The 60948-nt window shown below is 36.1% G+C and overlaps 3 pseudogenes across 2 annotated transcripts; 2 read left to right on the top strand and 1 right to left on the bottom strand.

Annotated features, from left to right (window-relative positions):
* Window positions 1-548: 548 nt before the first annotated feature.
* LOC120068951 (pescadillo homolog) lies at window positions 549-5934 on the bottom strand (annotated as a pseudogene). Its single transcript, XR_016530926.1, has 14 exons — window positions 5727-5934; window positions 5476-5543; window positions 5311-5396; window positions 4916-5170; window positions 4673-4798; window positions 4451-4535; window positions 4261-4365; window positions 3597-3690; window positions 3271-3491; window positions 2413-2520; window positions 2209-2327; window positions 1478-1700; window positions 1196-1405; window positions 549-902 (listed from the first exon to the last, which is right to left on the bottom strand). The product of XR_016530926.1 is annotated as a pescadillo homolog (transcript).
* Window positions 5935-19745: 13811 nt separating this feature from the next.
* On the top strand, window positions 19746-21372 carry LOC120068918 (pescadillo homolog; annotated as a pseudogene).
* Window positions 21373-26028: 4656 nt separating this feature from the next.
* LOC120068980 (pescadillo homolog) lies at window positions 26029-31398 on the top strand (annotated as a pseudogene). Its single transcript, XR_016530925.1, has 14 exons — window positions 26029-26219; window positions 26403-26470; window positions 26550-26635; window positions 26776-27030; window positions 27148-27273; window positions 27411-27495; window positions 27581-27685; window positions 28256-28349; window positions 28455-28675; window positions 29426-29533; window positions 29619-29737; window positions 30246-30469; window positions 30542-30751; window positions 31045-31398. The product of XR_016530925.1 is annotated as a pescadillo homolog (transcript).
* Window positions 31399-60948: the final 29550 nt, after the last annotated feature.

Raw genomic sequence — 60948 nt, 5'->3', positions numbered from 1 at the left:
AGTCGAACAACACTTGTTTTTCTACTAAAAAAATGAGAGGAATTACTAAATTTGGGATTTTATTTTAGTTACTTTTCCTTTAAATTTTAATTATAAGGAGTTTTTCTTCCCCATCTTTTCTTTGATATTTTAATATTTTAATGTTATTTTAATTTTTTAAAATATACCATGTTATTTTGATCTTAAAATTACAAATTATTTTAATCATCTTCAACTAAAAATAATGAATTTTAGTTTTCTCATGTAAGTAATAATTTATATCAGACTAAATATAAATAGTTTAAATACATTAAAATTCAACAAATTTAGTTTGAAGATTAAATTATAAATTAAAAATTAAAAAACAAAAGTGGATTTGGAAAAGAGAAATTCTTATAAATAGAAAAATTCCAAAAATATTTACACTTTATAGTAAAAAGTTTCAAAAATGTTTTGTACCTTTAAAACTTTTTAAGTGTAAATATTTTTTAAATATTTTTTATATTTAAAAGGACCTCTTTGAAAAAATATATATATGTGAACATTTGTCTCATACAATGATAAAAAACTTGAGTGAATTTTGACCCCTACATATATTAAATTAAATGAAATAATATAATAATAATAATTTGCTATTCATTTTACAGAATAATAATAATGATGAATAATTAACTAATAATTGAAAACTAGAAATAGCTACCAAACATATATGGTTTTTATTTTAAAAAAACCAAAAACCAAAGAAAACGACTCATATGCTTGGAGCAAAATAAGCTTATTGGCCATCCGAAAATAAGATTGCAAATAATTAAGAACAAAATTGGTGATGTGCTCTTTGCTTACTACGATTTGTGAGATTCTTCAAGCTTACTCTTCCTATCCTCTAGAAGTTTATTACGATCCTTGTTCCTTCTTTGACAAATCTGGTAAGAAGAGAAATTTCTAACTCATAACAATAGAATACAAAATGAACTAAAAAAAACAAAACAAAAGAAGAATTCAAAAACATATTACCAAAAATAAGAATGCAAGTTTTTAAACCATTACTGGCAGCAAGTATGAGATTCTTAGTTAGTTTCATCTCAAGGCAAGGTTTAATAAGAGTAAATGCCAAAAGAAGTTTAAATATAGAAACTTGAATTTGTAAGGACAAAAAACGAAAGAATTGTGGTTCAAGCAGTATCAGAAACAGAACACAACAAAACAAGTAAACTACCTTCATAGCTTTATAAAGGCCTCTCTTCTTTCTTGGCATCAGAACCATTGACAAGTTAGCATTATCTTCAGCAATTTGTTGATAATCAGGGAGGTCGAAATAATCCTCGTCGGACAACTGCTTATCAACTTTTGAAATAGCTAAAGGATATTGTGCTCCTTGAAGCTCCAATTTTAATTCGTCATGATACTGTTTGTCAAGAGCCATCATCTGCATTAGGAATAATACACTACGGTTGGACTCGCCTCCATTTTCAGTCTGTAATATTAATCAAAAGTATACCTTTTGTTTCTTCTTAGTAGCTATGGTAGCCACAGTTCGATCATGACACCCTCAACCAATAAATAAATTCTGAGGATCATCCAATTCTTCTATCCCTAGTCCTGGCAATGGCAAGTCTTCAATTTTGGCAGAAACCTTCATATGGTTAAGGGTCTTGGCGTAATCGGGAATGTATCCTTCTGCCTCATTGTCAACAAAAGGTGATAAGTGCGGAGGAGGATTCCTAGCAAATTGATACGTTAATTTGGAGGTATAAATAATAAGAGTTAAAACCAAATATATATTATTTCTATTATTATGAAGTATGAGCTAACGTAGAGAAAAGTAGTGGATATATGGATTTAAGAAACCACTCGGTTTAGGACGCAAATCAAAAGTAAGGAAAATGCACTAATTTTTAAGAATAGGTTTTTAAATAATCTTTTAAATTCGAAAATATTAAGATGGTACAACTTGAAAAAAATTGAGTTCTGTATTTATAGAAAATTTTAATAATGTACACACACATATACATATACATATACATATACATATATTATACTTAGAGAAACAACAAATGACAACCTAAATACAGCAAAATAGGAGGTTCTTTTTCCTTCTGAGGATTGTTTTTTTTAACTTATGATACATAAAACTACTTTATATTGAAAGAGCATCGGAAATCTGAATACATTCCTGAAAAGAAAATTTGGATAATGTAGAATACTCCAGATTTTAAAATATGGAAGTACCTTCCCACCAAATAAACATCGGTTGGCAAGATGATTCATGTATTAACACAATCAAAAACCCATTGTGGCTGAACATAGTCTCTAGAGAGGAACTTGTAAGTAGTTGACTTGTCAACAATCTGCATTTAAAAAGGATCAGGAAGAGATGTAAAGACGTTGTAGGAGGCCATGTACTATAAAAAAAACATAAGTCACGTTGAAAACCTGATGAGTAATGGTTTCATCGGATTCCTTAAATGGTGTCTCATCTCCTTCCCAAGAAACAGTGCCACCAAAAGCAGGAATGATGAAAAGCAGTGATTCTCTAAAAACCTATTCCAACACAAAAAGACAGATCAAAGTATGATTTCAAAAGAAAGAATGGAGGATCATTAAGACAAGTAATATCTAGTATCCATGCCCATGGTAGTAGAGACATAAAACAACTAATCAAAAAGATGACAAGTTCTCCTATGTGAAAAAACTCATACAAAAATCAATTTCCAATATTGTTCCTACAAATTGTTGGGTTTTTTTTTTTTTTTGAACAAGCTGTAAGACCCCTAGTTATGGAAATAGTAGGATTATTAGTAAATATTATGATGGTTATTAGAATGGACATATTAGTAATTAGATAGTAAATTTGTTAGGACTTTTAGTATAAATGGAGGTAGTGGGTTGAGAGAAGGAATGTGAAGAATATTGTGGGATTTTCTTTGGGAATTTAGAGAGAGTCTAGCCCTCTTGAAAGGCTAGTGGTTACCTTGTGTACTTGTTCTTATGTTCTTATGATATATTGTAGTTTCTCCATTGATATTGTAGTATATATTTCTATCTTTAGTGTTTTTTGTGTTCTTGAGTACTCTTGTTAGGTGGTGTCCTAACACAATCACACATGCTTACATATATGATTTCTTTTCAAAAAAGTTTCTCATTTTAACATTTTGGAATTTATCTTATATTGAATTCTAAATTTACTGCTACAGTCTTCCTATAGAATTCCATCTCAAAATAGTATCTCTATTTTTAGTAACAATGCACAGAACATAAACACCAGATTTATAAGATGAAACATAAGCTTACCTCACGGCTTAAAAAGAACTTCATATTCTTAAAAAGTTTCTTGCACTCTTTAGTATCATCATCCTCATCCTCCCCATCATATTTACAAGTTGCATCTCCAACAAGATGCATCAATGCAACTGGCTCTTCTATTTCACTCGAACTTAAAGAATCAGAAGCTTTAGGATCTAACTGGGAAGATCTAGTGTTGACATCGAAGTATTTATACAAAGCATAAAGATCTGCAGATTTGAAATAATAGAAAATGAGGAAACAATGAAGACAGAAAAATCTAAGCTGATTAGAATTAGAGCAATAATAGTCTTTCAACTAAACGTTAAAATCACCTGCGGCCAAAGCCTCCAAATGAGGGTCCAAAATCGGTGGATACTTCAAATTAATCGATTTATATAAGTGATTGTTCACGGAGTCTAGAAGTTTCTGCACCCATAATAATTACAAGTATAACTAGTCAAATTCAAAACAAAGGGCTGAGCATATCAAATAGATAAACATTAACATGGTACATGAGAAGTGCAGTTTTTTCCCCTTCCCCATATTAGAATCGAACAATTAAGAGTCCTAAACAAATAAAACACTCAAGATTTTATCTATCATGTAGACAATCGGCTAGAGTGGAACAGGAGTCTCCAAGGTTAGGACTATTGACGGTTGTATCCATGCTATGCATTCAAGAATATTGCTTTTCTAAAAAATTCAACTACTTGTATCACACTTTTTTGTTATCTCAGGCCCTTTTCACGTGCTCTAAGAGAAACCGTGGGAGCTCTAATTACAGATATATAGTAGAACATTAGAATGGTTATAAGAAGGGACATATTAGTAATAGGTAGTAAGTTTGTTAGAGCTAAAGAGGGAGGGGTTGAGAAGAGGTGTCAATGAATTGTCCAAAAGTTTCTCTCCATTCATTCCACTAGAAAAACAACCAATGAAAAAAAATTTGAAACTTACTACAGAATAGCTGAAAAGAAAACAGACTCAAAATATTACCTCATAAGAGTCCACGAAGTTAAGAATAACAGTTAAGTCATCATCAATCACCTGACGAAATGAATGAGGAGCAAGCCATGTAATCTTTTGGCCTTCTACCTCAGCCTTTACAAACAACAAAATTAAGAAAATATCTTAGGAACATAAAATGCTTTACATGGTACTAGATACCATATAAATCACAATATACCTGATAATAAATTCCTTTCACGGATATAAAAACTTTTCGTAATTTATGAGTTCGAGAAATAAATGCTTGCCATTCGCAACTCAACCTAGCAAAAGATACAAAAAGAATATATATGATGAGTTATTGAAGTTGTCATTTTTATTACCATGCCAATAATACGAGACAAGTTGACAACATGGTGTTATAGTTCATAAAAATTTATTGTGACAAGTAAAGACCAACCTCCGACAATTACGAATACGCGTTGCCTCAACCATTACCCTCTCTTGAGGGGGTAATACCGCAAAAAGGTGCACCATTGAGAGGCAATCATCCAAATCTCTAAGTGCATCCATGAATTTTGGGTACCTAGAAAGCCGAACATAACATTCAACAATTGAAAAGAATTCATTATGGGAAAAAAAAAAAAACAGAACATATAGTTCTTGCATTAGGACCACAAAACAAAACAAGAGTTGCACGAACCTCTCCTTTAATATTCGCATTCTTTCTAATTCATCTGTAGGCCTATGATGTTTTAGAAAGTTTGCACGCTCCTTAGTCTTCTTTGCATCAGCTTTGTGTATCTTCCTATCATATGCTCTAATCTGTCTAAATTTCTCCAAGAGTGGTTCATGATGAAGAAAAGCAACATCCTTGACATGGTAATAAGTGTGATGATTTCCTTTAACTTTCTTCTTTGGCTCTCGAGGAAAAATTCCCTTAAAAATGCATAGCTTCCTGTGATAATAACAAAAAGTGCTCATTTTCAATATAACGTTGAGACACATATTTATATAAAAGAAAACCATGTTCACCAAAATCACCCTAAAATACAAATAGCAATCTATGATATGATATTAGGGTTTAAAAGCAAATACCTAAAAAGTGGCAAACTAAGTTGGAGGTGCTTTAGGGCCTGTGACCTGGTAACATATTTGGCTGCATTACCCTCCTTCTTCTTCCCCTAATAAACCGATAGAAAGAGAATAAAGAACAGTTCAACAATCCTTAATTAATAACAGTGATTATGCAATCCAACTTACCGGAGGCCTGTAATGCTTCTTCTTCGTAACTTTATTCACCATCGTTGCAGAAAAGATTGAAATTCTATCTATGAACACAAATATGAAATATATTTACATTCACGAGGAGGGAAGCCCAAGTGGCTGAACCCACAATATCTTAATTATCTAAAACAAAATGTGATTAACTTAGCCAACCAAATCAATTTTTCAAACAAATATATATAGTTAACAAATACGTAGAAAAGGACAACTAAAGAAAAATCGTAGACCGCTCGTGGTTTTGACGTGATCGTGCGGCAGGTTTATCTCGCCGGCCGTCCGGTCCTTCGTGATTTTCGTGCCCTCTCGTTGTGGTTTCCGGCGTCGGCTCTCTGTGTGCTGCAGGTTCAGGGGTTATTGCCGTCGTGATCCGTCAGTTTGTTGGGTTCTGGCGCCTGCTTTTTTCCGGCTGGGTTCGCTCGGCCGGTACCTAAGTACCAAGTTTATTTAATAAAGTAAAAACTTGTGAAATTTTCACGTGATAATTTATTTTTTTAATTATTTTATTTTATTTTATTTTGTGAGTAGAAAAAAGGAAATATAAACTAAATTGCAACACCTCCATTTGGATAAATATCTAAACAAAATGAAAATTTGAAATTTTGCTAAACTGATTTGTTTCTTAATTATAATTTCGTCTAATTTTTCTTTTTGTGCCCCTCGCCTCCTATATTTACCGATGGTATATTCATTTGGCTAAATAAATATATATATATATATTAAAAAAATGATATTTTCATCATCTAAATTCTTAATTATCTGGATTTTATTTTTAAAAAATTTACACATTAATATGAAACATTTCTAGATTATTTCCTATTTCCTAGATTGTTGAATAATTTATATTTAAATCATTTTTCAACTCTCAACGTCGGGTACACCTCAGCAAAATGGTGTAACGGAGAGGAGAAATAGAACCTTGTTGGACATGGTTCATTCGATGATGAGTTACGCTTCCTTACCGGACTCATTTTGGGGTTTCGAAGTGGAAACTACGGTATATATACTCAACTGTCTTCCCTCCAAGAGTGTTGCAAGAACAACTCTGGAGTTGTGGAACGGGTGTAAAGCTAATTTACGTCACTTCTGCATTTGAGGTTTCCCTACACATGTGCTTGAGGCTAATCCTAAGAAGTTGGAATCACGGTCGAGGTTATGCCTCTTTGTAGGCTACCTCAAAAGTACACAAAGGGGTTATTTTTATGATCCAATGAAAAATAGGGTGTTTGTTTCAACGAACACTACTTTCGTGGAGGAGGATCATATAAGGGAGCACAGTCCACAAAGTAAAGTCATGTTGTGTGAGCTTTCCAATGAAACTACTGAAACTTCAACAAGAGTTGTTGAAGAGCCTGCTACATCAGCAAGAGTTGTTGATGGGAGTTCATCTAGTAGGTTAGTTCCACCTCAAGAGTTGAGGGAACCTCGACGTAATGGGAGGGTTGCGAACTCGCCCATTCGCTATCTGGGTTTCACGAAAATCCTTGCTATAGTAGTAGATGGCGACGTTGAGGACCCATTGTCTTATCCGAAGGCAATGAAGGATGTAGACCGAGATGAATGGGTCAAAGCCATGGATCTCAGATGGAGTCGATGTACTTCAACTCAGTATGAGATCTTGTAGATCAGTCTGATGGGGTAAGACCTATAGGTTGTAAATGGATCTACAAGCGCAAACGGGGTGCTGATGGGAAGGTACAAACCTTCAAGGCTCGACTTATGGCAAAAAGTTATACCCAAGTAGAGGGAGTCGACTATGAGGAGACTTTCTCGACTATTGCCATGTTAAAGTTGATCTGCATCCTCTTATCCATTGCAGCTTATTATAATTATGAGATTTAGCAATGGACGTCAAGACAACCTTTCTAAATGGCAATCTTGAGGAGACCACTTATATGGTGCAACCTGAGAGATTCATAGCCCAAGATCAAGATCAAAAGGTTTGCAAGCTGAATCGGTCCATTTACGGGCTGACATAAACGTCTAGATCTTGGACATACGGTTTGATACTGAGATCAAGTCGTATGGCTTTGACCAAAATGTTGATGAGAAGATCATCAATGCTTCAGTAGTCTTCATAGTGTTATACATAGACGATATACTACTCATTGGGAATGATGTAGGTCTACTGACTGCAGTTAAGAACTGGCTAGCAACTCAATTCCAAATTAAAGATTTGGGAGAGGCTCAGTTTGTTCTAGGTATACAGATCTTTCGAGATCGTAAGAACAAAGTGCTAGTATTGTCTCAGGCATCGTACATTGACAAGATGTTACTCAAGTACTCGATGCAGGACTCCAAGAGGGGCCTACTGTTGTTCATGTATGGAGTCACTTTGTCTAAAGACATGTGTCCTAAGACGCCTCAAGAGGTTGAGGAGATGAAATGAGTCCCATATGCGTCTGCCATTGGTAGTTTGATGTACGCGATGCTCTGTACTCGTCCAGACATCTGCTACATTGTGGGCATAGTCGGTAGGTAAGTCTAACCCAGGCTAGGGTCACTGGACCATGGTGAAAAACATCCTAAAGTATCTTCGGAGAACGAGGGACTACATGCTCGTGTATGGATCTAGGGATTTGATCCTTATTAGATACATAGATTCTGACTTTCAGACTGATAAGGACTCTCGCAAGTCTACATCAGGGTCAGTCTTTACTCTTAATGGGGGAGCTGTAGTGTGGCGAAGCACTAAGCAGGGGTGCATCGCCGACTCCACTATGAGGGCGAAGTACGTAGCGGCTTGCAAAGCTGCTAAGGAGGCCATCTGGCTCAAGAAGTTCTTGATAGAACTGGAAGCTGTTCCAGATATGTCGAGGCCCATTACCCTTTATTATGATAATAGTGGGGTAGTGGCAAACTCCAAGGAGCCTAGGAGTCATAGGCGCGACAAACACATAGAGCGGAAGTATCATCTGATCCCCGAGATAGTGCATCGAGGGGACTTAATTGTCACGAAAATCGCTTCGGAGCACAATGTTGCTAACCCATTTACGAAGGCTCTCACGGCTACAGTGTTTGAGGGTAAAATTAAAGCATGGGTCTACAAGATCACCCGCGGCTAGACTAGGGCAAGTGGGTGATTTTCTTGTATTGGGCTTTTATGCCCTAGTTTATTATTATTTTTTTTTTGTACTAGTTTTATGTACACCCCACTTCGCTTTAGGACAAGTGGGAGATTGTTGGGGTTGATGCCTTAAAGTCTCGTGTTTTGTAGTTTGTAAACAGTTTGTATGAACGCTTGTGTTGTATAATATATGATATTTACTTCACATCTTGATTTTGCTCAGTTGTACGTTTTATTTGCTTTACCACAAACCAATAAATATAAAATCCCTGGTTATCTGCATGTAACTTAAGCATGTATGTGGTGACATACAAGTGAATATAACCAAAATGGTCTGTAGTATATGGATATAGGAGGGAAACCTTATCGTGGTAATGCTACGGATGCGGCCCCTTTGTAGAATGGTCATAAGTGTTGTAACTTATCAAGATGGTCTGATCCTGATCATTCGTATAGGGGACATGCGAGCGGGGGCATCCTATACAAAGAGTTTGTATAAGACCTAACCATGAAGTGTAAACATCTCGTTAGATAACACCGTTCATGACATAGACTTCACTTCACTAGGATGACCATAGGTAACATGACCTCAATCCTGAGTGAGTTGGGAACTCCTGCCATTGAGGGCGATACTTTGATTTGTATGGGTGCGAGTGGCCAGGTCGCTAATTCAAACCTACCATTTTGGGGATTCGTCTGATTTGGGAGCTGGGAACTCAGCTACACAAGATGGAATTCACTCCTTCCCCGAGGATGGGGCAAGTAGATAGATAGCTTTCTTAAAGGCTGATTCCAGGACTTGAACGAATTCTCTTGGCCCGAGAGGTGTTCACACATAGTTGGACTATGTTATATTGTTTATTAGAGGATTTAGTGGTACTTAAGAAGTGAGATGTAACTACAAAGTCAAAACGGTAAATTGGCCTAGCTGTACTTACGAGCATCTATGAAGGGCGTACTCATGATTGATTATATCCAATGGACACATAAATATATTTGTGGTAAGAAGAGTTCAACTGTTGGCCTTTAGTGGAATGCCTGGCAATTAATGGATGGTGGATTTCGTGGCTAAAGAGTTTAGTTAGCTATTCACATATCGTTGGAGCTTCAAGCCACAGGTCCATTAGGTCCCCTATGTAGCTTGGATAAAGTCAAGAACTAGTGTTTGGGTCAGTTTGAAATATTCAAATTGACAAGAGGGAGTTCGATTATATATGATATAATTGAACTGGTTAATTATGATATAATTGGCTAAATGTATGAGATAAATTATTTTGGAGGAAATTAGATATAAATATTGATTTATATCAAGTGGAGGAGAAATTACTATAGTAGATATGTGATATCAAACTATAGGGTAAGAATATAATATGATTATATTCATTTATTATTAAATTGGTTAATTATGAGATAATTGGCCGAATTATTCTCCTCAATCGTGCGTTAGTGGGAGCAACCGCATTCAGTTATGGTAACCAATGAATAAAATGAAAATTGGTTTAAATACATACTTTAAAATTCAACAAATTGGTTTAATGTGCAGTGATGACTATATAGTTAACATTTTGTAGTGAAGTCCATGTGTCAGTAGTAAGACAAACTCTTTGAGAGTTTTTAAGAAATTATTTCAACTTTTTTTTTCTCCTCAAGATAAAGTTGATGTACATCTCTAGCGATTATGACTCTCGATGGAACATCAAACTTAGGACACGAAACACTACAAAAACGTCTAAAACCCTCTGTCTCAACAAATTTGAACGACAACTCATTCACAATTATCATCTTAGCATATGCTAGTCTACATACTTGTTGGCTAAACAATGTCGTCACAAAATTACTAGCATTGACTCCTTTTCCATCATTTGAAGGTACGAGAGTTAGGGTGGATTGTCTTTTTTCTTCTTCTTTATATGAGTACTTTTTACATTGATTTCTTAAGTGCTTCCATAAAGTACTAGTTCCACAAGTATTACTACACATGCGTAATCTTCACCACAATAGTTACACTTGTACCTAACTCCATCATTAGCACTCGCTTCCATTTTTGTGAAATGATCCCACAGAGACGAAGTTGTTTTATTAGGTCTCTTTCGATTGGACTTGGGAGGTAGGGGAGGTATATTTTTAGGAGTTTCACTAACATTAGGAGGGGGAGGAGGATGAAGCATTTCATTATTACCGGTTCTACTTGCATTACCGCTACTGCTGTCCATCTATAAAATAAATGAAACTAGTAAACAACTAATTACAAAAAAAAAAAAAAAAAAAAAAAAAAAACAAACACTAACTAGCTTCTCAATTAACTCAAAACAACTCATGTATAAAGATCGATCATCAATCACACATAAACGGTATATATACACAATAAAAATTAAATTATTTTAAAGTTTGAAAATGGTGATTCGGCCGTGTCTGATTCTGTGTCCTCTGTGATGACTTTGAAGAATTTAAATGGTGATTCGGCCGTGTCAGACTCTATAGGATAGCTCTTTCTCTCCTACTTGCTTATCGTCTACGCGATCTGTCCTTTCTCCTAACTTTACCAAATTCACCAAAGACCACACTTTGGATTCTCACTCAGAGAATACCAAGAGCTCCAACTGGTGGTGTCTTCCTCGCTGTTTACTTGTTCGTGCTTGTTCGAGTTGCTACCATTCGTGTAGACGATTGTGCTGCTGCGGCCGACTGATTTGCTAGGGGATAGAGTTCGCATAGAGGTTCTTCCGCTGCTTTGAGTTCGACGTTTGAAGAGAGTCTTCAACTAGTATGAAAACTTTTTCCCTTATGTTTTATTGTTCGAAGCATGTCGTTAATTAGTGTTTATTTCCATAACTATCTGTTCGAATGTATTTGTTGTATATTGGTCACAATGAAATCGGAAAGATCCGAATGCACTCGTGGATGCTCTTCGTTAAGAGTTCCTTCACCATAATCGTTTAACTAATGGCCAGCTGAGTGAACTATCGTGTAGTGTCACTCTACGATCGTTTAGTCTCTTCAGCTATCATTTAGTGAATCCTATTCACTTGAAATTTAGGAAAACATTTTTCCTTTTATCTTACAGTTACCATGAAACTACCAATAACCTCCCATTCAATTGGTTATTAGAGAAAAAGAAATAAGTATCCAATAATTAATATTATTATAAATATATATGATAACCAACTTACCATATTATATTTATAACCTATGCAAATAAAAAACAAGTCTTCATAGGCAAGAGTTCATAACTCATCAATTAACGGATTACAAAGAAATTTTTGGTAATTAACTGAATTCTCATTAAGGGATTTTCAAAAACAGAAAAACAAGGAAAATTATTTCCACAAAATACAAAATTTTAATCTTCTTTGATAAAGGCTAATAGAGGCCAGATAGAAACTTATAGAAGGCTATCACTAATAAACGCTAATAGAAACAATCAGTGTTTTTTCCCCTATTATTGTAAATAATTTGACATTTTTTTATCAGGGAAATTTTTCCTTTTTTTTTTTTTTGTTTTGTGTTTTGGTTTTTTTTTTTTTAATATTAGGTAATCTATTCATATTAAAAAAAAAAAAGACTTAAGACACCATTTGGTAACCATTTTTTGTTTTTGTTTTTGAAAATTTTTCTTATAAACACTATTTTCACCTTCAAATTTCTTCCTTTATTATCTACTTTTTACCAATGATTTAAAAACCAAACCAAAGTTTAAAAACTAAAAAATGTAGGTTTTAAACACTTATTTTTGTTTTTAGAATTTCGCTAAGAATTCAATTGTACTTCAGAAAGATACAAATCATTATAAGAAATAGAGAAGAATTGTGCTTAATTTTCAAAACCAAAACCAAAAAAATAAAAAATTTATCAAACAATTCCTTAAAAGAACTTTTTTTAATTTAAAAACCACATAAATAATAGAGTTTTTTTTTTTCTTTTTCTTTTGATTGCTAACACATCTACTGTGAGTCGAACTACGCTTGGTTTTCTACTAAAAAAAAAGAGAGGAATCACTAAATTTGGGATTTTATTTTAGTTAGTTTTCCTTTAAATTTTAATTATGAGGGGGTTTTCTTCAGGAAAATTAAAAGGATATTGTCCTTTTAGAAACTATTTAGGAAAATATTGTTGTTTTCAAATTATTTGTAAAAATATTGTTGTTTTTTTTTTAAATAGGTCGAATTTTGAACGCTTGACCTTCCCCTTTCGTATTTTTTGTACGTCGAACTTTGAACCCTCGATCTTGCTCTAACATTATTATTGAGTCTGTTTAATTATCATTCTGGAGACCATCATCATAATTATTTGATTTGGAGAGAACGAAAGACCTTCCTCATTCCGGAGATATTCCTCATTCCGGAGACCTTCCTCATAACACTCATAATTATTTGATGTGTTAAAAATAATTTTGTATTGGGAGAGAACGAAAGAGGGAAGAGTAAGAAAGAGAGCGAGATATTGAGAGAAAGCAAGATCGGAGAGAGCGAAATCTGAGAGAGCGAGATATTGAGAGAGAGCGAGAGCGGAGAGAGCGAGATATTGAGAGAGAGCGAAATCTGAGAGAGCGAGATATTGAGAGGGAGCGAGAGCGGAGAGAGCGAGATATTGAGAGAGAGCGAGAGCAAAGAGAGTGAGATATTGAGAGAGAGCGAGATTGGAGAGAGCGAGAGTTTCCAGTTTTTTTCTTTTTAACTTGGGAGTTTCCAGCTTGATATGTTATTCTTTCTAACCCATTTGGAAACACACTCATTTGAATAAATCTTTTAGAATTCAACTGCTATTGCTCGTAGATGGGGCCATTTCATCTTTTTGGTTCATCATATTCTTATGCCTTTTTATTGTTGCTTGACATCATAAAGATTTTATTATTATTTATAATTTAAAAAAAAACACCATCAAAATCTTGACCTCACTACTGTGATATTTCTGTTCTTTATATCAATAATACAGTCTTATTTATAGACTTGTATGTGAAGGTTTTGAGTGTTGATTTGATTTATTATTTCCCCAAATTATATCTAAAATATGTAAATTTGAATATTGAATTTTTTTTTTACCTAACTTTTTAGATTTAGACTATCTGATGTTACTATTTATGTCAGTGATATTTAAAAGCTTCTATATCAAAATAATTACTATTCATAATATATAAAAAGAATAAATTAAAAAAATAATATCTCATAAAAATAAAAAAATTAAAATTAAATATCTCATTTATATAAAAATAATTACAAAAATCAATGTCCCATAAGGTGGACGTCGTCGATTTTGAGCTGGTTGTCGTCGTCGACTTCGAACTTGAGGTTGCTCGGGTTCTTCTTGATGTTGCTCTGGTACCTCAACAGGCGCTTCATAATATAAATATTCATTATGCTCTTCACGACCCCGACCATATCCATGCACGTATGAAGATGAAGGACCAGCCTCTGAGTCATAATGTCCTGAACCAAATGCTGGCATCATCGAACTAGCATAATCAGTTTGACTCTGCGTCTGCATCATAGGGGATAACTCTTCCACATTATGTGCAACCTCATCAAACTCATTCTCTTCCCGTAAAGGTCTTCTACGTCTAGGAGCTGGTGGAGGAACAATAGATATATCGTACATATAATGAATTTCCTCCATATAACTTTGGTTGTCACTACATATAACAAGAACCTGGTTCGGATCATTCGTAACCTCACGGAGTCTATGGTTGTTCGATCTCTGTGAATTATAAAAAAATTAGACAATATTTAAAATAAATTTAAATAAAAAATAATTAGATAATATTCATTTACCAGATGACCCACAGTTGCTCCCGGACGAGTGACGTAGCGCCTTGTGATATTATTATACCAAGGAATATATTATGGAGTGATATATGAGTCAAACTCTTCAAGAGAAACCCCTACTGTAATAAACCTTGCACGATAGTGCCATCGCACTACCAAATGTGCAACTTTTTCGAACCAATCTCCAGTCCTTAGGTCAATATCATGCAATATGGGTTCAGTATTACAAGGCGATGGGACATCCTGCTGAAAACCGAATTGTCTCATCACCCTATCAGGAAGATGCCACTCACCAATATGAAAACATATGAGAGGACTCATTGTCCACCATATGTTTTGACCATTTGTACAAAAATTAGGCAAAGTATGCATATGTTTTGACCATTCATACAAAAATTCGATAAAGTTGTTATTGAAATTGTAATCTTGAATCCAATAAACTAAGGTCCTGAGGCTATTTAATGTAGTTTGAACTTTATGTAGTGACATAAATGTAGATCAAGTTCAAATATATAGCCAAAATGGTCTATAGTATATGAATGAGGTTGGGCGCCTTATTCTAGGGACACTATGGATACGACCCACTTTGTAGTTAGTACAAACGATGTGATCATGAATCGTTCATATAGAGATATGTGAGTGGGGGCATCCTATGCAATGAGTTTGCATAAGACTGAACCATGAAATAGTCACTTTTTACGTTATAATGCCGTTTTAGGTATAAAACTGACTATTTCATTAATTGATGACCTAGGTAACTTAATCTTAATGTATAAAACCTAGGTCTTGAACAAGGGTCCCCACCTTCTCCTTGGCCCGAGAGGGATTCAATTTATAGGTTGGACCTTAAACCAATTGTTCCCCTACTAGTTAATAGAATAATTCAAATTATTCGAATTAGGTGAAGAGAGAGAAACCGACAAGTATATGTGATATAGTGGTCGGGTTTTCAATTTAGAGATACAACTTTAATATTTAAATGTGATTTAAATATCAATAATATGAATACGTTCATATTCGGAAGCTCGAAAATAATGGAAATGGTCAAAGATGTAAAAAGTCAAAGAATTGACTTTTTGACTTTGAAAAGTCAAACTTTGACCAATCTTATATTCAAATATGATTTGAATTTCAAGAAAATGAATAAAAATTCATGCTTGGGAGGTCAAAATGAGTCAACACGGAAAAAATCATAAAAAGTCAAAAGGTTGACTTTTTGGTCAAAGTTTGACCTTGACTAAATGACTATTTTGTCCTTTGACTATAGTTAGTGAGAAAATCTAAATTTTTGTTGGATAATTCCACTAACAAAATAGTGGACTAGGTGTTGGCTTATAGTGGAGACATTAAGCCCACTAAAATAGTGGATTATAGGTGTTGGGTTTTACATTAAGCCCACTAAGATAATTCCATTAAGACATTAAGCCCACTAAGTTTTCGGGAGCTTCAAAGGTAATTTAATTACTGTTTTTTTTACTTCAAATTGCATGTTTTTTCCTTTAAATTAAAAGCAATTAGAGTGTAATTAGGTCTTTTTACCGCTACGTATGTCTCGAGTTCCATCACAAACATGTATCTATACTGGCTGACTACATGTGTGGTTGTCCTAGTCACACAAAATTTGTCTCTTTACCTAAATTTTTAAATTGATAATTTATAATTTAAATATCAATTATCTGAAAACAGACTTCCACCCATCATTTGTAGAAAATCTCAATTTTGCTAAAAAATGAATGTGCACTTTCTATCAATTTTTGTAGAAGTATTCATGGGTTGAATCAATTTTGCTCCAAAATGAATGTGCCTTTGTAGAAATATGTTTTTCTAGAATCTAGAATGTTGTAGCAATTTGGCTTGAGTTAATTTTTTTTTTTTCATAAATACACAAAAATTAAGGAGTTTCATGTCATCTTTCAACTATTTTTTACCACTAAGATTATAAATGTCATCTATCAATTATTTTCTATTTTAAGTTCGATTTTATTATGTAAAAAACCAAATATATGAAATTTTAACTTAGGTTTAGGAGTTCAATAATTCTAAACGATGGGAATTATCGTCCAATATTGTATATGCATGACTGAAATAGCACCGAATGTATGATATTAGGGGTGTACATGGGCCGGATTGGAAGAATTTTGTAGATCACCCAAAATTCGGGTTGGTTAATAATGAATCCTATTGACCCACCCAAAATTCCCAGGTTGAGTCGGGTAGGGTCACCGATTTTTTTTTTTTTTAATAACTATTTTTACTTTTGATTCGTTGCTTCATTTTTAATTGAACAATTTGATTTTTGCGAGTTAATAAACCTTCATATTTACAAAAGTGAACTAATTTTAAATAAATTGCATCAATTAATAAAAAATTATAATAAAAAAGCATGTAATCTATGCGAAATTTTAGCATTTACATTAAAATACAACCACCATAAATTCAATATAAATTTCAAAAGAAACTTACTCAAATAATTCAATTCAAATGTTCAAGTTCAAAGTCTTTACTCAAAATATTCAAAGTCTACATTTAAAATCATTCAAAGTCTACATTTAAAATCATTCAAAATAGAAATAAAAAGTCCAAGTTTAATAATAACTATAGGCCTATTACATAAAACTCCAAGTTCAATAATAATCATTCAAAAGCACCATGAGACATGACGAATGACTTGAGGGAGTTTTCTTCTTCATCTTTGATCTTTTCACTTCTCAATGTCTGAAAAAATTACAAATACATTAAACCAAAAGAATCATTTATAAGTAATAACTATCCAAGTTCAATAATAATCATTTATAAGTAATAATTATCCAAGTTCAATAATGGTCCTCTTGGTTTAATGTATTTTTAATTTTTCCAGGCATTGATAAGTGAAAAGATCAAAGATGAAGAAGAAAACTCACTCAAGTCATTTGTCATGCCTCATGGTGCTTTTGAATGATTATTATTAAACTTGGAATTTTATGTAATATAGCAATAATTATTATTAAACTTGGGCTTTTTGTTTCTATTTTGAATGATTTTAAATGTAAACTTTGAATATTTTGAATAAAGACTTTGAACTTAAACATTTGAATTGAATTATTTGAGTATGTTTCTTTTGAAGTTTATATTAAATTTATGGTGGTTGTATTTTAATGTAAATGCTAAAATTTCGCGTAGATTACATGTTTTTTTATTATTAAATTTTTATTAATTGTTATTATTTATTTAGAATTAGTTCACTTTTGTAAATATGAAGGTTTATTAACCTGCAAAAATCAAATTGTTCAATAGAAAAGGAAGCAACCAAAAAACAGGTCAAAATAATTTTAAAAAAAAAACCGAAAAATTTTGGATTGGGTTGGGTTGACCGTTCAAAAATGAACTGATAGGATTCATTATTAAAACCCGAATTTTTGGGTGGTCCACAAAATTCTTTCAACCCGGCCTAACCTGACCCATGTACACTCCTAATATCATACATTCTGTGCTATATAAGTCATGCATATAGAATATTGGGCGATAATTCCCATCTTTTAGAATTATTGAACTCCTAAACCTAAGTTTTTTTGGCATAAAATTTCATATATTTGGTCTTTTACTTAATAAAATCAATAATTGATGGATGACATTTATAATCTTGTCAAAAATAGTTGAAAGATGATCAGAAACTCAAGTTTTGTGTATTTATGAAAAAAAATTAACTCAAGCCAAATTGCTACAACATTCTAGATTCTAGAACATATTTATGCAACAATGCAACTGGCAGCAATATGAAAGTGCACATTCATTTTTTTTTTTTAGCAAAATTGATTTTCTCTGGCAAATTAGGACAACCCATGAGCCTCCTATCTTCACTAACAACCATAACCTTTGAAGTTTGGAAATTGTCATCCAAAGCTCTCTAAAATGAGAATTCATCCACCATTTAACACAAAAAATTTTGTACTTGTATTTTTTTCTTTATCAATTTTAATTTATAAATAAAAAAACATAATTATTAAATTGAAACAAGCATTTTTTTAGATAAAAAAATATTATTAGATAAAATCGTCATTTTAATTAGAAAATTACATTATTGTCTATCAAGTAACACAAAGTGATCAAAATTATTTTAAATATCAATTTATACACATAATTAAGGTTAAATTGTAAATTAAGTATCCAGAGTTGGAGAAGGTTAAAATTTTAGTCCATATGATATAATAAAACTAGCATTCATAAACATAATAATCTACATTTTACACAAAATTATTATTTCTAATTTATGAAAACTAGTTATAAGTCAATATATTATTTCTAACACAAAAGAATTCTAAGTCAATATATTTCTAGAAAATAATAAGAAAACTAATAGGAGAGGACACTCATCTTTCTTTCTTTTTTATAGAAATTCCAATATAAATTAAATCAATATGAACATAGATTTTAGGACTAGTGGGAGAAATATCATTTTAAAATATTAATGGGTTATTAAAATAGAAAAACTTTTAAAATATTAATGGGTTATTAAAATAGAAAAACTAATTTATATTTAATTAATTACTGATTATTAAATTACAAAATGCTCCAAATAGTATACAATTAGTTTATTCCAAAATAACCTATTTTTAAAAACCATAACAACCTATATTTTATTAGAAGAGAGCAATATATTACCTAAACTTCAATTTTTTTTAGAAACTATTGGCAAAATTAGAGTAGTGGAATCGTGTAGTGGGTACACGATTTTCATGTGGCATACTCGTGTACCTGTACACGAGTACCGTTTAATCCAATCAGCACAAACTCGTGGACTCGGTCCATGATTTGCTTATATTTTTTTAAAAAAATTTGTTGACTATTTTTTTTAATTGTTAAACTTAATTATTAAACTAAATTCTTTAATTATTAAACTTAATTATATATTTAATCTACAATGAAAACATCTTACACTTATATTAAAAAAATAAATAATGGTCCATTGATTATATTTAAAATAATCATTGATTATATTTTAAATAATGTTGTTATTATAGATATTGTTGGGTGCAAATTTATTTTTAAAACGGTCTATTGATTATTTTTAAAATGGTCCATTGATTAATTTTTAAAACGATTTGATTAATTTTTAAAATGGCATTGATTATATTTAAAACGGTCAATTTCGATGCTGAAGGCCTAACAAACTTACTACCTATTACTAATATGTCCCTTCTTATTAATGTTCTACTATATATGATAGTTTCTAACAGAGCACATGAAAATGGCCTGAGCTAACAAAAAAGTGTGTTACAAGTAGTTGAATTTTTTAAAAAAGCAATATTCTTGAATGCATATCATGGATACAATAGTCAATACTCCTAACCTTGGAGACTCCTGTTCAACATTAGCCAATTGTCTACATGATAGATAAAATCTTGAGTGTTTTATTTATTTAGGACTCTTAATCGTTCGATTCTAATATGGTGAAGGGGAAAAACTGCACTCCTCATGTACCATGTTAATGTTTATCTATTTGATATTTAGCCCTTTGTTTTGAATTTGACTAGCTAATATTTGTAATCATTATGGGTGTAGAAACTTTTAGACTCTTTGAACAATCACTTATATAAATCGATTAATTTGAAATATCCACAGATTTTGGACTCTCATTTGGAGGTTTTGGCTGCAGATGATTTTAACTTTAGTTGAAAAGACTATCATTGCTCTAATTCTAATCAGCTTAGAGATTTTTTTGTCTTCATTGTTTCCTCGTTTTCTATTATTGCAAATCTGCAGATCTTTATGCTTTGTATAGATACTTCGATGACAACACTAGATCTTCCCAGTTAGATCTCAGGCTTCTGATTCTTTAAGATCTAGTGAAATAGAAGAGCCAGCTGCATTGATGCATTTTGTTGGAGATGCAACTTGTAAATATGATGAGGAGGATGATGATGATGATACTAAAAACTACAAGAAACTTTTTAAGAACATGAAGTTCTTTTTAAGCCGTGAGGTAAGCTTATGTTCCATCTTATAAATATGGTTTATGTTCTATGCATTGTTACTAAAAATATAGATGATATTTTGAGATGGAATTATGCAAGAAGACTGTAGCAGTAAATTCCGAATTCAGCATAAGATAAATTCCAAAATGTCAAAATGAGAAAATTTTTTAGAAAGAAATCATATATGTAAGCATATATGATTGTATCTATTAGGACACCACCTAACAAGAGTACTTAAGAACACAAAGAACACTAAAGATAGAAATATATACTACAATATCAATAGAGAAACTACAATATATCATAAGAACATAAGAACAAGTACACAAGGTAACCACTAGCCTTTCGAGAGGGCTAGACTCTCTCTAAATTCCCAAAGAAAATCCCACAATATTCTTCACATTCCTTCTCTCAACCCACTACCTCCATTTATACTAAAAGTCCTAACAAATTTACTATCTAATTACTAATATGTCCATTCTAATAACCATCATAATATTTACTAATAATCCTACTATTTCCATAACTAGGGGTCTTACAGCTTGTTCAAAAAAAAAAAAAAAAACCCAACAATTTGTAGGAACAATATTGGAAATTGATTTTTGTATGAGTTTTTTCACATAGGAGAACTTGTCATCTTTTTGATTAGTTGTTTTATGTCTCTACTACCATGGGCATGGATACTAGATATTACTTGTCTTAATGATCCTCCATTCTTTCTTTTGAAATCATACTTTGATCTGTCTTTTTGTGTTGGAATAGGTTTTTAGAGAATCACTGCTTTTCATCATTCCTGCTTTTGGTGGCACTGTTTCTTGGGAAGGAGATGAGACACCATTTAAGGAATCCGATGAAACCATTACTCATCAGGTTTTCAACGTGACTTATGTTTTTTTTATAGTACATGGCCTCCTACAACGTCTTTACATCTCTTCCTGATCCTTTTTAAATGCAGATTGTTGACAAGTCAACTACTTACAAGTTCCTCTCTAGAGACTATGTTCAGCCACAATGGGTTTTTGATTGTGTTAATACATGAATCATCTTGCCAACCGATGTTTATTTGCAGATTGATTGTGTTAACTATGCACTATGTTAGTGCATCAGGTTTTCAACCGATGTTCATCTTGCCAACCGATGTTTATGTTTTTTGTACTTTATGGAAGCACTTAAGAAATCAATGTAAAAAGTACTCATATAAAGAAGAAGAAAAAAGACAATCCACCCTAACTCTCGTACCTTCAAATGATGGAAAAGGAGTCAATGCTAGTAATTTTGTGACGACATTGTTTAGCCAACAAGTATGTAGACTAGCATATGCTAAGATGATAATTGTGAATGAGTTGTCGTTCAAATTTGTTGAGACAGAGGGTTTTAGACGTTTTTGTAGTGTTTCGTGTCCTAAGTTTGATGTTCCATCGAGAGTCATAATCGCTAGAGATGTACATCAACTTTATCTTGAGGAGAAAAAAAAAGTTGAAATAATTTCTTAAAAACTCTCAAAGAGTTTGTCTTACTACTGACACATGGACTTCACTACAAAATGTTAACTATATAGTCATCACTGCACATTAAACCAATTTGTTGAATTTTAAAGTATGTATTTAAACCAATTTTCATTTTATTCATTGGTTACCATAACTGAATGCGGTTGCTCCCACTAACGCACGATTGAGGAGAATAATTCGGCCAATTATCTCATAATTAACCAATTTAATAATAAATGAATATAATCATATTATATTCTTACCCTATAGTTTGATATCACATATCTACTATAGTAATTTCTCCTCCACTTGATATAAATCAATATTTATATCTAATTTCCTCCAAAATAATTTATCTCATACATTTAGCCAATTATATCATAATTAACCAGTTCAATTATATCATATATAATCGAACTCCCTCTTGTCAATTTGAATATTTCAAACTGACCCAAACACTAGTTCTTGACTTTATCCAAGCTACATAGGGGACCTAATGGACCTGTGGCTTGAAGCTCCAACGATATGTGAATAGCTGACTAAACTCTTTAGCCACGAAATCCACCATCCATTAATTGCCAGGCATTCCACTAAAGGCCAACAGTTGAACTCTTCTTACCACAAATATATTTATGTGTCCATTGGATATAATCAATCATGAGTACGCCCTTCATAGATGCTCGTAAGTACAGCTAGGCCAATTTACCGTTTTGACTTTGTAGTTACATCTCACTTCTTAAGTACCACTAAATCCTCTAATAAACAATATAACATAGTCCAACTATGTGTGAACACCTCTCGGGCCAAGAGAATTCGTTCAAGTCCTGGAATCAGCCTTTAAGAAAGCTATCTATCTACTTGCCCCATCCTCGGGGAAGGAGTGAATTCCATCTTGTGTAGCTGAGTTCCCAGCTCCCAAATCAGACGAATCCCCAAAATGGTAGGTTTGAATTAGCGACCTGGCCACTCGCACCCATACAAATCAAAGTATCGCCCTCAATGGCAGGAGTTCCCAACTCACTCAGGATTGAGGTCATGTTACCTATGGTCATCCTAGTGAAGTGAAGTCTATGTCATGAACGGTGTTATCTAACGAGATGTTTACACTTCATGGTTAGGTCTTATACAAACTCTTTGTATAGGATGCCCCCGCTCGCATGTCCCCTATACGAATGATCAGGATCAGACCATCTTGATAAGTTACAACACTTATGACCATTCTACAAAGGGGCCGCATCCGTAGCATTACCACGATAAGGTTTCCCTCCTATATCCATATACTACAGACCATTTTGGTTATATCCACTTGTATGTCACCACATACATGCTTAAGTTACATGCAGATAACCAGGGATTTTATATTTATTGGTTTGTGGTAAAGCAAATAAAACGTACAACTGAGCAAAATCAAGATGTGAAGTAAATATCATATATTATACAACACAAGCGTTCATACAAACTGTTTACAAACTACAAAACACGAGACTTTAAGGCATCAACCCCAACAATCTCCCACTTGTCCTAAAGCGAAGTGGGGTGTACATAAAACTAGTACAAAAAAAAAAAAAAATAATAAACTAGGGCATAAAAGCCCAATACAAGAAAATCACCCACTTGCCCTAGTCTAGCCGCGGGTGATCTTGTAGACCCATGCTTTAATTTTACCCTCAAACACTGTAGCCGTGAGAGCCTTCGTAAATGGGTTAGCAACATTGTGCTCCGAAGCGATTTTCGTGACAATTAAGTCCCCTCGATGCACTATCTCGGGGATCAGATGATACTTCCGCTCTATGTGTTTGTCGCGCCTATGACTCCTAGGCTCCTTGGAGTTTGCCACTACCCCACTATTATCATAATAAAGGGTAATGGGCCTCGACATATCTGGAACAGCTTCCAGTTCTATCAAGAACTTCTTGAGCCAGATGGCCTCCTTAGCAGCTTTGCAAGCCGCTACGTACTCCGCCCTCATAGTGGAGTCGGCGATGCACCCCTGCTTAGTGCTTCGCCACACTACAGCTCCCCCATTAAGAGTAAAGACTGACCCTGATGTAGACTTGCGAGAGTCCTTATCAGTCTGAAAGTCAGAATCTATGTATCTAATAAGGATCAAATCCCTAGATCCATACACGAGCATGTAGTCCCTCGTTCTCCGAAGATACTTTAGGATGTTTTTCACCATGGTCCAGTGACCCTAGCCTGGGTTAGACTTACCTACCGACTATGCCCACAATGTAGCAGATGTCTGGACGAGTACAGAGCATCGCGTACATCAAACTACCAATGGCAGACGCATATGGGACTCATTTCATCTCCTCAACCTCTTGAGGCGTCTTAGGACACATGTCTTTAGACAAAGTGACTCCATACATGAACAACAGTAGGCCCCTCTTGGAGTCCTGCATCGAGTACTTGAGTAACATCTTGTCAATGTACGATGCCTGAGACAATACTAGCACTTTGTTCTTACGATCTCGAAAGATCTGTATACCTAGAACAAACTGAGCCTCTCCCAAATCTTTAATTTGGAATTGAGTTGCTAGCCAGTTCTTAACTGCAGTCAGTAGACCTACATCATTCCCAATGAGTAGTATATCGTCTATGTATAACACTATGAAGACTACTGAAGCATTGATGATCTTCTCATCAACATTTTGGTCAAAGCCATACGACTTGATCTCAGTATCAAACCGTATGTCCAAGATCTAGACGTTTATGTCAGCCCGTAAATGGACCGATTCAGCTTGCAAACCTTTTGATCTTGATCTTGGGCTATGAATCTCTCAGGTTGCACCATATAAGTGGTCTCCTCAAGATTGCCATTTAGAAAGGTTGTCTTGACGTCCATTGCTAAATCTCATAATTATAATAAGCTGCAATGGATAAGAGGATGCAGATCAACTTTAACATGGCAATAGTCGAGAAAGTCTCCTCATAGTCGACTCCCTCTACTTGGGTATAACTTTTTGCCATAAGTCGAGCCTTGAAGGTTTGTACCTTCCCATCAGCACCCCGTTTGCGCTTGTAGATCCATTTACAACCTATAGGTCTTACCCCATCAGACTGATCTACAAGATCTCATACTGAGTTGAAGTACATCGACTCCATCTGAGATCCATGGCTTTGACCCATTCATCTCGGTCTACATCCTTCATTGCCTTCGGATAAGACAATGGGTCCTCAACGTCGCCATCTACTACTATAGCAAGGATTTTCGTGAAACCCAGATAGCGAATGGGCGAGTTCGCAACCCTCCCATTACGTCGAGGTTCCCTCAACTCTTGAGGTGGAACTAACCTACTAGATGAACTCCCATCAACAACTCTTGCTGATGTAGCAGGCTCTTCAACAACTCTTGTTGAAGTTTCAGTAGTTTCATTGGAAAGCTCACACAACATGACTTTACTTTGTGGACTGTGCTCCCTTATATGATCCTCCTCCACGAAAGTAGTGTTCGTTGAAACAAACACCCTATTTTTCATTGGATCATAAAAATAACCCCTTTGTGTACTTTTGAGGTAGCCTACAAAGAGGCATAACCTCGACCGTGATTCCAACTTCTTAGGATTAGCCTCAAGCACATGTGTAGGGAAACCTCAAATGCAGAAGTGACGTAAATTAGCTTTACACCCGTTCCACAACTCCAGAGTTGTTCTTGCAACACTCTTGGAGGGAAGACAGTTGAGTATATATACCGTAGTTTCCACTTCGAAACCCCAAAATGAGTCCGGTAAGGAAGCGTAACTCATCATCGAATGAACCATGTCCAACAAGGTTCTATTTCTCCTCTCCGTTACACCATTTTGCTGAGGTGTACCCGACGTTGAGAGTTGAAAAATGATTTAAATATAAATTATTCAACAATCTAGGAAATAGGAAATAATCTAGAAATGTTTCATATTAATGTGTAAATTTTTTAAAAATAAAATCCAGATAATTAAGAATTTAGATGATGAAAATATCATTTTTTTAATATATATATATATATTTATTTAGCCAAATGAATATACCATCGGTAAATATAGGAGGCGAGGGGCACAAAAAGAAAAATTAGACGAAATTATAATTAAGAAACAAATCAGTTTAGCAAAATTTCAAATTTTCATTTTGTTTAGATATTTATCCAAATGGAGGTGTTGCAATTTAGTTTATATTTCCTTTTTTCTACTCACAAAATAAAATAAAATAAAATAATTAAAAAAATAAATTATCACGTGAAAATTTCACAAGTTTTTACTTTATTAAATAAACTTGGTACTTAGGTACCGGCCGAGCGAACCCAGCCGGAAAAAAGCAGGCGCCAGAACCCAACAAACTGACGGATCACGACGGCAATAACCCCTGAACCTGCAGCACACAGAGAGCCGACGCCGGAAACCACAACGAGAGGGCACGAAAATCACGAAGGACCGGACGGCCGGCGAGATAAACCTGCCGCACGATCACGTCAAAACCACGAGCGGTCTACGATTTTTCTTTAGTTGTCCTTTTCTACGTATTTGTTAACTATATATATTTGTTTGAAAAATTGATTTGGTTGGCTAAGTTAATCACATTTTGTTTTAGATAATTAAGATATTGTGGGTTCAGCCACTTGGGCTTCCCTCCTCGTGAATGTAAATATATTTCATATTTGTGTTCATAGATAGAATTTCAATCTTTTCTGCAACGATGGTGAATAAAGTTACGAAGAAGAAGCATTACAGGCCTCCGGTAAGTTGGATTGCATAATCACTGTTATTAATTAAGGATTGTTGAACTGTTCTTTATTCTCTTTCTATCGGTTTATTAGGGGAAGAAGAAGGAGGGTAATGCAGCCAAATATGTTACCAGGTCACAGGCCCTAAAGCACCTCCAACTTAGTTTGCCACTTTTTAGGTATTTGCTTTTAAACCCTAATATCATATCATAGATTGCTATTTGTATTTTAGGGTGATTTTGGTGAACATGGTTTTCTTTTATATAAATATGTGTCTCAACGTTATATTGAAAATGAGCACTTTTTGTTATTATCACAGGAAGCTATGCATTTTTAAGGGAATTTTTCCTCGAGAGCCAAAGAAGAAAGTTAAAGGAAATCATCACACTTATTACCATGTCAAGGATGTTGCTTTTCTTCATCATGAACCACTCTTGGAGAAATTTAGACAGATTAGAGCATATGATAGGAAGATACACAAAGCTGATGCAAAGAAGACTAAGGAGCGTGCAAACTTTCTAAAACATCATAGGCCTACAGATGAATTAGAAAGAATGCGAATATTAAAGGAGAGGTTCGTGCAACTCTTGTTTTGTTTTGTGGTCCTAATGCAAGAACTATATGTTCTGTTTTTTTTTTTTTCCCATAATGAATTCTTTTCAATTGTTGAATGTTATGTTCGGCTTTCTAGGTACCCAAAATTCATGGATGCACTTAGAGATTTGGATGATTGCCTCTCAATGGTGCACCTTTTTGCGGTATTACCCCCTCAAGAGAGGGTAATGGTTGAGGCAACGCGTATTCGTAATTGTCGGAGGTTGGTCTTTACTTGTCACAATAAATTTTTATGAACTATAACACCATGTTGTCAACTTGTCTCGTATTATTGGCATGGTAATAAAAATGACAACTTCAATAACTCATCATATATATTCTTTTTGTATCTTTTGCTAGGTTGAGTTGCGAATGGCAAGCATTTATTTCTCGAACTCATAAATTACGAAAAGTTTTTATATCCGTGAAAGGAATTTATTATCAGGTATATTGTGATTTATATGGTATCTAGTACCATGTAAAGCATTTTATGTTCCTAAGATATTTTCTTAATTTTGTTGTTTGTAAAGGCTGAGGTAGAAGGCCAAAAGATTACATGGCTTGCTCCTCATTCATTTCGTCAGGTGATTGATGATGACTTAACTGTTATTCTTAACTTCGTGGACTCTTATGAGGTAATATTTTGAGTCTGTTTTCTTTTCAGCTATTCTGTAGTAAGTTTCAAATTTTTTTTCATTGGTTGTTTTTCTAGTGGAATGAATGGAGAGAAACTTTTGGACAATTCATTGACACCTCTTCTCAACCCCTCCCTCTTTAGCTCTAACAAACTTACTACCTATTACTAATATGTCCCTTCTTATAACCATTCTAATGTTCTACTATATATCTGTAATTAGAGCTCCCACGGTTTCTCTTAGAGCACGTGAAAAGGGCCTGAGATAACAAAAAAGTGTGATACAAGTAGTTGAATTTTTTAGAAAAGCAATATTCTTGAATGCATAGCATGGATACAACCGTCAATAGTCCTAACCTTGGAGACTCCTGTTCCACTCTAGCCGATTGTCTACATGATAGATAAAATCTTGAGTGTTTTATTTGTTTAGGACTCTTAATTGTTCGATTCTAATATGGGGAAGGGGAAAAAACTGCACTTCTCATGTACCATGTTAATGTTTATCTATTTGATATGCTCAGCCCTTTGTTTTGAATTTGACTAGTTATACTTGTAATTATTATGGGTGCAGAAACTTCTAGACTCCGTGAACAATCACTTATATAAATCGATTAATTTGAAGTATCCACCGATTTTGGACCCTCATTTGGAGGCTTTGGCCGCAGGTGATTTTAACGTTTAGTTGAAAGACTATTATTGCTCTAATTCTAATCAGCTTAGATTTTTCTGTCTTCATTGTTTCCTCATTTTCTATTATTTCAAATCTGCAGATCTTTATGCTTTGTATAAATACTTCGATGTCAACACTAGATCTTCCCAGTTAGATCCTAAAGCTTCTGATTCTTTAAGTTCGAGTGAAATAGAAGAGCCAGTTGCATTGATGCATCTTGTTGGAGATGCAACTTGTAAATATGATGGGGAGGATGAGGATGATGATACTAAAGAGTGCAAGAAACTTTTTAAGAATATGAAGTTCTTTTTAAGCCGTGAGGTAAGCTTATGTTTCATCTTATAAATCTGGTGTTTATGTTCTGTGCATTGTTACTAAAAATAGAGATACTATTTTGAGATGGAATTCTATAGGAAGACTGTAGCAGTAAATTTAGAAATCAATATAAGATAAATTCCAAAATGTTAAAATGAGAAACTTTTTTGAAAAGAAATCATATATGTAAGCATGTGTGATTGTGTTAGGACACCACCTAACAAGAGTACTCAAGAACACAAAAAACACTAAAGATAGAAATATATACTACAATATCAATGGAGAAACTACAATATATCATAAGAACATAAGAACAAGTACACAAGGTAACCACTAGCCTTTCAAGAGGGCTAGACTCTCTCTAAATTCCCAAAGAAAATCCCACAATATTCTTCACATTCCTTCTCTCAACCCACTACCTCCATTTATACTAAAAGTCCTAACAAATTTACTATCTAATTACTAATATGTCCATTCTAATAACCATCATAATATTTACTAATAATCCTACTATTTCCATAACTAGGGGTCTTACAGCTTGTTCAAAAAAAAAAAAAAACCCAACAATTTGTAGGAACAATATTGGAAATTGATTTTTGTATGAGTTTTTTCACATAGGAGAACTTGTCATCTTTTTGATTAGTTGTTTTATGTCTCTACTACCATGGGCATGGATACTAGATATTACTTGTCTTAATGATCCTCCATTCTTTCTTTTGAAATCATACTTTGATCTGTCTTTTTGTGTTGGAATAGGTTTTTAGAGAATCACTGCTTTTCATCATTCCTGCTTTTGGTGGCACTGTTTCTTGGGAAGGAGATGAGACACCATTTAAGGAATCCGATGAAACCATTACTCATCAGGTTTTCAACGTGACTTATGTTTTTTTTATAGTACATGGCCTCCTACAACGTCTTTACATCTCTTCCTGATCCTTTTTAAATGCAGATTGTTGACAAGTCAACTACTTACAAGTTCCTCTCTAGAGACTATGTTCAGCCACAATGGGTTTTTGATTGTGTTAATACATGAATCATCTTGCCAACCGATGTTTATTTGGTGGGAAGGTACTTCCATATTTTAAAATCTGGAGTATTCTACATTATCCAAATTTTCTTTTCAGGAATGTATTCAGATTTCCGATGCTCTTTCAATATAAAGTAGTTTTATGTATCATAAGTTAAAAAAAACAATCCTCAGAAGGAAAAAGAACCTCCTATTTTGCTGTATTTAGGTTGTCATTTGTTGTTTCTCTAAGTATAATATATGTATATGTATATGTATATGTATATGTGTGTGTACATTATTAAAATTTTCTATAAATACAGAACTCAATTTTTTTCAAGTTGTACCATCTTAATATTTTCGAATTTAAAAGATTATTTAAAAACCTATTCTTAAAAATTAGTGCATTTTCCTTACTTTTGATTTGCGTCCTAAACCGAGTGGTTTCTTAAATCCATATATCCACTACTTTTCTCTGCGTTAGCTCATACTTCATAATAATAGAAATAATATATATTTGGTTTTAACTCTTATTATTTATACCTCCAAATTAACGTATCAATTTGCTAGGAATCCTCCTCCGCACTTATCACCTTTTGTTGACAATGAGGCAGAAGGATACATTCCCGATTACGCCAAGACCCTTAACCATATGAAGGTTTCTGCCAAAATTGAAGACTTGCCATTGCCAGGACTAGGGATAGAAGAATTGGATGATCCTCAGAATTTATTTATTGGTTGAGGGTGTCATCGATCGAACTGTGGCTACCATAGCTACTAAGAAGAAACAAAAGGTATACTTTTGATTAATATTACAGACTGAAAATGGAGGCGAGTCCAACCGTAGTGTATTATTCCTAATGCAGATGATGGCTCTTGACAAACAGTATCATGACGAATTAAAATTGGAGCTTCAAGGAGCACAATATCCTTTAGCTATTTCAAAAGTTGATAAGCAGTTGTCCGACGAGGATTATTTCGACCTCCCTGATTATCAACAAATTGCTGAAGATAATGCTAACTTGTCAATGGTTCTGATGCCAAGAAAGAAGAGAGGCCTTTATAAAGCTATGAAGGTAGTTTACTTGTTTTGTTGTGTTCTGTTTCTGATACTGCTTGAACCACAATTCTTTCGTTTTTTGTCCTTACAAATTCAAGTTTCTATATTTAAACTTCTTTTGGCATTTACTCTTATTAAACCTTGCCTTGAGATGAAACTAACTAAGAATCTCATACTTGCTGCCAGTAATGGTTTAAAAACTTGCATTCTTATTTTTGGTAATATGTTTTTGAATTCTTCTTTTGTTTTGTTTTTTTTAGTTCATTTTGTATTCTATTGTTATGAGTTAGAAATTTCTCTTCTTACCAGATTTGTCAAAGAAGGAACAAGGATCGTAATAAACTTCTAGAGGATAGGAAGAGTAAGCTTGAAGAATCTCACAAATCGTAGTAAGCAAAGAGCACATCACCAATTTTGTTCTTAATTATTTGCAATCTTATTTTCGGATGGCCAATAAGCTTATTTTGCTCCAAGCGTATGAGTCGTTTTCTTTGGTTTTTGGTTTTTTTAAAATAAAAACCATATATGTTTGGTAGCTATTTCTAGTTTTCAATTATTAGTTAATTATTCATCATTATTATTATTCTGTAAAATGAATAGCAAATTATTATTATTATATTATTTCATTTAATTTAATATATGTAGGGGTCAAAATTCACTCAAGTTTTTTATCATTGTATGAGACAAATGTTCGCATATATATTTTTCCAAATCCACATTTTTTTAATTTTTTATTTATAATTTAATCTTCAAACTTTACTTGTAATAAATTTGTTGAATTTTAAAGTATGTATTTAAATTACTTATATTTAGTTTGATATATATTATTACTTACATGAGAAAATTAAAATTCATTATTTTTAGTTGAAAATAATTAGAATAATTTGTAATTTTAAGCTCAAAATAACATGGTATATTTTAAAAAAATTAAAATAACATTAAAATATTAAAATATCTAAAAGAAAAGATAGGGAAGAAAAACAGACCTTTAATATTAATATTGTTGTTTTCAAAACTTATTAAAGAAATATTGTTGTTTTGAAATTTATTAGAGAAATATTGTTGTTTTGGGAGTTCGAGGCTAGAGGTCGAACGTTGAGAACTCGACAAATAAAGAAAAACTTGAAAACAATACGTAAATTAGGGTTGTCGAAGGTTGAAGTTTCGACACACATAAGTTGAAACTTCAACCCTCGACAAGGAATGGGTGAAGCAGATTGTAGGAGAGAGCGATACTGGAAAAATAACAACAATAACAGAGATAGTATGAGAGCGAGATTCAAAGCGAGATAGTTGGAGAGAGCGAGATTCAAAGCGAGATTGTAGGAGATAGCGATATTTAAAGCGAGATTGTAGGAGATAGCGATATTCAAAGCGAGTTGTAGGAGGGAGCGAGATTTTAGGAGAGAGAAATTTAGAGAGCGAGATTGTTGGAGAGAGTGAGATCTATTGTATATTCAATATTTTTATTGTAATCAATAAAGTTTTACATTATTATTTACCCTCACACTTTTCTCTACTATTCAATTATAGTCTAATGATTATTCAATTATAGTATAATAATCTAATATATTCAATTTATTGTATGTTCAATTTTTTTTATAATAATCTATTGTATATTCAATTATAGTATAATAATCTAATATATTTGTTATTGTTGTGGATTTTGTAACCAATTAGGACAAATTCTGTTATTGTTGTTATTTTTTCATTAATGATTATTAGCTCTTTTTTCTCATTGGTGAAGACTATCTCTCTCTCTTTTTTTTTTTTATATATATATTTTAATGGAAAGTTCAAATAAAGTGAAGACTATCTCGTTCTCTCCTATAATCTCGCTATAAATCTCGTTCTCTCCTACAATCTCGCTATAAATCTCGCTCTCTCCTACAATCTCTCTATAAATATCGCTCTCTTCTACAATCTCGCTCTCTCCTACAATCTCGCTGAACATCTCACTCTCTCTGCTATTGTTGTTATTTTTTCATTAATGATTACTAGGTTTTTTTCTCATTGGTCATGTATATATGGAAAGTAATGATTACAATCTCGCTCTATCTATGGAAAGTAAATAAATTTATTGTATATTCAATTTTTTTTTATTATAAAGTTGTACATTTTTCTTTTCTTTTAATTAAGTTGTACATTATTCTTTTCTTTTAATTAAGTTATACATTATTCTTTTAATTAACTTGTACATTATTCTTTTAATTAAGTTGTACATTTTTTAATTGAGAAATAAATATTTTTTTTTTCAGATCATGGCTTTAAACCTAGGACCTGTTGATCCCAATGTTTTGTACGACCAGTCCATTAATCAATCATCTGTTGTATGGCGAGATCGTACTACTGGAGAAATATTTTGCAGGCGTCGAGAGAGGCAGTTCTCTAGCGCACTATCCCGCTCCACCCTCGAATACTATCGGTACTGCGCATATCTAGATTCTATGGGATTGCCAGATTAAGACTTATTCAGTTGGACTGGCATCTGATCATAGCCTTGGTCGAGAGATGGAGGCCCGAGACGCATACATTCCATATGTCTGCTGGAGAGTGCACTATCACTCTACAAGACATAGAAGTGTTGTTGGGGTTACCTGTTGACGGTGAGCCGGTCACTAGAGTGATGTACGATGACTGGTTAGAAGTTTGTCAATTGTACCTTGGTGCGACCCCACTTACCGACAAGATTAAAGGATCGAGGTTAAGTTTAATATGGTTAGGAACACAATTTCGTGAGCTCATAGATGATGCAGACGAGGAAACTGTCATAAGATATGCGCGAGCATATATACTACAAATGATGGGTGGAAGTCTGTTTTCAGATAATTGATATTTAAATTATAAATTATCAATTTAAAAATTTAGGTAGAGAGACAAATTTTGTGTGACTAGGACAACCACACATGTAGTCAGCCAGTATAGATACATGTTTGTGATGGAACTCGAGACATACGTAGCGGAAAAAAGACCTAATTACACTCTAATTGCTTTTAATTTAAAGGAAAAAAACATGCAATTTGAAGTAAAAAAAACAGTAATTAAATTACCTTTGAAGCTCCCGAAAACTTAGTGGGCTTAATGTCTTAATGGAATTATCTTAGTGGGCTTAATGTAAAACCCAACACCTATAATCCACTATTTTAGTGGGCTTAATGTCTCCACTATAAGCCAACACCTAGCCCACTATTTTGTTAGTGGAATTATCCAACAAAAATTTAGATTTTCTCACTAACTATAGTCAAAGGACAAAATAGTCATTTAGTCAAGGTCAAACTTTGACCAAAAAGTCAACCTTTTGACTTTTTATGATTTTTTCCGTGTTGACTCATTTTGACCTCCCAATCATGAATTTTTATTCATTTTCTTGAAATTCAAATCATATTTGAATATAAGATTGGTCAAAGTTTGACTTTTCAAAGTCAAAAAGTCAATTCTTTGACTTTTTACATCTTTGACCATTTCCATTATTTTCGAGCTTCCGAATATGAACGTATTCATATTATTGATATTTAAATCACATTTAAATATTAAAGTTGTATCTCTAAATTGAAAACCCGACCACTATATCACATATACTTGTCGGTTTCTCTCTCTTCACCTAATTCGAATAATTCGAATTATTCTATTAACTAGTAGGGGAACAATTGGTTTAAGGTCCAACCTATAAATCGAATCCCTCTCGAGCCAAGGAGAAGGTGGGGACCCTTGTTCAAGACCTAGGTTTTATACATTAAGATTAAGTTACCTAGGTCATCAATTAATGAAATAGTCAGTTTTATACCTAAAACGACATTATAATGTAAAAAGTGACTATTTCATGGTTCAGTCTTATGCAAACTCATTGCATAGGATGCCCCCACTCACATATCTCTATATGAACGATTCATGATCACATCGTTTGTACTAACTACAAAGTGGGTCGTATCCATAGTGTCCCTAGAATAAGGCGCCCAACCTCATTCATATACTATAGACCATTTTGGCTATATATTTGAACTTGATCTACATTTATGTCACTACATAAAGTTCAAACTACATTAAATAGCCTCAGGACCTTAGTTTATTGGATTCAAGATTACAATTTCAATAACAACTTTATCGAATTTTTGTATGAATGGTCAAAACATATGCATACTTTGCCTAATTTTTGTACAAATGGTCAAAACATATGGTGGACAATGAGTCCTCTCATATGTTTTCATATTGGTGAGTGGCATCTTCCTGATAGGGTGATGAGACAATTCGGTTTTCAGCAGGATGTCCCATCGCCTTGTAATACTGAACCCATATTGCATGATATTGACCTAAGGACTGGAGATTGGTTCGAAAAAGTTGCACATTTGGTAGTGCGATGACACTATCGTGCAAGGTTTATTACAGTAGGGGTTTCTCTTGAAGAGTTTGACTCATATATCACTCCATAATATATTCCTTGGTATAATAATATCACAAGGCGCTACGTCACTCGTCCGGGAGCAACTGTGGGTCATCTGGTAAATGAATATTATCTAATTATTTTTTATTTAAATTTATTTTAAATATTGTCTAATTTTTTTATAATTCACAGAGATCGAACAACCATAGACTCCGTGAGGTTACGAATGATCCGAACCAGGTTCTTGCTATATGTAGTGACAACCAAAGTTATATGGAGGAAATTCATTATATGTACGATATATCTATTGTTCCTCCACCAGCTCCTAGACGTAGAGGACCTTTACGGGAAGAGAATGAGTTTGATGAGGTTGCACATAATGTGGAAGAGTTATCCCCTATGATGCAGACGCAGAGTCAAACTGATTATGCTAGTTCGATGATGCCAGCATTTGGTTCAGGACATTATGACTCAGAGGCTGGTCTTTCATCTTCATACGTGCATGGATATGGTCGGGGTCGTGAAGAGCATAATGAATATTTATATTATGAAGCGCCTGTTGAGGTACCAGAGCAACATCAAGAAGAACCCGAGCAACCTCAAGTTCGAAGTCGACGACGACAACCAGCTCAAAATCGACGACGTCCACCTTATGGGACATTGATTTTTGTAATTATTTTTATATAAATGAGATATTTAATTTTAATTTTTTTATTTTTATGAGATATTATTTTTTTAATTTATTCTTTTTATATATTATGAATAGTAATTATTTTGATATAGAAGCTTTTAAATATCACTGACATAAATAGTAACATCAGATAGTCTAAATCTAAAAAGTTAGGTAAAAAAAAAATTCAATATTCAAATTTACATATTTTAGATATAATTTGGGGAAATAATAAATCAAATCAACACTCAAAACCTTCACATACAAGTCTATAAATAAGACTGTATTATTGATATAAAGAACAGAAATATCACAGTAGTGAGGTCAAGATTTTGATGGGGTTTTTTTTAAAATTATAAATAATAATAAAATCTTTATGATGTCAAGCAACAATAAAAAGGCATAAGAATATGATGAACCAAAAAGATGAAATGGCCCCATCTACGAGCAATAGCAGTTGAATTCTAAAAGATTTATTCAAATGAGTGTGTTTCCAAATGGGTTAGAAAGAATAACATATCAAGCTGGAAACTCCCAAGTTAAAAAGAAAAAAACTGGAAACTCTCGCTCTCTCCAATCTCGCTCTCTCTCAATATCTCACTCTCTTTGCTCTCGCTCTCTCTCAATATCTCGCTCTCTCCGCTCTCGCTCCCTCTCAATATCTCGCTCTCTCAGATTTCGCTCTCTCTCAATATCTCGCTCTCTCCGCTCTCGCTCTCTCTCAATATCTCGCTCTCTCAGATTTCGCTCTCTCCGATCTTGCTTTCTCTCAATATCTCGCTCTCTTTCTTACTCTTCCCTCTTTCGTTCTCTCCCAATACAAAATTATTTTTAACACATCAAATAATTATGAGTGTTATGAGGAAGGTCTCCGGAATGAGGAATATCTCCGGAATGAGGAAGGTCTTTCGTTCTCTCCAAATCAAATAATTATGATGATGGTCTCCAGAATGATAATTAAACAGACTCAATAATAATGTTAGAGCAAGGTCGAGGGTTCAAAGTTCGACGTACAAAAAATACGAAAGGGGAAGGTCAAGCGTTCAAAATTCGACCTATTTAAAAAAAAAACAACAATATTTTTACAAATAATTTGAAAACAACAATATTTTCCTAAATAGTTTCTAAAAGGACAATATCCTTTTAATTTTCCCGAAGAAAACCCTCTCATAATTAAAATTTAAAGGAAAACTAACTAAAATAAAATCCCAAATTTAGTGATTCCTCTCTTTTTTTTTAGTAGAAAACCAAGCGTAGTTCGACTCACAGTAGATGTGTTAGCAATCAAAAGAAAAAGAAAAAAAAAACTCTATTATTTATGTGGTTTTTAAATTAAAAAAAGTTCTTTTAAGGAATTGTTTGATAAATTTTTTATTTTTTTGGTTTTGGTTTTGAAAATTAAGCACAATTCTTCTCTATTTCTTATAATGATTTGTATCTTTCTGAAGTACAATTGAATTCTTAGCGAAATTCTAAAAACAAAAATAAGTGTTTAAAACCTACATTTTTTAGTTTTTAAACTTTGGTTTGGTTTTTAAATCATTGGTAAAAAGTAGATAATAAAGGAAGAAATTTGAAGGTGAAAATAGTGTTTATAAGAAAAATTTTCAAAAACAAAAACAAAAAATGGTTACCAAATGGTGTCTTAAGTCTTTTTTTTTTTTAATATGAATAGATTACCTAATATTAAAAAAAAAAAAACCAAAACACAAAACAAAAAAAAAAAAAAGGAAAAATTTCCCTGATAAAAAAATGTCAAATTATTTACAATAATAGGGGAAAAAACACTGATTGTTTCTATTAGCGTTTATTAGTGATAGCCTTCTATAAGTTTCTATCTGGCCTCTATTAGCCTTTATCAAAGAAGATTAAAATTTTGTATTTTGTGGAAATAATTTTCCTTGTTTTTCTGTTTTTGAAAATCCCTTAATGAGAATTCAGTTAATTACCAAAAATTTCTTTGTAATCCGTTAATTGATGAGTTATGAACTCTTGCCTATGAAGACTTGTTTTTTATTTGCATAGGTTATAAATATAATATGGTAAGTTGGTTATCATATATATTTATAATAATATTAATTATTGGATACTTATTTCTTTTTCTCTAATAACCAATTGAATGGGAGGTTATTGGTAGTTTCATGGTAACTGTAAGATAAAAGGAAAAATGTTTTCCTAAATTTCAAGTGAATAGGATTCACTAAATGATAGCTGAAGAGACTAAACGATCGTAGAGTGACACTACACGATAGTTCACTCAGCTGGCCATTAGTTAAACGATTATGGTGAAGGAACTCTTAACGAAGAGCATCCACGAGTGCATTCGGATCTTTCCGATTTCATTGTGACCAATATACAACAAATACATTCGAACAGATAGTTATGGAAATAAACACTAATTAACGACATGCTTCGAACAATAAAACATAAGGGAAAAAGTTTTCATACTAGTTGAAGACTCTCTTCAAACGTCGAACTCAAAGCAGCGGAAGAACCTCTATGCGAACTCTATCCCCTAGCAAATCAGTCGGCCGCAGCAGCACAATCGTCTACACGAATGGTAGCAACTCGAACAAGCACGAACAAGTAAACAGCGAGGAAGACACCACCAGTTGGAGCTCTTGGTATTCTCTGAGTGAGAATCCAAAGTGTGGTCTTTGGTGAATTTGGTAAAGTTAGGAGAAAGGACAGATCGCGTAGACGATAAGCAAGTAGGAGAGAAAGAGCTATCCTATAGAGTCTGACACGGCCGAATCACCATTTAAATTCTTCAAAGTCATCACAGAGGACACAGAATCAGACACGGCCGAATCACCATTTTCAAACTTTAAAATAATTTAATTTTTATTGTGTATATATACCGTTTATGTGTGATTGATGATCGATCTTTATACATGAGTTGTTTTGAGTTAATTGAGAAGCTAGTGTTTGTTTTTTTTTTTTTTTTTTTTTTTTGTAATTGTATAGGTAGGTGTAATTAGTTGTTTACTAGTTTCATTTATTTTATAGATGGACAGCAGTAGCGGTAATGCAAGTAGAACCGGTAATAATGAAATGCTTCATCCTCCTCCCCCTCCTAATGTTAGTGAAACTCCTAAAAATATACCTCCCCTACCTCCCAAGTCCAATCGAAAGAGACCTAATAAAACAACTTCGTCTCTGTGGGATCATTTCACAAAAATGGAAGCGAGTGCTAATGATGGAGTTAGGTACAAGTGTAACTATTGTGGTGAAGATTACGCATGTGTAGTAATACTTATGGAACTAGTACTTTATGGAAGCACTTAAGAAATCAATGTAAAAAGTACTCATATAAAGAAGAAGAAAAAAGACAATCCACCCTAACTCTCGTACCTTCAAATGATGGAAAAGGAGTCAATGCTAGTAATTTTGTGACGACATTGTTTAGCCAACAAGTATGTAGACTAGCATATGCTAAGATGATAATTATGAATGAGTTGTCGTTCAAATTTGTTGAGACAGAGGGTTTTAGACGTTTTTGTAGTGTTTCGTGTCCTAATTTTGATGTTCCATCGAGAGTCATAATCGCTAGAGATGTACATCAACTTTATCTTGAGGAGAAAAAAAAAGTTGAAATAATTTCTTAAAAACTCTCAAAGAGTTTGTCTTACTACTGACACATGGACTTCACTACAAAATGTTAACTATATAGTCATCACTGCACATTAAACCAATTTGTTGAATTTTAAAGTATGTATTTAAACCAATTTTCATTTTATTCATTGGTTACCATAACTGAATGCGGTTGCTCCCACTAACGCACGATTGAGGAGAATAATTCGGCCAATTATCTCATAATTAACCAATTTAATAATAAATGAATATAATCATATTATATTCTTACCCTATAGTTTGATATCACATATCTACTATAGTAATTTCTCCTCCACTTGATATAAATCAATATTTATATCTAATTTCCTCCAAAATAATTTATCTCATACATTTAGCCAATTATATCATATATAATTAACCAGTTCAATTATATCATATATAATCGAACTCCCTCTTGTCAATTTGAATATTTCAAACTGACCCAAACACTAGTTCTTGACTTTATCCAAGCTACATAGGGGACCTAATGGACCTGTGGCTTGAAGCTCCAACGATATGTGAATAGCTGACTAAACTCTTTAGCCAAGAAATCCACCATCCATTAATTACCAGGCATTCCACTAAAGGCCAACAGTTGAACTCTTCTTACCACAAATATATTTATGTGTCCATTGGATATAATCAATCATGAGTACGCCCTTCATAGATGCTCGTAAGTACAGCTAGGCCAATTTACCGTTTTGACTTTGTAGTTATATCTCACTTCTTAAGTACCACTAAATCCTCTAATAAACAATATAACATAGTCCAACTATGTGTGAACACCTCTCGGGCCAAGAGAATTCGTTCAAGTCCTGGAATCAGCCTTTAAGAAAGCTATCTATCTACTTGCCCCATCCTCGGGGAAGGAGTGAATTCCATCTTGTGTAGCTGAGTTCCCAGCTCCCAAATCAGACGAATCCCCAAAATGGTAGGTTTGAATTAGCAACCTGGCCACTCGCACCCATACAAATCAAAGTATCGCCCTCAATGGCAGGAGTTCCCAACTCACTCAGGATTGAGGTCATGTTACCTATGGTCATCCTAGTGAAGTGAAGTCTATGTCATGAACGGTGTTATCTAACGAGATGTTTACACTTCATGGTTAGGTCTTATACAAACTCTTTGTATAGGATGCCCCCGCTCGCATGTCCCCTATACGAATGATCAGGATCAGACCATCTTGATAAGTTACAACACTTATGACCATTCTACAAAGGGGCCGCATCCGTAGCATTACCACAATAAGGTTTCCCTCCTATATCCATATACTACAGACCATTTTGGTTATATCCACTTGTATGTCACCACATACATGCTTAAGTTACATGCAGATAACCAGGGATTTTATATTTATTGGTTTGTGGTAAAGCAAATAAAACGTACAACTGAGCAAAATCAAGATGTGAAGTAAATATCATATATTATACAACACAAGCGTTCATACAAACTGTTTACAAACTACAAAACACGAGACTTTAAGGCATCAACCCCAACAATCTCCCACTTGTCCTAAAGCGAAGTGGGGTGTACATAAAACTTGTACAAAAAAAAAATAATAATAAACTAGGGCATAAAAGCCCAATACAAGAAAATCACCCACTTGCCCTAGTCTAGCCGCGGGTGATCTTGTAGACCCATGCTTTAATTTTACCCTCAAACACTGTAGCCGTGAGAGCTTTCGTAAATGGGTTAGCAACATTGTGCTCCGAAGCGATTTTCGTGACAATTAAGTCCCCTCGATGCACTATCTCGGGGATCAGATGATACTTTCGCTCTATGTGTTTGTCGCGCCTATGACTCCTAGGCTCCTTGGAGTTTGCCACTACCCCACTATTATCATAATAAAGGGTAATGGGCCTCGACATATCTGGAACAGCTTCCAGTTCTATCAAGAACTTCTTGAGCCAGATGGCCTCCTTAGCAGCTTTGCAAGCCGCTACGTACTCCGCCCTCATAGTGGAGTCGGCGATGCACCCCTGCTTAGTGCTTCGCCACACTACAGCTCCCCCATTAAGAGTAAAGACTGACCCTGATGTAGACTTGCGAGAGTCCTTATCAGTCTGAAAGTCAGAATCTATGTATCTAATAAGGATCAAATCCCTAGATCCATACACGAGCATGTAGTCCCTCGTTCTCCGAAGATACTTTAGGATGTTTTTCACCATGGTCCAGTGACCCTAGCCTGGGTTAGACTTACCTACCGACTATGCCCACAATGTAGCAGATGTCTGGACGAGTACAGAGCATCGCGTACATCAAACTACCAATGGCAGACGCATATGGGACTCATTTCATCTCCTCAACCTCTTGAGGCGTCTTAGGACACATGTCTTTAGACAAAGTGACTCCATACATGAACAACAGTAGGCCCCTCTTGGAGTCCTGCATCGAGTACTTGAGTAACATCTTGTCAATGTACGATGCCTGAGACAATACTAGCACTTTGTTCTTACGATCTCGAAAGATCTGTATACCTAGAACAAACTGAGCCTCTCCCAAATCTTTAATTTGGAATTGAGTTGCTAGCCAGTTCTTAACTGCAGTCAGTAGACCTACATCATTCCCAATGAGTAGTATATCGTCTATGTATAACACTATGAAGACTACTGAAGCATTGATGATCTTCTCATCAACATTTTGGTCAAAGCCATACGACTTGATCTCAGTATCAAACCGTATGTCCAAGATCTAGACGTTTATGTCAGCCCGTAAATGGACCGATTCAGCTTGCAAACCTTTTGATCTTGATCTTGGGCTATGAATCTCTCAGGTTGCACCATATAAGTGGTCTCCTCAAGATTGCCATTTAGAAAGGTCGTCTTGACGTCCATTGCTAAATCTCATAATTATAATAAGCTGCAATGGATAAGAGGATGCAGATCAACTTTAACATGGCAATAGTCGAGAAAGTCTCCTCATAGTCGACTCCCTCTACTTGGGTATAACTTTTTGCCATAAGTCGAGCCTTGAAGGTTTGTACCTTCCCATCAGCACCCCGTTTGCGCTTGTAGATCCATTTACAACCTATAGGTCTTACCCCATCAGACTGATCTACAAGATCTCATACTGAGTTGAAGTACATCGACTCCATCTGAGATCCATGGCTTTGACCCATTCATCTCGGTCTACATCCTTCATTGCCTTCGGATAAGACAATGGGTCCTCAACGTCGCCATCTACTACTATAGCAAGGATTTTCGTGAAACCCAGATAGCGAATGGGCGAGTTCGCAACCCTCCCATTACGTCGAGGTTCCCTCAACTCTTGAGGTGGAACTAACCTACTAGATGAACTCCCATCAACAACTCTTGCTGATGTAGCAGGCTCTTCAACAACTCTTGTTGAAGTTTCAGTAGTTTCATTGGAAAGCTCACACAACATGACTTTACTTTGTGGACTGTGCTCCCTTATATGATCCTCCTCCACGAAAGTAGTGTTCGTTGAAACAAACACCCTATTTTTCATTGGATCATAAAAATAACCCCTTTGTGTACTTTTGAGGTAGCCTACAAAGAGGCATAACCTCGACCGTGATTCCAACTTCTTAGGATTAGCCTCAAGCACATGTGTAGGGAAACCTCAAATGCAGAAGTGACGTAAATTAGCTTTACACCCGTTCTACAACTCCAGAGTTGTTCTTGCAACACTCTTGGAGGGAACACAGTTGAGTATATATACCGTAGTTTCCACTTCGAAACCCTAAAATGAGTCCGGGAAGGAAGCGTAACTCATCATCGAATGAACCATGTCCAACAAGGTTCTATTTCTCCTCTCCGTTACACCATTTTGCTGAGGTGTACCTGACGTTGAGAGTTGAAAAATGATTCCATGTTCTATCAAATAGTCTTAGAATCTCGAGTCTAAAAACTCTCCACCTTGATCCGATTGAAGTGTTTTAATCCATCTATCCAATGCGTCTTCAATTTCAGCCTTGAACTCTTTGAACTTTTCAAAGGATTTAGACTTCCGTTGCATAAAATAAACATACCCGTATCTAGAGTAATCATCAATAAAACTGATAAAATACTCATAGCCACCTCGGGCTCGCACATTCATAAGATAAACATACTCGTATCTAGAGTAATCATCGTGTAGGTTTTACTAAGTGATCGTTTAATAAAAGGTAGACGATCGTTTAGAAAACGTGGCATGCTATGCAATCATTTAGGAAAGCTAAATGATCGTTTAGGGAAAGGCGTGCAATCATTTAGACGCTGGTGTGCGATTATTTAGATGATGAGATACTATCGTATAGGCTCTCAAGCTAGGCGATCGTTATGTTTTCACACCGATTGCGAATTTTCGAACTCTTTGCAAAATGATACCAATTTTCATTTTATTCATTGGTTACCATAACCGAATGCGGTTGCTCCCACTAAAGCACGATTGAGGAGAATAATTCGGCCAATTATCTCAGAATTAACCAATTTAATAATAAATGAATATAATCATATTATATTCTTACCTTGTAGTTTGATATCACAAATCTACTATAGCAATTTCTCCTCCACTTGATATGAATCATATTTATATCTAATTTCCTCCAAAATAATGTATCTCATACATTTAACCAATTATATCATATATAATCGAACTCCCTCTTGTCAATTTGAACATTTCAAACTGACTCAAACATTGATTCTCGAATCCAAGCTACCCAAGGGACCTAATGAACCTGTGGCTCAAAGCTCCAATGGTACGTGAATAGCTGACTAAACTCTTTAACCACGAAATCCACCATCTGCTAACTACCAGACATTCCACTAAAAACAAACAGTTGAACTCTTTTTACCATAGATATATTTCTGTGTCCATCAGATATAACCAATCATGAGTACTATGACCCTTCACAGATGCTCGTAAGTATAGCTGGGCCAATTTACCGTTTTAACCGTATAGTTACATCTCACTCCTTAAGTACCATTGATTCCTCTAATGAACAATACAACATAGTCCAACTATGTGTGAACATCTCTCGAACCAAGAGAAGGTGTGTGGCGCCACATCATTCAAGCCCTGGAATCAACCCTTAAGGGAGCTATCTATCTACTTGCCCATACCTTTGGGAAAAAGTGAATTCCATCTTGTGTAGCTGAGTTCCCAGCTCTTAAATAAGATAAATCCCCAAAATGGTAGGTTTGAATCGGCGATCTGGCCACTCGCATCCATACAAATCAAAGGACCGCCCTCAATAGCAGGAGTTCCCAACTCACTCAGGATTGAGGTCAAGTTACCTATGGTCATCCTAGTGAAGTGAAGTCTCTATCATTAACAGTGTTATAACGAGACGTTAGCACTTCATGGTCAGATTTTATACAAACTCTTTGTATAGAACGCCCCCGCTCGCATGTCCCCTACACGAATGATTAGGATCAAACTGTCTATGACAAGTAACAACACTTTTGACCATTCCACAAAGCGGGCCGCATCCGTAGCTTTAACAGAATAAGGTTTCCCTCCTATATCCATATACTACAGACCATTGTGTGGACAATCCCGGACCAACCTTTTAAACCTCGCTCAGGCATCGCTGAGCGATTCATCCATGTCTTGTTCAAAATTTGTTATGAGTTTCCTTCATCTAGCGTTTTCAGTAGGCGAAAAATATTTCTTCATAAATTTCTCTATGACTTGTTCCTATGAAGTGATCTCTCCCGGCTCGAGGGAATACGCCTATTTTCTTGCCTGATCACAAAGAAAAAATGGGAACAAAGTTAGTCGAACTTCTTCGGTAGAGATATTAGGGAACATAAAAGTATTGCAGATTTTGATAAAGCTACGAAGGTGGGCGTGCGAGTCCTTGCCACGCCGTCCTCCGAATTGTCCTGTAGTCTGGATCATCTTCAGTATCACCAGTTTCATTTCGAATCGACTTCCATCAAGGGCAGACTTCATGATTCCTAGAGAGAAATCATAGAGGTTTTGCGATGCATAGTCCCTAATGGGTCTATTGCGATCGTTAGCCAAAAGGATTGAATTCGCCATGTCGTTGTTTTCGTTTAGTGCTCCGTTTCCAGGTTGCTCCACCATTTCTTCTTTATCTGATCGTTGTTGTTGGTGGTCTCTTAATCTCTGTTTGAATGTCCTCTCAATCCTTGGGTTGTAATTCGCTAGAGATTGAGAGTCTGCAAAGAAATTAGAAAAATTACCGTTAGCACACTATTTTGCCGAAGTCCCCAGCAACGGCGCCAAAAACTTAATGCGTTATTTTTATGATGTGGAATTGTGGATGATACGCGATGATGGAATTGCGTTGAGCACTCAAGTTTCCTTAGTAAAATCCAAGTGTAATCCCCACTGAGTTTCTTGGTAAGTCCAGGGTCGAACTCAGGGACTTGGGAAAACAGGTTGTGATGGTAATTTTTAGGAAAACTTTGCGGTAACCAAATAAATCAATAGTTGTTTAGATTTTTTGTTTGCGGTAATGAGAAATAAACAAATGCGGCAGATTTAAGAAAATTCAGTTGTGTGATAGATGCATTGAGTATGCGGATGAATAGGTTGAGAAGGTCTTTAGCTAGCGTTACTTGGGAATGCGTCAAACTATGCGATCATGCTATAACCATGCACAACAAGTCATTTTCCAATGCAAATGTGATGCTCCTAAGTCTAGGACGCATATGTTGAATGCAAAAGTGTCCATAAAGCTTATTCCTAAGTCTCTACTCTTTTCCTATGCGATGATGCATGATGCACAAAAGCAAGGTGACCGCATACAATCATATCCTATCTCTAAGATGCATGCGATGCATTGATAGAAAATAGTGCTTATTCCTAAGCTCCTATCTCTTGATTATGCATTCTAATTTGACTGTCCCGAGGCTAGATTCTAACTTGACTTTCCCAAGCCTAGATCCTATCCTTAGACTACCCTCTCGAGTATCTCTAATGGACGAATGAAGCATACATAATACAAGATAATCGCATAGAATGAAGATTCCCAGTTGTGCTAGCTAAATGCTTCTCAACCCATTCAACAGATTTAGTTACTCATGTGTAAATAACAGAAAGTGAACAGATATAAAGAAGTAAATTCCATTTCTATAAATGAGTTTGAGTAACAAACAAAAATGGAAGTTAAAGGTAGAGAGTCTGGTAGCAATTTCTTGCTGACTGACGCTTTTACATTGTCAATCTCTATTCGGTTCAAAAGATATTCCTGCTTCCGCAGGAGTCGGCCCTATGTCTGTTCTTGAAGCTTCCAGCGTTCTCCCAAGCTTACCGAAACAATCTGCCAACACAATCTCCTTCTCTCACGTCCGCCTTAAGATAAAAGAAAATTTAAACTATGAACAAAACTTGTGAACTCGTGAGATGGTGAATTTGTGAACTGGTGGAGCCCCTTCTCTGAAGGATGTCTCTGGTATTTATAGAGCTTCGAGGTGAAGGCGGCTTCTCTCTCATGATTGCACCGATGGGATGACTTTAATTCCTTGACTGATGTGTCGAATATTTGTTATCGAAAAGCTGAATGTACTTGTTATCGTTAATAGCTGTCAGCTTAATTCTGATTCGACCGTCATTAGCTTTCTATCCCATCGTGATTAATTATGCCTTACACCCAGATGCACCCACCAAGTTGTGCCGACCAGGTTGCGAAAATCCTTCTTGGGCAAATGTTTGCGAACACAATCACCGCAAAGCCTTGCGGTAATACTGTGCTTGACCAATGATTTCCTATTATCACAATTTTCGCCTTGCGTCAACGCATATTCTGCATAAAATACAAAAATCAACTGTTCCTATGCGATGAACGCATATGACCACAATATTATGAATTTGATGCTTTTGAACGCAATCTAACATATTTTATCAATGCAAACCAGTATTGTTTAAGACCTTAGCACTATGATAACGTGCATTTCTTCTCGTTATCACACCCCCAAATTTAAACAATGCTTGTCCTTAAGCGTAAGCTAAAGATTTCCTTTAGCAAGTCGACCATAATGTTCTTTTCCTAGATTTCTCAATGATACTGTGTTCAAATCCTATATATCAATGTTTCCTTAAGTCTTATTCAAATCTCCTCTTAAAATATTTCTAAGACCTAGAAACCGCAAGCTTATCCTTCAAAAGGACTTTACTAAATTCCGAGACATCGCATGATTTATTTCAAAAAGAAAACTTTTCCACCGGGTTGTCAAATGATTTTATCCTTGCATATTTCTTGACATTATTATTTTTTTTTCTGACCTTGCACTGATCCAAGTGCCTTGCCTTCATTTTGGCTTGCCCCCACGTGTCATGTAGACATCCAACTATGAGCAATGCGCTTTTTCTCAAACTAAACTCATACCTATTTGGCAGCAGAGTTGCGGTCATTTATTTATGCATTGATCCTGGTGACTTACTTTCATTTTGGCTTGCCCCCATGTGTGTCATGCAGACATCCAACTACGGGTAAGTGCCTTTCACAACTTAACTCTTATCAACATGGGTTTCCCATTGCGTTGATAGTAGAGTTGTTATTTTCCTCTTTTCTTCTTCTTTTTTTTTTCAAAATAGCAAGGTCGAAAATAAATACCTCACCCCCAAATTTAAAATGCGGCAATGTCCTCATTGCCAAAAGATTGAAAGAAGTCATGCGATGTTCTTAGAAAGCTTCATAAAGAGAGTTTGAAAGAAAGCTAGCAGACCCCTAACTTCTAGAAATATTTCATGAGGTGACTAACTTAAAGTTAAATTGACTCTAGTATATACGAAAGGAATAGAAGTATGTTTTTCATCATTGAAAGCATAATTGGCAAAGCGACAGCATGCGGTAACTCACTAAATTCATCAATATTAAATGATTGCGATAATCAAAGAGGATGTGATGATAGAATTTTTAAGACTAAAATGCATTGCGATAGTGCAAAATTTGAAATAGAGATAAGGAAGAATACACCCCCAAATTTTCGTTGTCGCCCGCATTGTGTATTGATGCATCATTCTTTGCGGTGATCTATCTTCTTTGGATTACGGTGACGGAGTAAGATAAATTGCTTCTTCGTGCAACACCTCCGCAATCCTGTACCTCAATCGTTGTAAGGAAAAAAATAGTGAGAGGGTCAAATGATTTTAAACAAAACAACATTTTTTTTTTATAATAAGAATAGATAAATTTGAAAAGATATGGTGTAAAGAAAATTCAGAGTAGTAGAGAAAAGTTAAAGATTTCATGATTCCCAAAACTTGCATCCCTGATGAATTTCGATCGTCTGATAGTGCAGGGACCACCTACTTCCTTCTTCATTCAAGGTTTCTTAGTTCCATGGACTCGACTTGGCGATGCCAGCCTTCTCCATGATACGTTTTTACTGTTGCTCATTAACTTTAAACGTTCGACTCCCGTCTTCGGTAATCAGCTCCACCGCACCATGTTGGAATATTTCTTTAATGATGAATGGTCTGGACCAGCGCGATTTTAACTTGCCAAGAAAGAGTCGTAGCCGTGAATTGAAGAGCAAGACCTTTTGTCCGACTTGGAGGTTTTTACCGCATACGTGTTTGTCGTGCCAATGCTTGGTGCGCTTCTTATAAATCTTTGTGTTCTCATATGCGTTAATCCTCAATTCTTTTAGCTCGACCAGTTGCATTTTTCACGCTTCTGCTTTCTTCAAATCGAAGTTCAACTTCTTTATCGCCTAGTGCCTTATATTCCATCTCCAAAGGAAAATGACATGCCTTACCAAATACCAACGCATATGGGGACATACCTATGGGTGTTTTAAATGCAGTCTGGTATACTCACAACGCATCGTCGAGCTTTGTTGCCCAATCTTTTCGTGAAGACCTTACTACCTTCTCGAGTATCAGCTTAATTTCCCGATTGGACACCTCGACTTGAGCATTTGTCTGTGGATGGTATGCAGTGGCCACTTTATGGAGAATGTTGTATTTGCACAGCAACTCCTTAACAGTATGATTGACAAAGTGAAACCCCTCATCATTTATTATGGCACATAGGGTGCCAAAACGAGTGAAAATGTTTTTCTTTAGGAATTGGAAGACTACCGCCGCATCACTTACAACGCATGCCACTACCTCTACCCACTTGGATACATAATCGACGACTAATAAAATGTAATGTTTACCATTCGAGGGAGGGAATGGTCCCATGAAGTCAATACCCCATATGTCAAGCAACTCAAGCTCCAAGATGATGTTCATTGGCATTGCATGTTTCCATGAAATGTTACCTGTGCGCTGGCACCAATCACACTTCATTACGTAGTCAGCTGCATCTTTAAACAATGTTGGCCAAAAGAATCCACTCTGTAAAACCGTGGCTACGGTGCACTGTCCTCCAAAGTGCCCACCATATGGTGAGTCATGACATTGCAATAAAATGCGTTGCTGAGCAGCATTGGTATGAATAGTCACAGGATTTGATCTACCTCCCTTTTGTATAGATTCGGCTCATCCCAATAATAATATCGGCATTCATGCTTGAGCTTCCTCTGTTGGTGGTAGGTATAATCTTCCAGAAATTGTCCACAAACCAAATAGTTGACTATGTTAGCATACCAAGGCAATTCTTCAATATGGAACAACTGCTCATCCGAGAACACTGCACTCACCTCTGACTCATTGCAGTCAACCTCAGGATTTTCCAATCTGGACAAGTGATCCGCAACTTGATTCTCCGTCCTCTTTCGATTAATTATTTCAATGTCAAATTCTTGAAGGAGGAGAACCCATTTGATCAACATCGGCTTTGCATCCTTCTTTTTCATTAAGTATTTTATCGTCGAATGATCAGTATGGATGAGTACCTTCGTACCCAACAGATATGCTCAAAAATTTTCCAACGCAAAATTACCGCAAGAAGCTCTTTCTCTATGGTGGTATAATTGATCTGAGCAGGATTTAACGTCTTACGCGCATATGCGATGGGATGTAAAATTTTTTTCCTCTTTTGTGTCAAAGTTGCTCCCATCACATACCCACTTGCATCGCACATTATTTCAAAAGGAAGTGTCCAGCCTGGTGCAATCAACACAGGTGCGATAATCAACGCATTTTTCAAAATTCTGAATACGTTGAGGCAATTGTCGTCAAAATCAAATTTTCTATCAGCCTCTAACAATGCACTCAGTGGTCATGCTATTTTCGAGAAATCCTTGACAAAGCGTCTGTAGAATCTAGCGTGCCCCAAGAAACATCGTACAACCTTCACACTTGTTGGAGGTGGGAGTTTTTCAATTGCTTCGATTTTTGCTTTATCCACCTCCAGCCCATCCCGGGAAACCTTGTGCCCCAACACGATGCCCTCCTTAACCATAAAATGACATTTTTCCTAGTTAAGAACCAGATTCGTCTCTTTGCTTCTCTTCAGTATCTTCTCTAGGTCTGCTAGATAGACTTCATAGGTGTTCCCATAAACAGAGAAGTCGTCCATAAATATTTCAACATAATCCTTAAGATAATCTGAAAAAATGGCCATCATGCACCTTTGAAACGTGCTGGGCACATTGCAGAGGCCAAACGACATGCAGCGAAAAGCAAAGGTCCCATATGGGCAAGTGAATGTGGTCTTTTCTTGGTCTTTTAGAGCTATCATAATCTGGTTATACCCGGTATAGCTGTCCAGAAAGCAGTAAAAGTCATTTCCAGCTAGACGGTCTAGCATTTGATCAATGAATGGTAGGGGAAATGATCTTTCTTTGTGGCCGCATTTAGCTTGCGATAGTCCATGCAAATAATCCCTTTTTCGGCATACACTGCACGGGGCATTGCCATGCGTTATTATGGCAAACCATTGTGTGAACAGTCCTGGACCAACCTTTTAAACCACGCCCAGGCGTCGCTGAGTGATTTGTCCATATCTTGTTCAAAATTTGTTATGAGTTTCCTTTGTCTAGCATTCTCAGTAGGCGGAAAATATTTCTTCATAAATTTCTCTACGACCTGTTCCCACGAAGTGATCTCTCCTGGCTTGAGGGAATACGCCCATTTTCTTGCCTGATCACAAAGAGAAAATGGGAACAAAGTTAGTTGAACTTCTTCGGCAGAGATATTCGGGAACACAAAAGTATTGCAGATTTTGATAAAGCTATGGAGGTAGGCGTGCGGGTCCTCGCCACGCCATCCTCCAAATTGTCCTGAAGTTTGGATCATCTACAGCATCACCGGTTTCATTTCGAATCGGCTTCCATCAAGTGCAGGCCTCATGATTTCTGGAGAGAAATCATAGAGGTTTGGCGATGCATAGTCCTGAATGGGTCTATTGTGATCGTTAGCCAAAAGGATTGGATTCGCCATGACGTTGTTTTCGTTTGGTGCTCCGTTTCCAGGCTACTCTGCCATCTCTTCTTTATCTGACTGTTGTTGTTGGCTGTCTCCTAATCTCCATCTGAATGTCCTCTCAATCTTCGAGTCGTAATTTGCCAGAGATTGAGAGTCTACAAAGAAATCAGAAAAATTACCATTACACACTATTTTGCGGAAGTCTCTGGCAACAGCGCTAAAAACTTGGTGCATTATTTTTATGATGTGGAATTGTGGATAATATGTGATAACTTGTAGAAATACAAGTTATTTGTGCCACCTTATCTAGATATTATGGCCAAAAGTAAGGAATTATGCGCTAATTGTAGGGAAATTAACTCAGTTTGATAATAATTTCAAATGCTTGCAATAAAATTCACTAACGCCAAAAGATGGAGAATATGGCGAAAATTTACTCTATTTTACAGGAGGATCAGAGTCACCACTTGCACCCAAGGCTCGTGAGAACTTCATCAACGCATCTCTATCACCATTACACCCATCGAACGTCATCACACAGACATTCATTGAAGAAACGGCATAATGCGATGGTCAATCCTGATCTACATGACAACCGCATGTGGTTATAAAAGCAAACGCCGCATGCGAATCAATGATCGAGTGATGCAAAGAAGCAACGCAAGATTGGGGGATCAAGACACGTGTACAACTAATGGAGTGCATAATTGACGTTCTGATTGCATAACAAAAGGAATAAAATTCCTCCATCTTCGAAATTGCCATAACCAAAAGTGGGGACCACTTGGCCAGAGTCAAAGGAACTTTCCCTATAAATACCCCAGAGGATTCAATGAAGAATTATGCTATTCGATCTGGGAAAAGTGCTGCAGGATTAAAGAGAGAAAAGGGCTTAGCTGAGTGCTACAAAGTAAGATCAGGGAAGAAGAAGAGATAATGCCGAAAGGTATAATCTCAGATCCATCCTATACATATCCCCGAGCGAATCTCTATTAAGGGATTCTGCTACTAGAGGAGCCAGCCTGAGAGGGAAGCTCTCCCTACCATCATTCCAACCACAACCAACAAGTAGATCTTCATCGATCGGTGACCAAGACATTGGCGCCTGATTATCCTTCCTTTACCCTTCTCTACGTATTTCATGTTCCTTTCATCTTTCTGTTCAATCATCATGTATTACACTTTTAATAGAAATATTAGTAGTTTCGATCATATTCATTACTCCTCTTCTGTCTTTCACCGTGCACACGTTATTCACTTTATCCATTATGTTTTCTTAATCTTTTGATCAGTACTATGAATATTCATAGACTTAATGTAAATTAACGTTATGTAATACGTTTAGCTAAAGCATGTTGGACGACATCTTCACCTGTGAGAGCAGAAGTGAAAATGTCATTCTGATCTATCGAGAGAAGGTCAGGAGAGTGCGTTAACTAAAGCGAGTAGTACTTCTAGATATGGAAGCAACCTTGCGTTCATTACGTCGGACTCTAGTTTCAATGCAAACATGTGGGAGACGTGGCCGATCACTGAAAGGTGTACGCCATGAAAAAAACGGACAGTATTTGTATCTTTACTTTCATTAAGAACTTGCGATAATTTGTACACTTATCTTTCTTTTCTTTTCTCACCACAAGTCTTGTCACCACAATCCATGTTCTTGCACAGCCTTCACAACTAGCCCCACTCTTAGCATCTTATACGTAGAACCTGTATCGAATACATCTAGCTTAGGTTTACTGTATTTTCAATGCATTTTACTTTCCTTTTATTTTATGTAATTACTTTTGTACAAAACACTTTATCAAAGTATTGAAAAACCAGTCGCATAATATCATGAAATTATCGCATTAACCGATACCGTAATTCCCCGTGTTCGACCTCGGATCACACCAAGAAACTTGCGATGGAATTATACTTGGTTACATCGTAAGGGAACTTGTGACATAGCAGGACATACTAACTAATCTTAATAAACATCGCATAATCAGTAGTAGTATCGCATTGCATGAGCATAGAATTGCATATATAGCATATCGTTATGCCAACAAGTTTATGGCAATTTTATGTGTCAATAATACAATTCATAAAGTTTATGGCGTTGTTGCCGGGGAATTGACTGGTCAACGGTTTATTGTTTTGTGTGTTTTTTGGTGTTTTGTAGGACAGATCCCATTGTACTGGTTGCTCAATGTGGAGAGCAGCCTGACGGTGTATGAGTTCTGGTGCTGAACCAGAATTTATTGCAGACCCTGAGATCGAGCGAACCTTCTACGCAAGGGATCGTCAGAACAGGAATCTGCGTAAGAGAGCAGCAATGGCGAATAACGAGGCAATGCTTGAGAACTAAGGGATTGCGCGGCCAACCCGAAACCCTGTATTCCTGACAGTTGATCGCAATATCCCAATGAGGGACTATGCAACACCTAATCTCTATGACTTCTCGCCAGGCATCTCGAGGCCAACTGTTGAGGAGAATGCCAGATTTGAAATCAAGCCGGTCATGCTTCAAATGATCCAGAATGCGGGCCAGTTTGGGGGTTTGTAAGGTGAAGATCCCCATGCCCACCTGACCAGTTTTGTAGAAATGTGCGATAAGTTCTCCGTTCCTGGCGTCACTCCTGAGAATATTAGGTTATATTTGTTCCCTTACACCTTAAGGGACGAGGCAAAGAAGTGGTCATACTTACTGGAGCCCAACGAGATTACATCATGGGGGCAGTTGGTAGAAAAGTTCATGAAGAAGTTCTTCCCACCAGCCATTAACCCAAGAAGACGGAAGGATGTGTTGAACTTTGAGCAGAAGGAGAATGAGACCCTGAGCACTGCCTGGGTGCGATTTAGGAGGTTGGTGAAACATTGTTCGCATATCGAGATCACGATTGCGTTCTGATGGAGACCTTCTATAATGGCCTAGACAGAGCAACGCAGGCTGTTGCTGATGCCTCCGCTGCAGAAGGATTCATGGACAAGACCTATACTAAAGCTAAGGTCATCCTTGACCGTATCTCGTGGAACATGGATGACTGGATTGGTGATGGATATGTAGGAAGAGGAAATAATCAAAGGAAAAATGAGATGGCCATTGTCCCTGCTGAGACAATGACTGCACTGGCCGCCCAAATGGTCATAGTGACCTCTATTCTCCAGAAAATGGCCGTGAATCAAGAAGCCATTGCCCCACAATCAGCACAACTTGCTGGACCGGCTCAAGTGGGCACAATTAGTTGCATCAATTGTGGTGGGGCTCATGGGGCTGATAGTTGCCCGTTGAACCTGCAGCAGGTTTGTGCAATCTAAGGTAATTCCTTCAGCAACACCTACAACCCAGGTTGGAGAAGTCATCCTAATTTTGGATGGGGTGGCAATCCTAACCTAGGGGGGCCGATGAACCATTAGGGAGGCAATAGGGGCAACTTTCACCAACAGCAAGGGCAATCAAGACCTCAGAACCAACAACCCTTGTCATCAACATCGAATGCCTGGGGAGGATCCTTAGAGTCGTTGCTGAAGCAATACATGGACAAAAACGATGCGGTGATGCAGGCTCAAGCATCCTCCATACGGAACTTAGAGATCCAGATGGGCCAGCTGGCGTCAGAATTAAGAAGCCGTGCACTAGGGATGCTGCCCAGCAACTCAGAAGCCCCGAAATCTAATGGAAAAGAACAATGTCAGTGAAGACATTAAACAGGTAAGTTTGTAGAGATGAGGACTGCGACCATTTAGAACGACGCATCTTTCCGGTCCTATCTTGATCAACCTTCTTTTACCCTTCAATTAACTTATTATTTCTTTTGGAACTTTACATCTTTGCGTTAATTCTTTTAAGCATTTAATTCAGACTTTATGATGACATTGCAATTTTATTCTTTTTGTTATTTTTAGCATTCAATTTATTCTCGCATTTAAGTTTCTGTTTGGTAGTTAGGGTATACATTGATGATTGAATGATTGGGTTCAAAGAAAATTAATTATAAAAAGACAGAAAAGTGTAGATAGAAATAAATGAAGTAATAAATGAGAGAGCATAATTTTTAATGGACGCATCTTGTTTATATTAGGAATGCATTGCAATCATTTGACTCAACTATACTAAGTTGAAGGTTACGCGCGCATACAATTTTTGCCCCACCTTGATCGATTGCACTATGTTGAGGTATCCTCCAGAAATGCGTCAATTAAGGAAGTGTGTTGTGGGGTCATATGCGTTGTTACCGTCTTTAACAGAAATATAGTTGTGTTAATGAATGCAATGCGTTGCAGTCAATCTTGCGTCCATTCAAATAAAACATTAAAGAAAATTGTTTGGTAAAGTAGTGGGAAAGAAGTCCAAACGATTCGTATCTCCGGGCATTTAAAGCTTGGCAGGCGAAAGGACTACTTTTCTGAAAAATTCCATAATTACAAGAGGTGGAAGGACGCGCCTGATGGACTGCCCGAAGCCAGGCGCCGCATAAATCGCAGTGGACCCCACACGGACCAGCCTATAAGTAGGGCCACCCCCTTCATTTGAAACTCTTTACTTGCACTCAAAACCCTCAAGGCATTCTTGCTCTCAAACTCCCAGAACCCTAAACCCTACGTTTAGAACTCCCTTTTTCTTCCCAAACGATTTCAATGGCCGATCAAACCTTAAATCGTTCATCCTCACCTTCTGCCCATGAACAGGTAGCTATACGAGAGGTAGCATTCTTGGCTGCCAATCACCGGCTGGCCACCCAAGCCCGCTCTGCCCCACGACTCACCAGAAGATATTGGAGACACACATGGCCCCCCAGACCCACTATATTCCAAAGAGGAGGAAGCGACGAAAGTTTGCCAACTCCGGCCATCTTTACTGAAAGCGAAAGGAAGAGAAGAGACGACATAAAGGTGTTCGGCAACATTTTGAAAACTTTGGAGCAAGGAGAAGGCTTACCCGAGGCAAGGGTTGTAAACCAGCCGCTGCCTACGGAGTAGAAGATGGTGGTTGCGATGGAGGAAGCCACCAAGGATGGAGTAGTGGTGGTGGAAGAAGAAGTGGTGGATGGAGTTATGGAAGAAGTAGTGAAAGCAGTAGATGATGTGATCATGAAAGCAGTTGATGTTGAGATCGCAAGGAAGTAACAAAGGAAGTGGTTGTTACGACGATAACGCCTGAAGTTGCAGTGATGGAGGTGGCAACAGAATCACAGCCTCAAGAGGCCCTACTTGAAGAGTTGAAGCCTGCAGATGTGGAGGCAGCAGTTGGAGTTGAAAAAGAAGGAAAGAAGAGGAAGAGGAAAAGGGAGCACAAGGAAGGAAGGGCTAAGTCTTCACGTCATCGCAAATCAAAGGAAGACAAAGATAAGAAAAATGATGATGAAGATGAGGAAGCCAAGAAAAAAACAAGAGAAGAGAAGGAAGAAAGACGGATGCGCCGTAGGGAAAGAAGGCGCTTGAGAGAAGAAGAGAAAGCAGCGCACAAGGCTGCTAGCCCTACGAAGGATGGAGAATCAACCTTCGTAAGGGAGGATTAGAGGGAACAGGTGCAACCAATGGAACCAACGCAACCGGAAGCAACGCAAGTGCTTGCGATGGATGAAGGTGAAGAAACTAAAGGAACCCCCCCTGATGCGGCGTCGTAAGGAGAATGCGCCGCAAGGGTTTGAAATCGATCCTCAAAGATTAATTTTGGCACTGGAAGAGAAAGAAACAAAAAGAAAAGAGGAAGAAGAAAGGAAAGAAAAGATGGAGCGCGGCAGGCCCATAATTGCATAAGGGGATAGGCGAAGAAGAATCGAATTTGAAGAAATGAAGAAAAACAATGAGCTTGCTCGTTTGGAGGCAATCAGGAAGCACGAGGAGGATCAATGCCTATTGCTAGCCTCTGAGCAGTTTGAAGAAGAATTTGAGAGGGAAGAGAAGGAAGAAGAAGAAAAAGAAAGTAGGAAGAAGGAGGAAGAAGATAGGATATTGAAAGAAGAGAAAAAGAGGAAGCGCAAGGCCAATAATCGGCGCTTGCTTAAAAGCAAGGAACAAGAAAAGAGGGAAAGACAAACAGCCCGTCTTGCACAAGCGTAAAGCCAGGATCCAGCAGTTAATGAGCCCGCAGCGGCCAGGAAGAGATCAGTCAAGAGGAAAGAAAACGATGATATGCTGATCGAGATGGGTTTCTATCCTGCACCGACCCCACTGCCTGACCTAATCACAAGTGTAATAGTTGAGCATAGGTGGGACACTTTCTATCAGTGCCCATCCATTATAGTGCCTCAGGTAGTGCGGGAATTTTACCAAGGGCGACTACACGACGACATAAATGCGGTGACCTTCAGGGGGACGTCTGTGCTCTTCAGCGCAAAAGAAATAAATGAATTGTTTCAAATGAGGGAAAATCCTGAGCACCAGGAAACACAATCATTGAAGACCCCTCAAAAGAAACGATGGATGATGCGCTGAAGGTATTAGCACAACTGGGGACGAGATGGACTATCTCCCCAAAAGGCATTCGCACAATGTAGTCCAAATTTTTGCTACTTGAAGGAAGAATTTGGGTGTACTTGGTCAGGAAGCGGATGATCCCAACAACACATGATCGAACCGTGTCAAGGGATCGGGTGATGGCTGCATACTGTATTGCGCGCGGCATCCCCATTGATGTGGGCAGATTGATCGCAGGACAAATCAGAGCCTTGGTGGGGCATATAAGAGGGCAATACTTCTTCCCATGGATAGTCTCCAGCTTATGCCTAAGTACGGGAGTAGGCATTGACGATGAACTTATGCCTGAAGTTCATGGCCTCATCAACATGAAGATTCTGAGGATGCTCCTCAAAGACTCCCCCCACTGCCCAGAGTTACCTGCTAAGAGGCCTGCGATTGACCTAAATACGCCGCAAGAGCCAAGACCCTAATGATGATGAGAAGAAAAAGGAAAGGAAAAGGTTCCTGAATCTCCAGAGCCTAAGCCCTTAATCAGAAGGCCTCGTTAATTAAGAATCAGATCCCCCGACCAGCCTAGCTCACCAGTGCAACCCTTCTCTCCTTCTTCTGAGCTTAGTGATCCTCTTCCCCTTAACCTTGACTCTCCCCCTCAGCCAGCCGCCCCAAATTCACCAATAATTCCCTTTCCACTTTCCATACTCCCACCCCGCAAGTTGATGCCCACACGGTTTGGGTGAGGGCACATCAGCCCAACCTTAAAACGATGCTGGCGAGACTTCGCAGGCACAATCTGCACCCACTTCCCTGGCTGCTGAGCTTGCTGAAATGAGACAACTTTTTGCCCAATAGCAAGAGCTTATCAATCAACAGCAGCTTTTCTTCAACCAACAGTTCGAGGTCGTTATGGAGCGCATCAATGAGATTCAGTGCAACGCTGCTTTTTTAAGGGAAGCACTAATTAACACCCAGCGCAACTCATATCGCATATTCCAACACCAGCGCATGATAGCAGAGTATAATCATGAATACTTTAATTTTCTCACCGCCTATCTGCATGGTCCAATGGTGCCTCCCCACTTAAGGCAGCCATTTGTATTTGAAGATGGCTCAGCCTCAATGCCTCAACCACCACCGCAAGATCCTCTAGCTCCACAGACTTAATTCCTTTCTTTCTTTCATTCAATTTTTGTATTCTTCATTGCGCACATTCTTTTTGTATACTACATTCTTTCTCTTGTAACTTAATATTTCTTTGTCTCTTGTACAGGCCCTAAGTAACTAAGTTTGCGTTCATTTGTAATTATTTGTAAACTTCTTTAATCTTCAATACAATGCAAGTACATAATCATTTCACCTTTTTGCCTTTGCCTCTTCCTTTATCTTCCTTTGTGAATCTATGCTTTATTTTACTCTTACATTTTCATGTTCTTCATTGTGTTGCTATGATGTACTATATGTGAAACTTAGAAATATTTCTTATACTTAGTAGATTATGACTAACACTTAGTTAACTCTTAATTAGCAGTACTTTACCTTTTACCTTTCAAGTCCTGCCCAAACCTTCTTTTTGAACTTTTCTTCTAAGTGTTTGTCTAGTCTATCCAAACAAAGCAATGAGGACCTTGCTCATCTTTAAATTTGGGGGTGGGAAAGGTCTAAGCAGATGGATGCAAAAATATGTAGTGTTAAAAGAAAATGCGTCCTTTGTTTAGCATTTTATCCAAAAAAAAAATGATAAAAGATACTTATTTTATGAGAAACTCCAATGTCAATGCAAAGGATTGCAAAATATTGTTCCCAGCCCAATAAGAGTTTAGTTGTGAAAGGAGCCTGCTCGTAGTTGGATGTTCGTATGACACCCATAGGAACAAGCCAAAACGAAGGTGGGTTACCAGGAACAACACAACATAGAAACAAAAAGAAAGAGAAAGAAAGTAAGGGACAACTCCTCTGAATAACATGAGTTAAGTTGAAACTGGCACACCACCGTAGTTGGATGTTTGCATGAAACCCATGGGGGCAAGCCAAAATGAAGAGTGTAACCAAGAACAACTGTCTCTAAGTGAATAAACGACGCAAAATTTTTACTCACAACGTATAGCTTTATCAAGTTGTTTTGCTACAAAGAGATAAACATTCTACCTTGAAAACTAGAAAAGTGTCTTTGAGCAGAATTTTGTTAAGTAAAAGAATAAAGTAGGGCTTGCTAAGAGTTAGCAAAGATAGAAGGAAATGTGATGTTCAAAAATATGCTTAAGGGTTACATTCGGAGCAACCAGTATTTTCGTAAAAATATAAGATAAGATTGGAGCATGATTTCTTTAGTAGAAGATATACTTGAGGACAAGCATATATCTAAATTTGGGGGTGTGATAACTTGTAGAAATACAAGTTATTTGTGCCACCTTATCTAGATATTGCGGCCAAAAGTAAGGAATTATGTGCTAATTGTAGGGAAATTAACTCAGTTTGATAATAATTTCAAATGCTTGCAATAAAATCCACTAATGCCAAAAGATGGAGAATATGGCAAAAATTTACTCTATTTTGCAGGAGGATCAGAGTTACCACTTACGCCCAAGGCTCGTGAGAACTTCATCAATGCATCTCTATCACCATTATGCCCATCGAATGTCATCACGCAGACATTCATTGAAGAAACGGCGCAATGCGATGGTCGATCCTGATCTACATGACAACCGCATGCGATTATAAAAGCAAACGCCGCATGCGAATCAATGATCGAGTGATGCAAAGGAGCAACGCAAGATTGGGGGATCAAGACACGTGTACAACTAACGGTTGTGCACAATTGATGGTCTGATTGCATAACAGAAGGAATAAAATCCCTCCATCTTCGAAATTTCCATAACCAAAAGTGGGGTCCACTTGGCCGGAGTCAAAGAAA

This window comes from Benincasa hispida, chromosome 7, assembly GCF_027475165.1.
Source record: "Benincasa hispida cultivar pf3 chromosome 7, pf3_genome.v1.1, whole genome shotgun sequence".
Taxonomy (NCBI): Eukaryota; Viridiplantae; Streptophyta; class Magnoliopsida; order Cucurbitales; family Cucurbitaceae; genus Benincasa; species Benincasa hispida.
This window is presented reverse-complemented; position numbering and strand designations above follow the sequence as displayed.